A 72,089-nucleotide genomic window follows, 5' to 3' on the forward strand; every position below is an offset into this window, starting at 1 on the left:
GTGGCACACTGGGTCAAAGATCTGGCGCTGTCACTGCAGTAGCTCAGGTCGCTGTTGTGGGGCATGAACTGGCCCAGGAACTTCTGCATGCCATGGGTGTGGCCCCCAAAAAGGACATCCACAAAACTTTCAGGGCGAGATACTAAAGTAATGCTACTTCATATGAAATTTTTTTTTTGTCTTTTTGCCTTTTCTAGGGCCGCTTCCTGTGGCACATGGAGGCTCCCAGGCTAGGGGTCCAATCAGAGCTGTAGCCGCCGGCCTACGCCAGAGCCACAGCAACGCGGGATCCGAGCTGCGTCTGTGACCTACACCACAGCTCAAGGCAAGGCCGGATTCTTAATCCACTGAGTGAGGCCAGGGATCAAACCTGCAACTTCATGGTTCCTTGTCTGATTTGTTAACCACTGACTCCTCATGTGCAATTTTTCAGACGGTTTTTTCACTTAACATTAGATTATCCAGATACATGCCCAAGAGTGGGACTGCTGGATCATATGGAAGTTTTATGTATAGTTTCCTAAGATACCTCCATACTGTTCTCCACGGAGGATCTACCAGCTTAATTTCCCGCCAACAGTGCAGGAAGGTTCCCTTTTTTCTTCACCTCCTCCAGCAGCTGTTATTTGTGGACTTATTAATGATGGCCATTCTGACTGGTGTGAGGTGATATCTCTTGGCAGTTTTGATTTGCAGTTCTCTAATAATCAGGGATGTTGAGCATTTTTTCATGTGCTTGTTGGCCATCTGTATCTCTTCCTTGGAAAATTGTCTATTCAGGTCTTTTGCCCATTTTTCCATTGTGTTGTTGGCTTTTTTGCTGCTGAGTTGTATAAGTTGCTTGTTTATTTTAGAGATTAAGCCCTTGTCAGTTGCATCATTTGAAACTATTTCTCCTATTCTGTAAATTGTCTTTTTGGTTTCCTTTGCGGTACAAAAGCTTGTCAGTTTGATTAGTTCCCATTGGTTTATTTTTGCCTTTATTTCTGTTGCTTTAGGAGATTGATCTGTGAAAACATTTGTAAGGTTGATGTCAGAGAACGTTTTGCCTATATTTTTTTCCAGGCGTTTGATGGTGTCTTGTCTTATATTTAAGTCTTTCAGCCATTTTGAGTTTATTTTGTGCTTGGTGTGAGGGTGTGTTCTAGTTTCATTGAATTGCACACAGCTGCCCAGGTTTCCCAGCAATTCTTGCTGAAAAGATTGTCTTTTTCTCATTTTACATTCTTGCCTCCTTTGTCAAAGATTAATTGACCATAAGTGTCTGGGTTTATTTCTGGGTTCTCTATTCTGTTCCATTGGTCTGTGTGTCTGTTTTGGTACCAGTACCACACTGTCTTGATGACTGTGGCTTTGTAATATTGCCTGAAGTCTGGGAGAGTTATGCCTCCTGTTTGGTTTTTGTTCTTTAGAATTGCTTTGGCAATTCTGGGTCTTTTGTGTTTAAAGAAGACACATGCACCCCCATGTTCATTGCAGCATTATTCACAATAGCCAAGACATGGAAACAACCCAAATGTCCATCGACAGACAATTGGATTAGGAAGATAAGGTATATACACACAATGGAATACTACTCAGCCATAAAAAATAATGTCATTTGCAGCAACATGGATAGAACTAGAGACTCTTATTGCTGAGTGAAATAAGTCAGCAAGAGAAAGACAAATATCATATGGTATCACTGATAACTGGAATCTAATATACAGCACAAATCAACCTTTCCATAGAAAAGAAAATCATGGATTTGTAGAATAGACTTGTGGTTGCCTAGGGGGAGGGTGGGGAGTAGGATGGATTGGGGGCTTGGGGTTAATGGATGCAAACTATTGCTTTTGGAGTGGATTAGCAATGACATCCTCTGTTAAGCATTGAGAACTATGTCTAGTCACTTATGACAGAGCATGATAATGAGAGAAAAAAATGTAAGCATACATGTGTAACTGTGTCACTATGCTGTACAGTAGGGGAAAAACTGTATTGGGGAAATATGATAATAAAAAACAATGCAATGAAAAAATAAAACAACAACAAAAAACATTAAATCATCAACATTTTTACATGATTACCTCATCTTCATAAACACTCTTTTTAAAGGCTGATGGGAATTATGTTTTCTTTTGGTAAGGCAGTTAAGAATTTGCCAATTTGGTAACATATGAACAGTTCTATATATCATTTTGCATAAAAAATTTTCTACATTTAAGATTATTTTGTTAGGATTGAGTCCCAGAAATGGAATTATAGGAACAAAGGATTTTTTTATTCTTTTAATATGGAAGAAAGAACCTGATTTTCACCAGTGATACCCTGACCAGAATGAGAACAGTGAGAAAGCAACACCTGTGTTCCTTTTGTGTGTCCTGTGTTCATGGATGCCCTATCTTCTCTTACCTCTCCAAAAATGAAGAGTCCTTTTCTTGCTCCTTACAGTGTTTCATAATTCCTATTTTCTTTCCATATGATAGAATCTTCCCTCAAAAGTCTAGTGATCTATTGCTGTTTATATTTGAGTGAAGCATTAAAAAGCCAGACACTCTGTGTGTGTGTGTGTGTGTGTGTGTGTGTTAGGCAGCTCTAGGGAGCTACATGGACTGTAAAGCCTCACTGTAATGTGGGACTAGGAAGGACCTGCTGATTCACTGATGTAAACTTTCAACCAGTCTCACTGTTTTCAGTCTCACTACTCTGGACACCAAGAAAATCTTCTTCCCAGGTGTTTAGTCTACTAGGTGGTGTTTATTTTTTCACCTGCTAGGTCCCTGGAACTTCAGGGGAATCTGGACATGTTTGAATTTTTAATGTCCTTGACTTGCTGATTGCCCCTTTTATTAGTAATAGTCATCAATTGCTGTGTAGCCAATTACCCTAAAACGTAGTGGCTTAGAACCTCAATGTTTAGTATCTCCTATTTCTGTGGGTCAGGAATCTGCCTGAAGTTTAGCTGGGTTCTCTGCCTCAGGGTCTCCAGGGACTGCAATCAAGGTGTTGGGTGTGGCTGAAGTTACCTCCAGGCTCCGCTGGGAAAATCTGCTCTGAGCTCACGCACTACTGCTTGGCAGAAACCAGTTCCTTGTTGGCTGTGGTTCTCGGCCAGCAAGTTCTGTATCTCATGAGTCTCTCCCTAGGGCAGCTCCCAATGTTGCTGTTTGCTTTATCAGGGTAAACAGGTAAGAGCCGGAAACAGAGAGTGTGAGGGAGATAAGTCTTAGTCTTTTATAACATAATCTCAGAAGTGACATCTGTCACTTTTGCCATATTCTATTTTATTTTTTGGGGGGATTAGGGCTACATCCACAGCATATGGAAGTTCCCAGGCTAGGGGTCACACCAGAGCTATAGATGGTGGTCCACGCCACGGCCACAGCAACACAGGATCCAAGCCAAGTCTGCGACCTACACCACAGCTCACGGCAATGCCAGATACTTAACCCACTGAGTGAGGCCAGGGATCGAACCCACGTCCTCATGGATACTAGTCAGGTTCATTACTGCTGGGCCATGATGGGAACTCCTGCCATATTCTGTTTTTAGAAGCAAATTGCTATGTTCAGTTTACACTCAAGGGGAGAGGATTACACAAGGGTGTAAATATCAGGAGGTGGGGATTGCCGGGGACCACCTTATCCCCACCACATCCTTCCAGGGAGTACTCCTGCTGCAAAGCCTCTGTCTTCCTGTGGAGTAGAGCTAGGCTTCTCAGACTTCATTGTGCATACATGCCACCTGGAGCTCTCTCTCTCTCTCTCTCTCTCTCTCTCTTTTTTTTTTTTTTTTTTTTGGCTACACCCGTGGCATTGGGAATTTCCGAGAAGGAGAATGAACCTGACAAGTTCAGGTCCTTAACTCACTGAGCCACGAGGCAACGCCATCTGGAGCTCTTGTTAGCACGCAGAATCTTTTTTTTTTTTTTTTTGCTTTTTAGGGCTGCACCGAGGCATATGGAGCTTCCACAGCAACATAGGATCTGAGCCATCTGCAACCTACACCACAGCTCATGGCAACACCGGATCCTTAACCCACTGAGCAAGGCCAGGGGTTGAACCTGCGTCCTCATGGATGCTAATCAGACTTGTTAACCACTGAGCCACGATGGGAACTCCAGCATGCAGATTCTGATCTGGGAGTGGGGCTTGATCTGATCTGGGTTCTTACTGGCTCCCAGATCATGCCAATGCCGCTGGTCCAGGATCATACTTTGATCTTGTCTTTGTTTTTGGCCACACCAGCAGCATATGGAAGTTCCCGGGCCAGGGATCAAACCTGTGCCACAGCAGTGACAACCCTGGATCCTTAGCCCACTGTGCCACAAGGGAATCAGGACCACACTTTGAATAGAGAGGTATTAGAAGACCAACATGCCCCATGGCTCAATATGAAGAGATTACATTTGGTCTATTTTCTATAATTCTATGATAAGACTCTCTTCCCATACACAACAGATCAATACTAATCCAAAAGCCCAATATATCAGTCACAGATTATAAAGTCTTTGGACCTCCCAGTGCTTATCTGCATTATCTTAAAACAATGGAATCTAGACATATAAATAATCAGTATGCAGTCGGTGGGTTAAATGCAAGGAATTTCGTTTCCACTTTTCTTTTTATAGAACTGTGTCTTTAGGAGGAAGAATGAGTTTTTATATGAATTTCGAAGTAAGAGATGGTCCTGCATATTGACTGAGATTTAAATGGTCCTTTTATTATTCTTACTACTATTAAAACATTTTGTTTTTCCTACACAGCCAGAAAGGAGATGGGTCTGAGCCTTAGAAATAAATTTGTTTTCTTAGAATGTAGATAGAGGAGTTCCCATCGTGGCTCAGTGGTTAACGAATCCCACTAGGAACCATGAGGTTGCAGGTTTGATCCCTGGCCTCGCTCAGTGGGTTAAGGATCCGGCGTTGCTGTGAGCTGTGGTATAGGTTGCAGACGCAGCTCGGATCCCGCGTTGCTGTGGCTCTGGCGTAGGCTGGCAGCTATAGCTCTGATTTGACCCCCAGCCTGGGAACCTCCACATGCCGAGGGAGAGGCCCAAGAAATGGCAAAAAGACAAAAAAAAAAGAATGTAGATAGATAAATTCATAGATAATTAGTAAAGGCTCATAGATGATAAGCTGAACTAATTAATTAGAAGAGCAGGTTTCTCCTATAGTCTGTGGGCAGAACTGCATCCAGTCCTGGAGAAAGAACTGTAGTCAGAAGCTCAGACATTGCAGGCTTTGCATTGATGCAAACAACTCTTGCATGAATTAATATGAAGAAATCTTTACATTTAGAAATCTTTTTTTTTTTTTTTTTTGGCCATGGCGGCAGCCTGTGGAAGTTCCTGGGCCGGGGATCAAACCCAAGCCACAGCAGTGACAATACCAGATCCTTAACCATAAGGCCACCAAGGAACTCCCAAAAAATTGAGTTTCTAACAGCATCTAACAGTGACACTGATGCTACTGATTCAGGGACCACACTTTGCAGATTATCTTCCCAGGAAGGAAAGGAAGCCTTGAAGAATCTGCCAGCTGAGAAGAGTTCCTGATAGGCTGAGGTAGAGGGGAGAGGAGTTAATTGCTGGAAGAGGAGACACCTGGGCCTCTAGGTCCCCTCTGAGTGTTGGTGAGAATTTGGGTGTGAGAATTTGGGAGAATGGTCACTTAGTGGAGTCACACCAGGACAGATTCCACTACTGGGGAGGATTCTCAGTTAGATGAGTTTTCAAAAGACTAAGTGGGAAGGTTAGATGGGAAAATCAATGAGAGGGTCAGCAATATGTATTGTCCCTTTAGTGAGATAACATGCCCTGTCATTAGAGCTAGCTTTTGACTTGATGTTTTTTTTTCTTCAAACCCCTCCTCCCAAGAAAAATTATTGTAGGTTTTTTTCAAACTACGATAGAGAGGATTCAAGATAATCAGGCATTTCTTACAGCATTTAAATCTATTGAACTACCACGAAATTTTTTCTTCCTTATTTCTACTCTTTTTAAAAATTGGTTTATTATGTTGTTAAATCAGTGCAGCACTTTAAAAAATTCAACCAGTGTATCCAGGTGGCATTAGATATTTTCCCACTCTATTCAATAAAGCATCTTGGCCAGATGGTTTCTGTTGTGGATAGTATTGGATTTTGGACTCATAATATGTAGACATAACCCTGAGGGGGCTCTCCCATTCCATTGCCATCAGACATTCTTTTTTTTTTTTTTTTTAATCTTTTTAGGAATGCACACCTGCTGCATTTGGAAGTTCCTGGGTTAGGGATTGAATTGGAGCTGCAGCTGCCAGCCTACGCCACAGCCATGGCCACACTGGATCTGAGTAGCATCTGTGACCTACACCATAGCTCACAGCAATGCCTGATCCTTAACCCACTCTCAAGGCCAGAGACTGAACCCGCATCCTCATGGATATTAGTTGGATTCATTTCTGCTACAACACAACAGGAACTCCCACCAGCAGATATTCTTGAAGTTGGACAATAAAGGGTTCAAAATAGGAAAGAGACTATGTCTCTATTTGAAATGTTATTCTACTGACCTTCAGCTCCACAGAAAACAATCTCAAAAACAGAACCATAGGGGGGTGGAGCCTTTCTGTACCCACTTGTTATCTGATTTCTTTCTTTCTCTGGATCATCCTTTCTCCTTATACTAACCTTTAGAAAATGCCACCAGGTAAAGGGGATGAAAATGTTCACGTTGAGAAGTACAACATCTTAAAGCTGACACTACAACGTGGTCCTCAAATCAAGGTGGACTGTGTGTTAGTTGCTCTTTAAAATTGTCCCCGGAGGAGTTCCTGTCATGGCTCAGCGGAAACGAATCTGACTAGCAGGGTGCAGGTTTGATCCCTGGCCTTGCCCAGTGGGTTAAAGATCTGGCTTTGCCGTGAGCTCTGGTGTAGGTCACAAATGAGGCTCCTATCTTGCATTGCTGTGGCTGTGGTGTAAGCTGGCAGCTACAACTCCGATTCAACGCCTAGCCTAGGAACCTCCATATGCCTCTGGTGCGGCCCAAAGAGACAAAAAAAAAAAAAAAAAATCCCCTGGAGTTCCCTGGTGGCTCAGTGGGTTAAGGACCTGGTGTTGTCATTGCTGTGGTTCAGATTTAATCCCTGGCCCAGGAATTTCCACATGCCGCAGGTGCAGCTGAAAAAGAAAAAAGAGAGAGAGAGAAATTGTTCCTTGTTTGAATGATGATCTCCGCTATTCACACTATGCCCTTGGCAATCCTCTGATGAAGAGATGAGGTCTGTGTGCTCTGCTCTCAAATCTGGGTGTGCATGTGACCTCATTTGTTAGCAATAATACAGCAAAATTAATGCTTAATGACTTCTGAGGCTTGGTCAGAAAAGGTGATGGTTCCCTGGCATACTTGCACTGGAGAGCTGAACTGCCCAGTCCTGCACTGTCTGAGGCCATTGTGCTATGAGGGAGCCCAAAACAGTCCACATAAAGAGAAACCCTGAAGAGACAGAAAGGCTGCACTGGCCCGGAGAGCTCCAGATCCTGTTCTTTGGGCTCTGCCTACTATCTGACTGCCACCAATGAGGGACTTTGAGCCAGAAATGCCCAACCAGGAGCCAACCTCCCTCCCCTCCACAAAATGCCTGACGAATAGGAACCACCAGAGGCAATAAAATGATTGCTCCACTTAAAACCACTAAGTTCCAAAGGGTTTTGTTACACTGTAGTAGTACCAGGTATACTCCCTGTAAGAGGTGAAGATGAGTTAAAGCTGTATTAGAGAGGGGTGCTGGGTCACTAATAGAAAACATGGATTCTGGCCAACTGAAGCAAATTTAATGAGATACAGGTACAAGTTAAGAAGCTAGAGGAGTTCTCCTGCGGCACAGAGGGTTAAAGATATAGTGTCGTCACTGCAGTGGCTTGGGTCAATGCTGTGGGCGGGTTCGAGTCCTGAGCCAGGAACTTCTGCATGCCAAAGGTACAGCCCCTCCAAAAAAAGAAGATAGAAAAATCAGATTAAAAGAGAACAGAAAGAGGGCGATCAAGCTAAAGAACAGAAATCAGTAGAACAGGAGTTCCCGTCGTGGATCAGTGGATAACAAATCTGACTAGGAATGATGGGGTTTCGGGTTCGGTCCCTGGCCTTGCTCAGTGGGTTGAGGATCCGGCATTGCTGTGAGCTGTGGTGTAGGTTGCAGATGTGGCTCGGATCCCATGTTGCTGTGGTTCTGGCGTAGGCCGGCAGCTGCAGTTCTGACTGGACCCCTAGCCTGGGAACCTCCATGTGCGGTGGGATCGGCCCCAGAAAAGGCAAAAAAAAAAAGACAAAAAAAAGAAAAAAGAAATCAGTGGAACTGTAGACAAATACTGCATAGTGAATTAATAAAGCCAAAAAGTTGAGACTTTGAAAAGGTAATAAAGTAGATTCACCTCTAGTAGGACTGATAAATGGGAAAAAAAAAAAGCACGAATAAACAAAATAAATAAACCATAATGGAGAAAAACATTTTTAAAAGCATATATATATACACATATATATATAAAACTGAATCACTTTATTGTACAGCAGAAATTAACACAACAGTGTAAATAAACTATATTTCACTGAAAAAACAATTCGAAGGAAATCATAGATCTAGGGCAAAGAAAGATTTTTTTTGCTCTGTTTAAAATGAGTGGACCGCCTCCATCCACAATAAAATAAAATAAAATAAAAATAAAACCATAAGTTTAAAAAGAATACAACTCAAAAGAAAATCTATGAACGATCTCATAGTAAATTCAGGAAAAAGTACCTCCCAGGGCCTGCCCATAACAAGTCTGCGATGCAAACATGTACTTAACTTTTGGCTGATAAAAGATATTTTTATTGTTTATTTTATTTTATTTATTTTATTTTTTGCCTAAGGTTGCACCCAAGGCATATGGAGGTTCCCAGGCTAGGGGGTGAATTGGAGCTGGAGCTGCTGGCCTACACCACAGCCAGAGAAATGAGGGATCCGAGCTGTGTCTACAACCTACACCAGAGCTCACCGCAATGACGGGTCCTTAACTCACTGAACAAGGCCAGGGATTGAACCTGCGTCTTCATGGATGCTAGTCAGATTTGTTTTGGCTAAGGGTCTAATTGGATCTATAGCAGCCGGCCTATGCCACAGCCACAGCCATGCCACAGCCACAACCATGCCCAATCCAAGCCTCATCTTTGACTTAGACCACAGCTCACGGCCAGGCCAGATCCTTATCCCACTGAGCGAGGCCAGGGATTGAACCCACAACCTCACGGTTCCTAGTCAGATTCCTTTCTGCTGCACCATCATGGGAACTCCAGAACTCCCAAGATATTTTTAAATGAGAAAGAAAGAAATGTCTTGATAAATAAAGTTTGGTTATTAGTACTAAAAACACCCCATACAATTAAGAATGAGAAACTATAGACCTGAGAGAGATTAAAGAAATAAGAGAATTAAACATTATTCTGATAAATTTGAAAACATCGCATATTCCTAGAATAATGATTTATCACACTGACTCAGGAAATGTAAAAAAGTCTCTAAATCTGTAATGATGACTTTGGTTTCCATTAGTTATATGTGGTTTTTGACCCTTGAAACACAGCTAGTGCAACCGAGTAAAAAATTTTACTTTTTTTCTTTTCGTTTTCAGCCATACCTGTGGTATATGGAAGTTCCTGGGCTAGGGATCAAATCCAAGCCACAGATACACAGCTGTAGCAAGGCTGGATCCTTAACCCACTGAGCCACCAGGGAACTCTCAAATTTGCATCAAATTTTTTTTTTCCTTTTTTGGCTGCACCTGCAGCATATGGAAATTACTGGGTCAGGCAGGGATTGAACCAGAGTCACAGCAGTGACAATGCTGCATCCTGATAGGCCTCCAAGAAACACCCCAAATTTGCATTTTTTTTAAACAGGTGATTTTTGAAGACAAAGTCACTTCATTCAGCAGGGTTATTAGCAGAATGAGGAAGGAGGAGTAGGTAGAATAGTCTGAGAATTCCTACTGACTGAGCCACAGGCTGCAGAAGGTTAATAATGGAGCTCCTTAGAAAGGCCATTTCCACTACAGCTTTAGCACAGTGGGGACCATCCAACCCAGATACCACTCGGCATCCTTCTTTGGCACTGATGAGCCAATGTGTGCACAGTGGCCAGTGGTGTGGCTGGTGACTGACTTGGGCTACAGCTTTATAGCCTCTGATAGTTACCTACAAAGCCTCACAGGATGAAGGTGGCCTTTAAAAGATGTGAGGCTTGACAGAGGAGCGGATCCAGAAGATGTGGTACATATACACAATGGAATATTACTCAGCCATCAAAAAGAACGAAATACCAGCATTTTTAGCAACATGGATGGACCTAGAAACTATCATGCTAAGTGAAGTCAGCCATACAATGAGACACCAACATCAAATGCTTTCACTGACATGTGGAATCTGAAAAAAGGACAGACGGAACTTCTTTGCAGAATAGATGCTGACTCACAGACATTGAAAAACTTATGGTCTCCGGAGGAGACAGTTTGGGGGGTGGGGGGATGTGCTTGGGCTATGGGATGGAAATCCTGTGAAATCAGATTGTTATGATCATTATACAAATACAGATGTGATAAATTCATTTGAGTAATAAAAAAATGAAAAAAAAATAAAAGATGTGAGGCTCACAGATACAAATTTTACTTCATAGGCATTATCATGGAAGAGTTATTTTCTTTTTAATGGCATATTTTCCCTTCCACTCTTCTCCTTTGCAAATATAAATGGCAGTATCTTCTCTCTTTCTCTCTCTAAAATAGACTTTACTTTTTAAAGCAGTTTTAGGTTCTTGGCAAAATTGAATGGAAATTCTGCCCCCTGAAAGACAAATAGCCTTCCCAACAATGAACATTTTTTACCACTGTTGAATCTATATTGACACATCATCATCATCCAAAGCCCATAGCTCGTATTATGGTTCCCTCTGGGTGTTGTACACGTGGCCTGTCTCTCCCATTGTGCTATCATACAGAATGCTTTCACTGCCTTAAAAACTGCTCTGCCTTTTCATCCCTCTCTCCCCTCCAACCTTTGGAAATCAATGATATTTTAACTCTCTCTTTAGTTTTTTGTTTTTGTTTTTGTTTTTCTTTTCATGCTGTACCTTCAGCATATAGAAGTTCCTGGGCTAAGGGTGGAATCGGAGCTAGATCCAGTTCTGGATCCGAAATGCATCTGTGACCTACTCCACAGCTTATGATCCTTAACCCACTGAATGAGGCCAAGGATCGAACCCACATCATCTTGGATACTGTCAGGTTCTTAAACCTGCCGAGCTACAACAGGAACTTCCTATCGTCACAGTTTTGCCTTTTCCAGAATGTCATACAGAGTTGGCCCTCTATCCAGAGGTTATACATCTGTGGAGTCAATCAACTACAGATGTAAATTCTGTACTACATGTTTACAAAGGGTTCGTCATGGTCCTCATTGCAGAAACCAGGCTATTGGAATAGCAACTATCTGGAACACCGGCAAAGGGCAAGGACAGCATGGTCCAGCATGCTCATATGTATGTATGTATGTATGTATTTTTTGTCTTTTTGTCTTCTCTAGGGCTGCCCCCAGACTAAGGGCCTAGTCGGAGCTGTAGCCACTGGCCTACGCCACAGCCACAGCAACTCGGGATCCGAGCCGTGTCTGCGACCTACACCACAGCTCACAGCAACACTGGATCCTTGACCCACTGAGCAAGGCCAGGGATCGAACTCGTGTCCTCATGGATTCAGGTTCATTTCCACTGAGCCACGATGGGAACTTCCAGCATGCTTTTATTTTTTTATTTTTTATTTATTTATTTATTTATTTTTACTTTTTTAAGGGCTGTACCCGAGGCACATGGAAGTTCTCAGGCTAGGGGTTGAATTAGAGCTGCAGCAGCTGGCCTATGCCACAGCAACACCAGATCCCTGACTCACTGAGCGAGGCCAGGGATTGAACCCGAATCCTCATGGATACTAGTCAGATATTTCCACTGTGCAACAATGGGAACTCCACCAGCATGCTTTTAGAGGTTGCCAGAAGCAAGTCCCACAGCTGTACAGTTGGCTCTCTGTATCTGCAGCTTTCACATCCACAGATTCAGCCAACCTTGGATGGAAAATATTTAGAAAAAAAATTCCAGAAAGTTTTTAAAAGAACACTGGCAAGTATTTACCTAGCATTTACATTGTATTACATATTATAAGTAATCTAGAAATGATTTAAAGTATAAGGGAGGATGTTCGTAGGTTATATGCAAAAATTGCACCATTTTATATAAGGAACTTGAGCATTCACAGATTTTGCTATTCGCAGAGGTCCTGGAACCGATGCCCCAAGGACACTGAGAGAACCATACCGTATGGCTTTTTCAGAGTAGTGTCCTCTTTATGACCCCTGCCTTCTACACTGTTCATATTCGCCCCATTTTACCAGCGCAGAAGCAGATGGCGCTTGAGATATAAAATGAAAAAGCAAGCTACAAAGTGTAGCCTGGGGAAGTCTTGCTTCAGCATCACAGAAGGTGATCAGGCCCTGATGTAGGGAAGCAAAGAGGACCACATTGTGTAGAGAGCTGTGTAGATGGTGCTAGAAGGCCTAGGAGAGAAGCAGGGCCCAAAGTTTGTGCAGGGCTTTGCAGGGCAGCTTAAAGTACTGGATTTTAAAAAAAGCAATAGGAAGCGATTGGAGGGTTTTGAGTAATTAGATCTCATTAACATTTAAAAACATAACACTGGGTAGAAGTGATTGTAGGTGGTTCCAGGCACAGTTTCCCCTGTTAGGGATCTATTAGAGTAGCCCAGGCAAGAGAAGATGGTGGTTTGATCTACAGTAATAACAATGCTGATGGTGAAAAACGGAAAGATCAAAGACGTATTATGAAGGTAGAATAGCTCAGATCTGTTAATGGGTTGAACCAGGTATAAAAGCAGTGAGAGGGAGAAAGACAGGAAGAAAGAGAGAGAGAAGTGAAACCCAATTTGTTGGTTTTAGGAACTGGCAGATTTATCAAAAAGTAGATGTTGATGGGGTAGAGTGTGTATGTGTGTGTGATGGGGCAATGGGTGATGGGGGCGAAGGGATGCAGCACATGTAAAAACGTCTTATGAATTATATTTCCCTCAACATTTCATATTGAAAAATTTCAAAGAGCAACTTAGAATTTTACAGTGAATACCCACATAAAACATCTACAACTACTACATAATTTACATAGTAAGATTATTATGCTTCTAACCGTCCATCCTGGCCTCCATCCCTCAGACCATCTTGCTTTCATAATGCACTTAAATTTGCAGGCATCAGTGCACTGCCCTCTTCATACCTCAGCACACGTCATTGGTCTCCCCCCTTTTTTCCTTTTGATGTAAAATGTACACACAAGGTGAAATGCACAAATCTTCGGTGTGCATTTGCTGAGTTTTGACACAAGCATACGCCTGCCTACACTTTAAATTTGAGATGCCAAAAGGATATCAAGGTGGCATAATCAAACGGGCTGCTGAATGCAGAAATCTGGGGCTCAGAAGAGACGTTTGAAATGTACATTCGGCAATCATCATAACACAAGCCTACTTGAGCTGTTGGACTGAATGAAGTCACCCGGGGGTGCAGAGGGAAGGGATGTGGGCTGTATCTGCAGAGCCTGGTCTTTAGAGGTGGGTAAGTCGGAGAGCCGACCTGCGGAGCGGTCAAGGGTTGGGGCCAGCCCTGGATCCCGCAAAGCACGTCTGCTTGGCGCCACCGGGCGGGCCTAGGTAAACGTCCGAGGAGACCTAAGGTGTCACTAGGCGGGGGTGGGGCAGGTTCGGGGAAGGAAGCCTGGGGGGCACCCAGCGGAGGCGGGAAGGTCAGCAGCGAGAAAGGAAGGAGGGGAGGAGGAGGGGCCCGAGGGTGAGGGAGAGCGGGTGGTGGCTTGGGGAGGAGGGGGAGGGGAGCCGGCGGCGGGAGGGGTGGAGTCGCCGCAGCGGCCGGCCGAGGGGCGGGCGGAGGGAGGGGGTGTGCGCGGGTCACATGGTCGCGGCTGCCCTCCCCATCAGCCGCCCTCGCCGCCGCGGTGCGCTGGCTGCAGGAAGCCGCCGCGCCGCCGCTTTGTTGTCAGGGACCCCGCGAAGAGGGCCGCTCGCCGCCGCCGCCGCCCTCTCTCCCCGCAGCCCGCTCTCCGGCCGCGGGGCCGGGTCCGGGCGTCCCGCCCGCCCTGCCCATGAGGGGGCCCTGGGACCACCGTTGCCTCCGGCCCCGGGCGGCGCGGTGCTGAGGCGGCGGCGGCGCTGCCCCTTCTGCGGGAAGCGGGCGGCCTCGGCCCCCTCCCCGAGGGCACCATGGAGGTGAATGCGGGTAAGAGCCCACTGGGCGGGGTAGCGCGGCGGAGGGGCGCTTGGATCCCGGCGGGCACTCGGAGGGCTGCGGCGGGGCTGCGGGCTGCCGGGGCTGCGGGCTGCCGGGGCCGCGGGCTGCCGGGGCCGCGGGCTGGCGGGGAGGGCTGCTGTGCGCCGCGGGCTCGCCTCGGGCTCTGAGCTCGTCGCCCCGGGGCCGCCCTCTCGGCTCCCCGCACCGCCGCAGCGCGGCCCGCGGCGCCGGCCGGGCGCCCCCCTCACATGGCCTGGCCGCGCGAGCCACGTGCGCACTGTGTTTACGTTCGGCGGCGCGCGGGCGCCGGTTGGCTGGGCGGGCTCATGACGCGGCATTACATAATGGGCGCTGGGGCGGCGGCGGCGGGCGGGGACACGTGAGGCTGCTCGGCTCGGTGACCCACATTCCCGGGGGCCGCAGGGACACGTGGGGGCGGGTGCGCGCGCGCCAGCCGGGAGCGCCGCAGCCCCGCGGAGGCCCCGCCTCTCCGGAACCCTCGGGCTGTGACGTGGAGCGGTTCCCTCCTCCCCCGCGGGGTTGCTCTCTGCGGAGGAGGCCGCGCGTGCGCGCCGCGGAGACCCGCGCTCGGCGGCCGGGAGCTGAGCCTACGCGGGAGCCCCGGCCTGGCTGCGGGCAGGGAGAAGAAGGCGCCCGGCGTGGGCGCTCCTGGAGCTGAAGGCAGTGCCGCCGGACAACCTGGGGCTTCCCCGACGCGTGACCCTCCGCGGGGCCTGGAGGTGCTTGGCTTCCCAGCGACGCCCGGCGGAGGGGCCGGGGACCGCCCAGGTTGTGGTGCTACCTCGTATTAAAAAAAAAAAAAAAAAGACTGTTTTAGTGATCTCTTCTGGGAAGCCTTCTACCTTACCACCTTCCTTTATGGGCGGGTCCACCCTTGGCTCAGCCTTCAGCTCTATTGGGTGGTGACTGAGGTGACCCCAGTGACTCCCAGGCCTCCTGTAAGGCTGGTCGTTTTTCGTTTAATTTCTTTAAACCCTTGGGTCGCTGACCTTTTCTGATTCTGATAACAGAATTTGACTCTATCACACCCTTTCTTGTTATCTTTCCTGCCTTGACATCCCGGCACAATACCCGGCTACCTTCTGCCCTTTTGTTTGCCTCCCTCCCCCCCAATCAAAGGATGGACCTTTACCTGAAGACAGTGAGGTTGCAGAAGCAGCCAGTGATTATGTTTTAAGTTACCTGTTCAAAAAACCATGGCTTGATAACAAAGTGTTGTGAAATTTCCACCAGCAGTAAAAAATAAAGTCATTCTCGTGTGTTTTAATTACCTATGGGCCTGTTTAACCTGTGAGGGTAGTTAAAAAAGTTCAGTAACTATTATGGAATTAAACTTACTTGGTATGGATTTAGAAGTATAAAGTTCAGCCTCATCTAACCTAGCATGGATGAATAAAGCCAGCTTTTGTGTTTGAATAAAGTGGGCTGGCTCAGTGGTTAGGGTTTTTTTTCTAGTTTGAACCTTCCTGGAACATTTTCACTGATCTTAATTTTGATTTTATTTTATTTTTTTTGTCTTTTCTAGGGCCGCACCCGTGGCATATGGAGGTTCCCAGGCTAGGGGTCTAACCAGAGCTGTAGCCACCCGCCCTAAGCCAGAGCCGCAGCAACATGGGATCCGAGCTGCATCTGCGACCTACACCACAGCTCACAGCAATGCGGGATCCTTAACTCACTGAGTGAGGCCAGGGATTGAACCCACAACCTCATGGTTCCTAGTGGGATTTGTTAACCACTGAGCCACGAAGGGAACTCTTTAATTTTGATTTTAAATTGGCTACAAATTATAAAATTTCCTTGGGATGATTGTTGATGACCTGATTTACCCCCTCCCCCCTGGCCAGTTCACATCCCATCCCTTGGTCCTTGCTCTGCTGTATTTTCTGATCGTTATCCTTGTTGCCCTTTGGGATGTGGGACCGGGAAATGAACAGGCTCCTGTGGAAGTTATTGGACAGCTGCCGAGCTCCAAGCTGGGGATTCTGATGTACATGAATTTGTGGCAGGCTTGGCATTTGTGGCTTACTGCTTTGCTGACTCACAGTAACCTTGCAGTCAACTAGAACCTTTTCGTGTGAACTATTCTGAAGCTAGGTTTCATCCTTCGTGCAGATAATTGTTTGACCTGAGCTGTAGGACCTTGTAATTATCTTTCTTAAATTTTCTCCTATTCCTTTTGGCTCCAGTTTCAAGCTGTCACAAACTGTTACGCAGTATACTAACAATTTCTGCCATGCCCCAATTTTTGCCAAGGGGGGCTTTGATAAGCATCCCCTTTAACTTCCTTCATATTGTTGTAAACGTAGCCCAGGGTGGGGCCAAATTCATTGCTGTGTGGCATGTCTCTGACACCTCACTTTGGGTTGATATCATTTTATTAGTCAATACATACTCAACCAGTGATTGTTTCTAACTCTGCTATAAGTAATAACACATTGTGTCTCTACCTTGTCTGTAATACCCATGCAAAGTAGTAAAGTTGTGGAAATTGACTATGCGTTTTTGTCACAGACTTTGAATATACCAAGCTCTTAAAATATTACAGAGACTTCATAACCATGGCTGTAAATGCACATTTTAAAAATTAGGAAAACATTCCCATGTAGTTCATTCTTATCTTTACAATCTCTTTTTTACTGTGTTTCTCCAAACTTGGAAAGAAAACATCAGAGGGAGGAAAGAGTAAAGAAATTTTAACTTGGAGAGAGAAACAGCAAGATAATGCAAAGAATGTAGAAGTGAAGTAGGAAGTTGCTTGTTTAGTCATTGGAGTTAGGGGATTCAGAAAGTGGCATGGAAACAAGAGCCTACGGAGAAACCACTGGCTCCCTAATAAACATTCAAAATTGAAGGAAAGAGAATAGGGAGGGTCACATTTGTTTGAACTATGCTGATCGAATGCTTCCTTTATATGATGGCAACAATAATAATCATGGATGTCTGTTGAGCGTTTATGTGCCAGGCTCTTTGCATGTGTTACCACTTTGATACCTCACATTTACTCTATGAAGCAAAGTACTGTTACCACCATTTGAAGATGAGGGTCTGTGTAAATTGAAGTTACTAATAAGCGAGTGGTAGTATAGAGCCAGATTTTGAGAGCAAGAAGTCCACTTGGGAAGCACAAGCTAACTGCTAGGCTGTACTAGGTTTAAGCCCATGTGACATCTGAAAGTATATGCAAAACTTGGTGGTCCTGTCTTCTTGGGGATGAAGGAGGTACTGAATGGATCCACACAGTTTGAAGTGGTTAGGGTCGGAGCTGGTGGAAAAGTGCAGGGGGTCAGCAGAGCCTCCCAGTTTCAGTATTCTTTTTAAATCTTGTTGCTAGTCAGTGTTCTTTTTCCAGCCACTAGATTACATTTGCCCTCTCTCTCCCTCTCCTGCTTTCCAGCAATTTACTTTTGTTTTTCAAAAGGAGACCTATTTTTTGTCACACCATTTTGTATTTTTTCCTTTTCTTTTTTGGCTGCCCTGTGACATATGGAGTTCCTCTGCCAGGCATTGAATCTGAGCCATAGTTGTGACCTAAGCCATAGCTGCGACAACGCAGGACCCTTAACCCAGTGTCCTGGGCAAGAGATTGAACCTGTGGCCCAGCACTCCTAAGACGCCGCTGATCCCATTGCGCCACAGCAGGAACTCCTTGTCATCCCATTTAAAATTTTCTTTTTTCTTTTTGGCCCTCCCCCAGGCATTTGGAAGTTCCCAGGCCAGGAATGGAACCCATGCCACAGCAGTGACAATGCCAGATAATTAACTGCTAGGCCGCTAGGGAATTTCTTTTTTTCTTAAATAATCTCTTACATGGCACGTCATTTAATAGTTGACATATCCTTTAAACCCCACTTATTATCACCTTGGATGTATTTACCCCTCTTGATCTCTGCCCTCTGTAGTGCTCTTGTGCTGTCAGCAGGTCACAGTAGTTTGTATGAAACTTTGCTCATGTTGCATTGGAATGAGTGGTTATCATAGCTGCCTCGCCAGTTGGCCTGTAAAGCCTTTTAGGAAAGGAACTGTGTTCTCTGGAGCCCTGACACTGGGACACAATTGGAAGTTTAGTGCTTCATTGGATCTACTCCGTCATCCTGTGAGTAGAAATTAATAACTGACTTTTAAAATGAGAAAATTAAAGCTTCTTGGTGGTAAACATGTTTTGTTCTAAGCCACAAGGCACCGGGTAGAGCCATGATTTGAACTCAGGCATATCTCCCAGGATGATGGGCAGTGGGAGTGGGGTAGGAGGTTGATGGTGGGCAGGCCTAGACTTAGGGTAAGAAAGCCCCAGCATGCGGGCAGACAGTCAATGCTTCCCTACAGCTCAGAACTAGATATTGATTTCTGGCTTGTCTGAAGTTGACCACTGGGTAAGCCCTAGCCTGGGAACCTGGCCCAGCTCCAGGCTCCTCTTCAACTAAAAATAGAGAAGACTCATCTCTCCTAATTTTAGCTTTGAGGCATCTAAGAAGTACATGCTGCCTGTTTATGAAGGTGTTGTGACTTGTTGATTCAGGGATTTTACCTTTCTTGCTTTATCATTAAAAACTGAGTGTGTAAAAAGCACTTATTTTAATAATCCCCTTTAATGAACACTGTTTCATTTCAATCTTATAATAATGGTGGGAGATATTCCTGTTCTATAGAAGATGATTCTGGTTTAGAGAGATTGAAAGTAAGTTGCTTGCCCATGTCTTCTCAGTAAGAAATAATGTTCTGTACTCTGGAATTAGGCAATCTTGACTTTCAGCCCTGGCCCTGCCACTTAGTAGCTGTATTACTTAACCTCTCTGAACTCTTGAGTTCCTGTTCAGTAAAATGGGATAATGGAAGTGAATTTATAGGATTCTTGTGAGGATGCAGTGTGATGTGAAATTGTATCATTTTATTCTTGGCATTCTTGGTGACTTGTGTTTTTCACTTCCCTTTCTTCATCGGGTTGAGGAACTGCTAGATGTACTCCTTACCTTCTAGGAAATTAACTTGTTTAGGTTGCTAACCATCAGGTCAGTAGATTGGTGTCTGGTAGATTCTAAAACAGCTAGATCGTGTTGAAGGTCTTGCTAAGAGAATGTAGCTGCTTCCTGGTGGGTCATCTTTGCTTCTGTGGTTCCGGGCACAAAGACATGTTGTAAATGACTGTTAAACTCCCTAAAGTTCCAAAATAACACTGTAGAAAAGGTACTGGGCTATTATCAATCTAGTTAAGATGCAGTTCCTGGGAAGGTCTAATTTTCTCATCTTTTATCTTCTTGAGCTGTTAGAGAATTTACTACCTAAGGTAGTACTTTAGAAAAGACAAAGAGCAGTGAATTGGGAGGGGGGGCATTAATTGAGGAATAAGGATATTACTTTTCTTTGTATTATCCTATTCTGAGTGGAGACAAGTGTTAAAGAAGTAATAGTTTGCTACCACCTGGAATTTCTAACATGACTTCCAGTTCTCTAAAGTTTTATTAAAACAGATGGCACAGGAGTTCCTGTCGTGGCTCAGTGGTTAACGAATCCAACTAGGAACCACGAGGTTGTGGGTTGAGTCCCTGGCCTCGCTCAGTGGGTTAAGGATCCACCGTTGCCATGAGCTGTTGTGTAGGTTGCAGATGTGGCTCGGATCTGTCATTACTGTGGTGTAGGCCAGCAGCTACAGCTCCGATTAGACCCCGAGTCTGGGAACCTCCATATGCTGTGGGTGCGGCCCTACAAGATACAAAAAGACAAATAAAACAAAAAACGAGATGGCACAGTGGTTTTTACTCTGTAACAACCTTTTTTAGGTTTCCAAGTTAAAATCATTTCTCTTTTGATTCACAGTATATTAGGGATACATTGTATCAGGCAGTTATAGTAATGAACAAAATCAACTATAAAAACTATGGGCCAATTTGTGCTTGAATTCACTGATTTCTAGCCACTGTTAGACTGGAGTAGGCAGAGAATGGCCTGGAGAATTTGTTCAGAATGCTCATTCCTTCTCTACTTTGGGCAGGGCCTCTGAAATGTGTACTTTGTAAAAAGCACAAAGTGGTTCTAATGCTATGTTATTTTGCATAATCTCTGGATGGTTAGAATAAACTCAAAGTTAGGAATTCATTTCTTGTGTTTGGAGTGTTAGGAGCTTTTAGATTTGAAAATAAGTGGTAGATGAAATTCTTATTATTAAAATTGCCCTTGGTTGTTTTTTTTCCCCCTTGAGCACAGACAAAGTAGTTGGCTTATGACAGTGGTTCTCAGACTTCACTGTGCATCAGAATCACCAAGAACATGATTAAAGTTTCTAATTGAATAGATCTGGAGTGGGGCCTGAGAATGTGCACTTGTAATAGAGTTCTGGATGATGCTGAAGCTGCTGGTCCAGGACCACACTTTGAAAATGACTGGTTTATATAGGTAGGTACCACACTGTAAGACAGATATTAATCATAAAACTCTGGCTTCACTCTGGGCAGGTGATAAGTATTGTCAAGGGCATTTGGAAGAAGGTTAGACTATAGAAAGGAAATTCACATCTCTAATCTCAATACTGATGCCAGGCATGTGTTTCAGGAATGGAAAAGTTGATGGAATTGTCCACATTATTTATATTTGTTTGTCTCTAAGACTCAAGTGCATTTAGTCGCATTTATATATATTAAGTTTGTATATGATGAACACTTGTGTTTCTCTTGGCAAGTAGGCATCTATCTTAACTTTTGTGGGGGCTCGTAATCAACTCCCTGAGAGTTGTGCTTTACTTCTCAGGGGCTTCCAAGCCTGGATGTATGTTTTTGGTACTTACATACTTATCTGGTTCCTAATGTCAACATGACAGACTGAAAAGTGACTTAAAACTTCTCTGCCTTTTTTTTTTCTTTTCTGTAAACAGAAATGTATTTCTGTTCCTTGAAATTGATTTGACTTCACCATTTTACTTGTTGGTTTGTGTGTGTGTACTTGAATGACTTATAAAGTTTGGCTGTTATCTAAAAATAGATTGGGGAGTCTTTTCCCTTTAGTGGAGAAAGTTTTTATTTCAGAGTAAATGCTTAAATTGCAGTTCTTTCTTTGGGAACGTGCAGATTCTCCCCTTACTATTCAGACTAGTCATCTAGGTTGTTCTCAGAAATGTCTGTTTTACTTGTGATTTCCTAGTAATGTTTTATGCTGTTTGAGATCTGTCCATATTATTAGATTTGGGCTTCACAAAGGCAGAGAAGTAGGTCCTGGAAATATTTATGTTAAACTTATTACCTGTAAAGCATGTACAGAGAATTGAGAGACACTGTGTACCTAGGTCTTACTATCTCTCTTTTGGGAAGTAGCTGGAAACAGGTAAACATTAGGTTTAAATAAGAGTTCAGGACAGTGTTAGAAGAGAGGTAATTAATCGTTGTATCTGATACACACTGGAAAAGCCAGTAAACGTTTGCTGGTGATGAAGGAGAGAGGAAAAGAAACCACAATAGACATTGGCAGAGGAGATGAGAATTACTTGTTTGGCCTGGGATTTGAAAAAATAACACATTTAACCATGAGGTTACTCTTGCAACATTTTATAGCTTTGAGAGAAGAAGTTTGAAATTATACACTAAGGGTAATTTTAAGCGTTTCTTCTAAACTTGGGAGGCTTATAGGTTCTTAGAGATCAAGGCCAGTTTTCAGGGGGATTTTGGAGGTTATATTAATGAAGTTGTGAAAAGTATTTTGAGAATCCCTCTGTGAAGAGGGAGTTAGCTTATAGCATGCTTGCTTCCTTCCAGCCTCTTTGACATTTACTATAATAGTGGGTCAGGAAAACAAGCTGCTTAGAGATAAGTGTGTCTGCAAGTCCTATGGCAGAAATGGGCGGAGAAGGGAGAGTGTAGAACTGGATTTAGTGGATAGTCATAGTCTTCAGGGAGCATCAAAACAGATTCTAGGAGCAATAGCTGTAAAAGGTTTTCTGTTACCAGATAAATTACTTTATCTGGAGCTCCAGATAAATTATCTGGAGTTCCAAATGTTGCATGTTTGTTTTTTAAGTTTTATTGAAGTATAGTTAATTTACTGTAATAACTTCTACTATACAACGAAGTGACCCAGTCATACATACACAATTATCCATTCTCTCTCAGATTCTTTTCCCAAATAGATTATCACAGACTACTGGGTAGAATTCTCTGTGCTATATAGCATTTACGTCTGTTCTTGATTGACCTGTGTTTTTGCCAGGTGCTGCGGGAGGTAAATGAACTCATTGTCCTGGGATTGTGTCATATAATGAAGGAAGCAATGAGAGGGCCAGAACCAGATTTCTTCACAGCCAAAACCCCTTGATGACTCTAAACTGTGTTGTCACTCAGGAAGGTTTCTCATTCATTTTAGGAATATATTGGAAAATGAACTATTCTGCATGAGTTCAGAATAACTAAGCCAGTGAGAGCTTCTCACTGTTTAAATCAGTGAGAATTATATGGCTTTGAACTTTGTGGAAGCAGGAAGAATAGTGGGATATAAGGAAGAAGATAAGTTATTTTTCCTTTTGGGGTAATTTTAATCATTAACCTTTTCCTGAAGTTAGTGACTTTACTGTTGAGATTTGCAAAAATAGAAAATATATAGTATCATGTATCTAATTATCTAATTTCCCCTTTCTTTTCTAGGAGGTGTGATTGCCTATATCAGTTCTTCCAGCTCAGCCTCTAGCCCTGCCTCTTGTCACAGTGAGGGCTCCGAGAATAGTTTCCAGTCCTCCTCCTCTGTCCCATCTTCTCCAAATAGCACTAATTCTGATAACAACGGTAACCCCAAAAGTGGTGATCTCTCCAATATTGAAGGCATCCTGAAGAATGATCGAATAGACTGTTCTGTGAAGACAAGCAAATCCAGTGCACCTGGGATGACAAAGAGTCATAGTGGAGTGACAAGTAAGTTTTCTAAAGGCTGGCGCCACTATTTGGGGGACTATTTTATTTTGGGATATAATTTTCACTCCCTTTGGGTAGTCACAGCTCAGTAATTAGATAAGAAATAAGTGATGATCTTAAAAGGTATAGCCCAGGTGCTGTCATGATTGATTTTTTTTGTGCAGAGCAAGAGCTGTGGTTCTATACTCTCTGACCATGTTTCCTCTCAAGTACTCTCTTACCCCACTTCACAGTTCTCTTTCTTCTGCACTCCTCGTGCTAAATCTTTCCTTTTTTTAGGGCTGCACCTGAGCCATATGGAAGGTCCCAGGCTAGGGGCTGAATTGGAGCTGTAGCCGCCTGCCTACGTCACAGAACAGCAATGTCAGATCCGAGCCGAATCTGTGACCTACATCACAGCTCATGGCCACACCGGATCCTTAACCCCTTAACCCACTGAATGAGGCCAGGGATCGAACCTGCAACCTCATGGTTCCCAGTCGGATTTGTTTCTGCTGAGCCATGGCGGGAACGCCCTCCTAGTGCTGAATCTGGTGTCTAGGACAGAGCACTTACTTGCGGAAAAGGGTTTGCTTTCATGAAGTTGGAGCTAGAGACATTTGGGATTAGGAAACAATGGAGGACTGTGATATCCAAATGAGTAGTGGGAATTTGGAGCCCTGAGTGCATGTGGAGGTGAGATGGGCTGGTAGAGGGCAGGATTAGGAAGGAATGGGACTTGTCTGGTGCCTGCACGTGAGTTGAACTGAGTATCCATAAAATAGTTTGTGGAGACATTCCTTTGCCCCTTTTATTGATTGACTCTTAGTCTAACTCTATTTCTTTTTTTTTTTTGTCTTTTTAGGGCCGCACACACGGCATATAGAAGTTCCCAGGCTAGGGGTGGAATCGAAGCAGCAGCTGCTGACCTAGGCCACAGGCACAACAACACCAGATCTGGGCCACGTCTGTGACCTACACCACAGCTCATGGAAACGCTGGATCCTTAACCTGCTAAGTGATGCCAGGGATCAAACCTGCGTCCTCGTGGATACTAGTTGTCTCCTTCACCCTCACTTCTTAATTCTTGCCCAGCAGAATTGTTTTCTTAGTTCTAATTGACTATCTGATGTAAAGTAATTCTAGATTTACAGAATTTCAGTGTATGTTTAAAATTATCAGGAAGGGAAAAACTCTTTGAGATATTTTTGATAGTACCATAAACTGCCTTTTTTGTTGTTGTTGCGTCCTTAGCATGTGGAGGTTCCCAGACTGGGGATACAACTCAAGCCACAGCAGTAACCTGAGCCCTGGCAGTGACATGCCAAGTCCTTAACCCTAGGCCACCAGAGAACTCTACCAATAAACTATTTAAAAGAAAACCATGATTTCTTTTGATTTGTTAATTTGGTGTAAAGATTTTTCTTTTACATTATAAAAATAGATTTGTATATTTTAAAAGTATTTACTGGTTGACCAAAATAAAATACTCATTTGGAAAGAAAACAAACAGTTGTAGTTTTTCTTTCAGCTTTTTACTTTTGTGTCTGTTTGTGCCTTAGAATTTAGTGGCATGGTTCTGCTGTGTAAAGTCTGTGGGGATGTGGCGTCAGGATTCCACTATGGAGTTCACGCTTGTGAAGGCTGTAAGGTAAAGCATGCTTTTGTTTCTTTAAGCTGCTGATTCTGGGATTAAAGAAATTACAGTTAGGTTTGCCAGTTTCAGTTGATAATTAACAATTGATAATCTGGGAGAAGGGAAGAAGTCACCTGCTCCTCTTGAAAGTTTTAAGCATTTTATGTGGCGTATAAACATAGCTCATTTTGAAAAAAATATTGTAGGTTTGGCGAAAGTACTTTTTTAAGATTTTGATCAAAATAATTTACTGTCTCAAATTTAAATATGGTATGAAATGTTTATTCGTAGTGTGTAAGGCACTGATCTAGGTAGTGGTGGGATAGCAAGGAGCAAATCAGACAAAATGCTACTGCCTTTTGGAATTTAGTTTAAACCAAACTTTGCATAGGTCTGATTGGATACTTTTTTTTTTTTTTTTGGTCTTTTTAGGATTGCACCCACAGTATGTGGAAGTTCCCAGGCTAGGGGTCAGATTGGAGCTACAGCTGCCAGCCTAAACCACAGCCACAGCAACTTGGGATCCAGGCCACGTCTTTGACCTACACCACAGCTCATGGCAATGCAGGATCCTTAACCCACTGAGCAAGGCCAGGGATCCAACCTGTGTCCTCATTGGTACTAGGGTTCATTACCGCTGAGCCATGACAGGAACTCCCTCATTAGGTACTTTGACATTCTGATCTGTCAGGTACTAGGAGTTCAGAATAATTCCTAGATACTTGTAGAAATGTAGCATCTTCTGAAGTGATGCCAAGTGAGTAAAAGAATCTTGAATAAAAATTGAGCCCTTGGGAAAGCTCATTTTATTTATAAGTTTAATTTAATTGAATATTCCTGAGTCAAGATAATTCCAAGTGAGATAGTCTGTACCTCCTACTTATATCTAGGGGACCTCTCTCTCTCTTTTTTAATCTGGCACAGTCCTTTCTCCTGAGTGTCTAAAATTAACATGGCCAAGACATGTGCTATTGCTGTTCTCTGACTAAAGTCAGAAGCAGGAATCCAGTTTGCAGGATATAGTGGGTGAGCAAAATAATGAATATACATGGTGAAGATTTCTTTTCTAGGGTGGCTGTGAATGTATTGTGAGTTTGCTACCTCTTAGTGGCTGGGACACTTTACAGGACTATTCTGTATCTTAGATGTAGCACTTTTCCACTGTTTTAAAATTCTATAAATAGTTTTTTTCTTACAAAAATGTGAAGTAAGTGGAACAGGCATTATTCTCACTTTATATTTATAGCTAGAGAAACAAAAGCACAGGCAAATGAGATTAATTGTGTATTCTTGGTAAATACCACACGTAATTGCTCTTAAGGATGTTTCTAGCTCGGATATTGTAGTGCCTAGGTATGATATGGAAATAACAAAGTAAAAAAATTTTTTCTCCCATAATTACTAATATAGATTCATCAAATATGTGGTTAGTTAAGATATTCAAGGACACTGCATTTTAAAATAACTTTGTTCTTGATTTTCCTAAAAAAGTCAAGGGAACCATTAAGCTGGAGATCTTTGAAGACCACTCACAGCATGAATTTAAGTTGTTTGTGTGGTAAAGGCAGTTATTTGTAGCCATCTGCCTGGGAATTGTCTTTCCTTGTTCCTTAGTTGGTCTGTGGGCTTGTGAGACACTTACCTATTGCTGATAAATAGCCAGGAATACCTGGCACATATGAGTAGATCCTGCTGGTGTCACCAGGTAATAAATAATCCAGGAAAGACCAAATTCTGCTAATGTAATCCTTAGTTCTAGTGAGGGAATTTCGGCCGTGGAACATACTTCTCTGTCAACTTATTGAAAATGTCATTCATATTTCAAGAGTTTTGGAATTTATATATGATTAAAGTATGACCTGGAAAGTGTGGCCTCAGGCGGGGCTGGTGAAGTGCAGTACAAGAGAGCAGCATAAGATTCCCCAAAAGGAAGAAGGGGAAGAGTTTTGCTTGACAACTTAGGCACAGGTACTTACTGATAGTGGTAAGAACCCAGCTGAATCTCTGTGTCAATGTTGTATTTCCTTCTGTTCTCAGCCAGAATTGCTCCCCTGGTAGCTAGTAATATACTGGATAGTTAGGTGTGGGGGGATGCTTACAAGGAGTTTATCTGGAGGTTTTTAAATGGATTGGTACATTTTCCTTTGTTCTTAGGGTTTTTTTCGGAGAAGCATTCAGCAAAACATTCAGTACAAGAAGTGCCTGAAGAATGAAAACTGTTCTATAATGAGAATGAATAGGAACAGATGTCAGCAGTGTCGCTTCAAAAAGTGTCTGTCTGTTGGAATGTCGAGAGATGGTATGTTCTCAGTTTAAAGAGTGTTCTTAAAGCATACAGAGCTTGGCTTTTATTTCCCAGCATAAACCGGAGCTGTATAAGCCAGTTACCAACGGCCCCCTTGTGCTTAGGGTGAAACAGGTTTTAGAAACCACATTTTGGTGCCTTGTGGGATGCCAGATTCATTAAAGTCAAATTTTAGCATCATCACCCAGAAACAGCTTTTGGCTCACTTCTTTTTTTTGCTGTTTGCTTGTGAAAAGACCCATTTTTGAATACTTTATCTTTTTCCTTTAAAAAAAAAAATTTTTTTTTAAGTTTTTCTTTTCTTTTTTTTGGCCCTGCCTGCGGCATGCAGAAATTGCCAGGCCAGGGATTGAACCTGCATCACAGCAGTGGCTTAAACCACAGCAGCGACAGTGCCTTTTTCTTGAGTTCTCTCTATATGAATTATCTCTATACTTTCCCAGTCCTGTGATGACAATGTGCTTTTAGGGCACAGATTCTGAACACCCCAAAAGGAGATGCAAAATTGAAAGAAACTTAGGATCTGAAGTGGAGGTGATTGCTCAATTCTGGCGTGATCCTTTCCCATAGAAAACCAAAGTTGTGGTAATTTGTGGGACATTTAGTATTTTTTTTTGTCTTTTTGCCTTTTCTAGGGCTGCTCCTGCGGCATATGGAGGTTCCCAGGCTAGGGGTCCAATCGGAGCTGTAGCTGCCGGCCTATGCCAGAGCCACGGCAACTCAGGATCCGAGCCACGTATGCAACCTACACCACAGCTCAGGGCAACGCCGGATCCTTAACCCACTGAGCAAGGCCAGGGATCGAACCTGCAACCCCATGGTTCCTAGTCAGATTCGTTAACCACTGTGCCACGACGGGAACTCCAGGACATTTAGTATTATTTGAGGATGACATCACTGGAAGATTTAACTTTTCTGTTGTGCTTTGTGAAATCATTTTTGTTATGTTCTAAGTAACATAACAGGAGTGTGAGGTTTTCAGAGGGATTAGTTTAGTAGAGTTAATTAAGAATTGCTAAGAATGAACCTTGTATTTATCAAGGGAAGGGTCATTTAAGCAATCCTTTAGGTTACTGTTCATATCTGCTGACACAGAAATACTGTATTGTAGTAATAGTAATGATGGTGGTTTTTTTTGTCTGTGCCCATGGTATATGAAAGTTCCCAGGCCAGGAGTCGAACCTGGGCCACAGCAGTGATCGGAGCTGCTACAGTGACAAAGTGGTCTCCTTAACCTGCTGTGCCACAAGGGAACTCTGGGAAGTTCTTGAATGATAGATTTCAGCAATTGATGTTTTGTATTTTTGATTGCTTGAATTTTTTTTTAATAGCACTAGAAATACTCATCTATAGTTGAGGGATATTGTGATTACCCCCAAAGAATAAAAACTTCAGTCAGTTATGAAGGAAGGAGCAGAGATTGAATATGCAGCATGATAAAGTTGTTTGCCTATGGGAGGGATAATGTCAGAGGCTGCAGTTAGATTAATAAGGCTTTCTGCTGGGTGGGTATATTGAATTTTTATTACCTCTGTATAAGTACTAGAATAGAAAGAAGCTTTTATTTCCTTTTCCTTAGGGTAGGACACATTCTAAGACTAGTCTGAAAGATAATGAAAGATGGTTTTATTTTTATGTCATTTTAATTAAAACCCAGCAAGTTTATTTTTCAATAACTACATTTCTGTTGACTGGTTTTCCTTTTTCTTTTCTTTCCTTTTTTTTTTTAAATTTTCTCTTTTAAGATTTTGGAAAAAGAGCACATCACTTGATGGTTCTTGAGAATAAGTTTACAGAAATGAAAAATGAATGGACAGTGGTCAGATGTTCATGGAGTGATTGTACATACTAGGTGCTGTTGATGTTGATGATGTAGGTAGCCAAACCACTCATGCCTTCTTGAGAGCTTGTTTGGCGGTTCTAGCAGGGGAGCGTAGCTGCTCATATACCCTTGACCAAAGAATGGTCCTCCTCTATTGGGATGGTCATCCTCTTTGACCGAGTGAGCAGCTTCCAGAGGGATGCACATGGAGCGGTGAGGGAGGATGGGGACACCTGCCTAGACAGCCAGGTCAGATGATCAACCCTGCCGATCAGTGAAGTGGGGTGATAGATGTTGAAGCCAGATCGCCCTCACATCCACTTGTGCCTTCTTCTGCTTTTTAGGGCCACGTTTGCGGCATGTGGAGGTTCCCAGGCTAAGGGTCCAATTGGAGCTGTAGCTGCTGGCTTATGCCACAGACACAGCAATGCAGGATCCAAGCCGCATCTGTGACCTACACCACAGCTCAGGGCAACACCAGATCCTTAACCCACCGAGGGAGGCCAGGGATCGAACCTGAACTCCCCACTTGTGCCTTCTTAAGAGCAGAGCCTTCAGCTTTCTTAAGGTGCCGTATAGTAATGCTGGTCTGCTTCATCTGTGATTTTCAGTAGTTAACTTCAAATTTCTTTCTTAGACTTTGCTTATAAAATACCCAGGAGATCTTCTCCTTAGCCATTTATTTATTTATTTTGCTGTGGCATGCAGCAGCTTGATGTGGGATCTAGGTTCCCAGACTGAGGATTGAAGTCATGCTTCAGTGATAAAAGTGCCAAGTCCTAACCACTAGGCCACCAGGGACACCCCCCCCCTCGCCCCCCACCTTAGCTTTGTTTTGAGAGGAAAATAAAAAATTTTCTTGCCACTCCTGCTGCCTGTGGTACATAAAAAACAACCAGCAGGTTTAGAATAATTTGGGTCAGACGCAAGTAGATATTCTTCACTTATATGACTAGAGGCCATAGCTGTCAGGGCAAATTTTGTGTTATTATTTTGTGTAACCGTGTCTTACTTGGAATGTAAATGTTAAATACCCTTTTCTTCAATAGCTGTTCGGTTTGGTCGTATTCCTAAGCGTGAAAAACAGAGGATGCTAATTGAGATGCAGAGTGCGATGAAGACCATGATGAACAGCCAGTTTAGTGGTCATTTGCAGAGCGACGCATTAGTTGAACACCATGAACAGACAGCCTTACCAGTCCAGGAACAGCTGCGACCCAAGCCCCAGCTGGAGCAAGAAAACATCAAAAGCTCTTCTCCTCCCTCTTCTGATTTTGCAAAGGAAGAAGTGATTGGCATGGTAACCAGAGCCCACAAGGATACCTTTATGTATAATCAGGAGCAGCGAGAAAACTCAGCAGAGACCATGCAGCCTCAGAGAGAACGGATTCCTCAGAACATAGAGCAATATAATTTAAATCATGACCATTGTGGCAGTGGGCTTGGCAGCCACTTTCCTTGTAGTGAGAGCCAGCAGCATCTCAATGGACAGTACAAAGGGAGGAACATAATGCATTACCCAAATGGGCATGCCATTTGTATTGCAAATGGACATTGTATGAACTTCTCCAATGCTTATACTCAAAGAGTATGTGATAGAGTTTCGATAGAAGGATTTTCTCAGAATGAGAACAAGAATAGTTACCTGTGCAACACTGGAGGGAGAATGCATCTGGTATAGTGAAATTATTTTTCTTGTTCACCTTGTATCGAGAAAAGCTTTGAAGGCTTTTTTTTATTTGGAGGATATAGGGGCAAGGGTGGAGATGTCAGAAAACCTAAAGACATTTATAGAATTAATTTTGTGTAGTGTTTTAGGTCAGATATTTTTGATAAATTTAATTTGCTGAATGACTGGATTTCGCACATAACTAGGTACAAGCATGTATTTGATTGATACTGTGATTGGGATTAGGATTTTATGTAAAATGTGAATCATGAAGAATTGGTCCTTTAATTCTTAGAAATCCCTTTCAAAATTTAAGTTTCTTTTTTTTTTAATTTTATTTTTTTTAGGGCTGTAGCTGAGGCATATGGAAATTCCCAGGCTAAGTGTCAAATTGGAGCTGTTGCTGCCAGCCACAGCAAAGTTGGGATCTGAGCCTGGTCTATTTCCTACACCACAGCTCATGGCAATGCCAGACCCTTAACCCACTGAGCGAGGCCATAGATTGAACCTGCATCCTTGTGGATACTAGTCGGGTTCTTAACCTGCTGAGCCATAATGGGAACTCCAGAATTTAAGGTTCTGATTAATCATTACGCTTTGGGATTTTTCTCAAAGGGCTAATCTTTGAGTTTGCCACAGTCAGTAATTCCATGATTTTAGATGGAAAGTGTTTTCATTAACCATTATAATGCAGAAAAGTCTTTGGATATAGAACATGAATGTTTCATTTTTGAAAATACAGGAATAGTTGAATATAATAGGCTGATTTTTAAGGATTTTCCCACAAACTTCATCCTAAGGGAATGAGTTAATGTTATTCATATCATTTAAGTGTTTTCATTAAGTATAGTAGTCTGCTGGAAAGTACATTGTTTATATTCAGCTACAGTTTCATCCAGAACAATAGTACCAGCACTTCTCTTCATACCATGAGTCCTTTAATAGTGCTTGGTATGTTTGTAGCCAGGTAATTGTAGTCGTCTTCATTTCAAAATGACTCTATCCCGATCCTAATATTAGGGGTTTTGTTTTGTTTGTTTTTTTTGGTCTCTTGCAAGTATTTGATTCCATGGATCTGGAAGGTAACCTTGTATTTTATTAGACTTAGTGGCTGCCTTAAGGAGGGAAAAATCTGTAAGCTTGTAGGTTCTGATTTGTGATATTCTCCATGGTTGTAGAATCATCCCATTCCTGGATCTCCTATGGATTTAGTGAAAATTGAAAGGCTGATTTTACTAATAGAGTATGTAGTGTATGTTTCATAATCTTTTTAGTCTTCTAATACGTTTTTTTTGGCTATTTTTTTCCTCCCTAGTCCTCATTTAGAAGGTACACCTTGTATGTCCAGTCATTGTGTCTTAATTGGACAGTTCGAGGTCAGTGGTCACACCATTGTATATGAAATAAATGGGTAGTTTTTTTTTTTTTTTTTTCCCACTGTACAGCAAGGGGGTCAGGTTATCCTTACATGTATACATTACAATTACATTTTCCCCCCACCCTTTCTTCTGTTGCAACATGAGTATCTAGACAAAGTTCTCAATGCTATTCAGCAGGATCTCCTTGTAAATCTAAGTTGTGTCTGATAAGCCCAAGCTCCCGATCCCTCCCCCTCCCTCCCCCTCCCCCTCCCATCAGGCAGCCACAAGTCTCTTCTCCAAGTCCATGATTTTCTTTTATCTTTTTTTTTTTTTTGTCTTTTTGCTATTTCTTTGGGCCGCTTCTGCTGCATATGGAGGTTCCCAGGCTAGGGGTCTAATTGGAGCTGTAGCCACCGGCCTACGCCACAGCCACAGCAACTTGGGATCTGAGCCGCGTCTGCAACCTACACCACAGCTCACGGCAACGCCGGATCGTAAACCCACTGAGCAAGGCCAGGGACCGAACTCGCAACCTCATGGTTCCTAGTCGGATTCGTTAACCACTGCGCCACGATGGGAACTCCCATGAATTTCTTTTCTGAGGAGATGTTCATTTGTGCTGGATATTAGATTCCAGTTATGAGTGATATCATATGGTATTTGTCTTTGTCTTTCTGGCTCATTTCACTCAGGATGAGATTCTCTAGTTCCATCCATGTTGCTGCAAATGGCATTATGTCATTCTTTTTTATGGCTGAGTAGTATTCCATTGTGTATATATCCCACATCTTCCGAATCCAATCATCTGTCGATGGACATTTGGGTTGTTTCCATGTCCTGGCTATTGTGAATAGTGCTGCAGTGAACATGCGGGTGCACGTGCCTCTTTTAAGTAGAGTTTTGTCCAGATAGATGCCCAAGAGTGGGATTGTGGGGTCATATGGAAGTTCTATGTATAGATTTCTAAGGTATCTCCAAACTGTTCTCCATAGTGGCTGTACCAGTTTACATTCCCACCAGCAGTGCAGGAGGGTTCCCTTTTCTCCACAGCCCCTCCAGCCTTTGTTATTTGTGGACTTATTGATGATGGCCATTCTGACTGGTGTGAGGTGGTATCTCATGGTAGTTTTGATTTGCATTTCTCTTATAATCAGCGATGTTGAGCATTTTTTCGTGTGTTTGTTGGCCATCTAGTTTTTTTTTTTTTTTAAAGAGGTATCTCACCATCTTTTCCTCTTTGAAATTGCAACATTGTAATTGTGCCTATTTTATTTTTTAATTTTTATTTTTTTGCTTTTTAGGGCCACACTTGTGGCATATGGAGGTTCCCAGGCTAGGGATCCAATTGGAGCTACAGCTTCTGGCCTATGTCACAGCCACAGTAGTGCAGGATCTGAGCCATGTCTGCGACCTACACCATAGCTCACAGCAACGGCAGATCCTTAACCCATTGAGCTAGGCTAAGAATCAAACCCGCAGCCTCATGGTTCCTAGTCAGATTTGTTTCCACTGTGCCACAATGGAAACTCCAAATTGTGCCTATTTATTAAAAAAAGTGAGTTTTGAAATATCAACTAAGTGTGGGGTTGAGTTCTAGGCCTGAGACTAGCTGTATTCGGATGTCACTAAACCTCTTAAAGTCTCATTTCCTTATCTAAGAAATGGTCATTATAATGTCTGCCATAACTAACTAGCAGGGTTGAGAATCAAGTAAATGTGTATGAATTTGTTTGAAGACCATGAAACCAGTGTAAGGTGGCAACAGTATTAACGCAATAAACTCTTAATCCTGTGCAACAGGTTTTCGAAATAGCTTGTTATAGATGTCCTTTTTTTTTTTTTTTTTGCTGAGGCCACCTCTTAGTATGATAAGTTAATTGCTGTTTAAGTTAGGTTGCTCTGAGGCTTTCTGTCACAAGGCAAGTAGCAAATAGAAAGTGCTGGTATCAGTAGATTTTACTGGTGTTGGAGGGTATTTTCATGTTGGAGTTTCCATTGATTGATACACCACCTTTGAGCTTTCTTTACCATTTCACAATTTAAGAGTTTTTTCTGTATTGTGTGTATTAGGTTTGTCCAATGAGTAAATCTCCATACGTGGATCCTCATAAATCGGGGCATGAAATCTGGGAAGAATTTTCGATGAGCTTCACCCCAGCAGTGAAAGAAGTGGTGGAATTTGCAAAGCGCATTCCTGGGTTCAGAGATCTCTCGCAGCATGACCAGGTCAACCTTTTAAAGGCTGGGACTTTTGAGGTAGGTTTTATTTATTTTGAATATTGATGTAGGACATGTAGTATTTTCATTTTCTTCTAAGTATTTATGGTTTAGAGGCCGAAACTACCAACAAAAGAATGACCATCCCAGGATCTTGGGAAAAGGCAAGGTAAATCCAGACTTAGTTAGGACTTGAAGTACAAATGCGCTGTATTCACAGCATATGAACTCCAAGTTCTAGAATTGCTTTCAAGTGTGGACTTGGCAGGTTCTTCACAGTGTTAGACATCTACTGAAAGCCTCACCTAGCGTTCACTATGTGAACACGAAGAGTAGGCAGAATGTGGGTTTTGTCTTTTAAGGGGATGGTAGAATATTTGGGGGACCTATTAGACATCTCTTAGGTACCACCTTGAATAGTGTTGGCCTCACCTCACTTCAGACTCCTTGGCTACTTTTTCTTCTTCACCTTCTGCTGTGATGCATTCTGTCTGGGCTTGGGGCAGCCCCTATTGCCAACTTCAGTAGGACAGAGACAGTGCCTCTCACCTGTCTGCCCCAGGGCTTCCCTGCTGCTGAGGAGGTGGGAGAAATCTCAGGACTTGTTCTGAAATGCAGAGTGGTGGGTGGAAAGTGGGTGTTGGGTGGGCCCAGTCTTTGATCACTGGGGGAAGGGAGCCAGCGGATATGTCTTCACTTCCCCTGGATGGTCCCACAGGATTGAGCTCCCTGGTATTCTTGAGGTCAGGTGGTGTCCACCTTAGTAATACATCCTCTGAGATGGACTCTCTTTCCTTCCCACCTCATTTCCTTTTTCTAACTCCTCTTTTCACATGCGCCAGTGCATATCTGACATAACTTTTTGCTTTCAGCTCTATTTTCTGGGGCCCCTGTACTGCAACAGAGAGATGATGTTTTCGTAAAAAAAACAGCTGTGGTGTAATTCCAAAGCAACACATACAGGTTAAGATTTTTAGTTTAAAGGAAAACGTTAGACATGAGATTTAAAGGTAGAAGGGATGTCAGATCAAGTTCAGTTCAGCCGTTTCTGAGGTTAGGTGACTACAGCCCAGACAGGTGAAGAGACTTTTCTTTGATTACCAATAAATTTGTAACAGTCAGGACTAGAATGCAGATCTCATACTCCAGGACTTGTGTTCTTTTCATCTGTGATTTGTCTTGGGATTTTTACGTTAGAGTTAGTACCATCTTCTTAGAAGGCTCACTGTCTTTTGGGTTGTCTTGTGTAAAATAAGCCTTTTTTTGGGAAGCATTGCAAAGGGAAAATGTCCAGTGTTCCTCTGGTTAAAAGAGAAATGGGTGACACGGATGTCACCATTTACTGTAGTGGAGGGAGTGCTGTAGTTAAGCAGTTGCTGACTGGTCTGGCTTGGATTTCAATTATAACTGGACATCTAGAACACCTACCATAATCATTTTTTCTGTGTACAGTCACTTTGCGTTATGGTTTATGAGATAGACTGGTTAGAGTTGATCTGCTGCATTTGGTGTTTGAATGTTTCCAAGTGTTGTTGCAGTGAAATACTCTTTTTTTACTTAGGGCTTTGAGGCTCTGTGATGTACTTGGGGGCCTAAAGAGTTGCTTTTGGCCAAGGCCCAGTTTCATGTTTCTTGGCATTATTGCCTGCTTTAATTTTAAATTTGCATTTTAGAATCTTTATTAATAGTTTCAGAGTATATCATAGGACTTGAGTATTTTGCCACTGGTGGCTGGAATTTTTTTTTTTTTTGGTCTTTTTGCCTTTTCTAGGGCTGTTTCCCGTGGCATATGGAGGTTCCCAGGCTAGGGACCTAATCGGAGCCGCAAATGCTGGCCTACATCACAGCTCACAGCAACGCTGGATCCTTACCCCGATGAGCAAGGCCAGGGATCGAACCGGCAACCTCATGGTTCCTAGTCGGATTCATTAAGCACTGCACCACGACGGGAACTCCTGGCAGCTGGAATTTTTGATGCTCTTCCTGGAATATTTATTGCTTTGGGGAATTTACCTTAGGCAAGTGGTTCTGGGTGAAAGTAAATTCTGTTTTTCTTCTTCAACTCTTTTTTTATGCTTAGGATGTCTCTTAATGGACTTGACTACTGAGTTATTTTTTAGTATTACTGTTGATCTTCTCCAAATACATTTAAGTCTTTTTCTTTTTCCAGGTTTTAATGGTACGATTTGCATCATTATTTGATGCAAAGGAACGTACTGTCACCTTTTTAAGTGGAAAGAAGTATAGTGTGGATGATTTACACTCAATGGGAGCAGGGGATCTGCTAAACTCTATGTTTGAATTTAGTGAGAAGCTAAATGCCCTGCAACTTAGTGATGAAGAGATGAGTTTGTTTACAGCAGTTGTCCTGGTATCTGCAGGTAAGCAAGCTGGTTCAACACTGTGGTACACATGGAATATAATGTGACTAGCTGGGGAAGGTGGCAGTTGACCAGGTTTCGGCAAACTGTGTAAAGGAGAGGCCTTAAGGAAGATGCTGAAATATGAATCTCTTGTTTTTGATAATTAATTTTTAAAAAATCTTGACAGTAAAAGTCAAAAGTGCTGTATAGTGATAAAAGGATGTGCCTTATATTTACTACTCTTTGTTTTTAGCTTTTGTTCATAATTTTTAAGAGTCTAAATCATTGTTTTATGGGCTTATTTTTTGAAATGTTTTTTATCTCCAGGTAGGTGATTCTAATATGAATCTAAATTTTAATTAAAGTATTATATGGGTTACTTAAACAAGTTAAAAGTATCAAGATGTATTACTGTATTTTGTTAGAAAAATCAGTGAATTATGAATTGTGGGTTTTCACTTAAAGCTACTGAATTTTCTGTGACTGGGAGTAATTTTATCTTTTGGTGTGTTGGTTTCCTCATCCTGTGAAAGGAAGGAATGTACCATGGGAGCCTAGCCTGGGGTTGGCACAGAATAAATAACTCTGTCACTGGATGAGTGACCAAGATTGTTGAAGCCTAACATTTACTCTTTGTTTATATGAGTCATTGGTGATATTTACCAATTTCCTGCTGCCTTTCATTATATTGCAGTTATTTCTTTTTCTTTTTTTTTAAGGGCCACACCCACAGCATATGGAGATTCCCAGGCTAGGTGTCGAATCAGAGCTGTACCTGCTGGCCTACATACACCACAGCCACAGCAATGCTGGATCCGATCTGCGTCTGTGACCTACACCACAGCTCGTGGCAACGCCGGATCCTTAACCCACTGAGCGAGGTCAGGGGTCGAACCTGCATCCTCATGGATGCTAGTCGGATTTGTTAACTGCTGAGCCAAGACGGGAACTCCTGCAGTTATTTCTGACCAAAGTATTTCAATTCAGACAATAGCTGTTAAGGTAGGAATTACTCCCAATAGCGAATTGGAAATTGAGACAGTGACTGTTTTGGGGACATGTAAGTGCCAGTCATTTTTGGGTATTGCTAACTTTATTTTAAAACATTTGTTGAGGAGTTCCTGTCGTGGCTCAGTGGAATCTGACTAGGAACCATGAAGTTTCGATCCCTGACGTCGCTCAGTGGGTTAAGGATCCGGTGTTGCCATTATCTGTGGTGTAGGTTGCAGACGTGGCTTGGATCTGGTGTTGCAGTGGCTCTGGCGTAGACAGCAGTACAGCTCAGATTAGACCCCTAGCCTGGGAATCTCCACATGCTGCAGGTGCAGCCCTCAAAAAAAGACAAAAGACAATAAATAAATAAATAAATAAAACATTTGTTGAGAATTATACAGTTTGTGGGTTTGTTTGTTGGTTTTTGATTTTTTAGGGCCGCACCTGTGGCATATGGAGGTTCCCATCCCAGGCTAGGGGTCAAGTCGGAGCTATTGCTGCTGGCCTAAACCAAAGCCACAGCAACACAGGATCTGAGCTGTGTCTGTGACCTACACTACAGCTCACAGCAACGCCGGATCCTTAACCCACTGATCGAAGCCAGGGATCAAACCTGCAACCTTATGGTTCCTAGTTGGAATCATTTCCGCTGTGCCACGATGGGAACTCTATACAGTATTTTTATATGAGTTACTCCAAGTTTCCTGTTTGCTTCCTATTGTATAAAAGACATTGTGCTGAGCGCTGTGAGAGTTGTTAAGTATAAGTTATGGCCCCTGGTTATGTGGCTGAACTAGAAATCAGTACGTCTTAAATCAGTAATCCTTAAGGAGAGTAAGTTCTTTGTATATCTTTATGGGCTTGTATGTCAGTGGTATAAAAGACCTACAGAATTTGCAGGCGTCATTTAGCTACCTTTCCTGGGTAGCTCTACCTGGGTAGCTAAAAATGTACTTATAGGAAAGTATGGATGGCCTGTCAGTGAGGGAAGCCTATTTTCTTAGTAACCTTGTAGTGCTTTCTTGTACTTACCTACCATTTTGCAGTCTCTCCCTCTCTCTCTTTCTCTCTTTTTTTTTGGCCACACCCATGGCATGCAGAAGTTCCTAGGCCAGGGATTGAACCTGCGCCACAGCAGTGATTCAAGCCACTGCAGTGATAACACTGGATACTTAACCCACTGCATTACAAGGGAACTTCCATTTTGCAGAGTATCTTGATGAGTAATTAGTAATGGTTTGAGTTGGCATCAGATTACCAAATCTATGTTTGGGAAACTAAAGGTAATCCATACTTGTTAACTTCTTTGTCTGTTGAATGTACCTTAAGTGCTAGGTGCTTAGGGTGAGACAGAACAAGCATTAAGACACAAGCTTGCTCTCTTTTATGTTCTGTTTGAAGAGACAGAACTAATACACAAAGCTTTGTGTTACTAAACCATGTGCTTCTGCCTGAGGTAAGTAGGAGTTATAGGAAGGAAGATGAAATCATCTTGAGAAGGCTTTGTGGGAGAATGAGAAGTGGAGCTGGAATGTGAAGGATGAATTATTAGGTCTTCCCAGTGAAAGGTGATGGGATAGCATGGGAGAATGAGGGCATAAGATAGGGCAGGGGAAGGGGTGGGTGGCCAAAGCTTGGCGTGTTCCCTAAAGGAGAGGGAGAGAGAGAAGGGTGGAAGTTAGGGGAGCACCAGGTTTTAGAGTGACAGCTATCAGAACTAAACAGGTTTTGACTGAAGTAAGGGGCAGTAGGAAGTCAGGCATGAACAAAGAGATGCTTTAAGAGTAGTTCTGGGAGTTTCTGTTGTGGCTCAGTGGGTTAAGGATCTGATGTTGCCACAGGGTGGCATAGGTCACAGCTGAAGCTCACATTCAACCGCTGGCTGGGAACTTCCATATGCCATGGGTGCAGCCAAAAAAAAAAAAAAAGAGAGAAAGTAGTTCTGCATCTTTCTTCTGGGTGGACTAGACAGTTGAGTCATCAAAGCTGGAGCCAGGTTGAGAGGCTGTCGAAGAAACTTAAGGTTTGTGGCAGTGGTGTGAGCGCTCCTGAAGTAGGTAGTGGCAGAGGAGGTGGGGAAGGAGGGACTACATCCCAGAGGTACGTAGGGGAAGAAATGAAGGCAGAGAGATGAAGGAAAGGGGAGCTTTTTGCCAGGAACCATGCTACTTCATTTATATTTTCCACCAGGAGTATGATTTTTATGTTGTTTTAAATTTAAATTTTGATTAAAAAATTTTTAATTGTTCTGATCATGAGAATAAAATGAATACATTAGAAAATTTAAGATGAGAATAAAGATGCTATCACTACCAAAAAAGATCACTAGTAACATTAGGGGTTTCTGTATCCATTCAAATATACATCCATTTGTCCATTTGCCTACTTATTGAGAGATGGTATATAAAGAAATGTTTGACGTACTAAATGGAAAAGATTGCTATAAAAGAACATAAGGCAGGAGTTCCTGTCTTGGCGCAGTGGTAACGAATCCTACTAGGATTCCATGTTGCTGTGGCTCTGGCATAGGCTGGTGGCTACAGCTCCAATTCGACCCCTAGCCTGGGAACCTCCATATGCTGAGGGTGCAGCCCTAAAAAGACAAAAAAAAGAAAAGGCATTCTTATTTTTGTTATGTTTATATATGAAGATAATACAAACAACACAAAAGTACATGAACAGTTCCATGCAGTTTACTTTATTTTTAGCTTTTTTTTTTTGTCTTTTTGCCATTTCTTGGGCCGCTCCCGTGGCATATGGAGGTTCCCAGGCTAGGGGTCTAGTCGGAGCTGTAGCCGCCAGTCTACACCAAAGCCACAGCAACGCGGGATCCAAGCCGCGTCTGCGACCCACACCACAGCTCATGGCAACGCCAGATCGTTAACCCACTGAGCAAGGCCAGGGACCGAACCTGCAACCTCATGGTTCCTAGTCGGATTCGTTAACCACTGCGCAACGACGGGAACTCCTATTTTTAGCTTTTTTAAGGCCACACCCACGGCATATGAAGTTCCCAGACTGGGAGTCAAATTGGAGCTACAGTTGCCGGGCTACACTACAGCCACAGCAACGCCAGATCTGAGCTGTGGCTGTGACCTCCACCACAGCTCATGGCAATGCTGCATCCTCAACCCACTGAGCAAGGCCAGGGATCAAACCTATGTCCTCATGGTTACTAGTCAGATTTGTTACTGCTGAGCCACGATGGGAACTCTCTTCCCGCATTTTAAATTAGTATCTTGTTTTACTTTATGATAGTATTCCTGTTTTTATCACTTAAAAAGAATTATTTTAAAATCAGTATCTGGGTTGGAATAGAAGAGTATAAAATGGCAAGTCTCTCCTGTTCCTAGCCTGTTCTTCAGATGACCAGATTTCTAACCATCTTTCTTTTTAATTTTTTGGTGGTTGCCCAGCCAACTCTAAATATTATGTTCATTTTTTATTTTGTCACTTTTCCCTCTCAGTTTTTGTGTTTTATTTTTTAAGTTACTTTATTATTTATAAATTTAATACCCTCACATTCTTTGAAGATTCACTTTTACTTTTTTATTTTTTCTGGCCACCTCGTGCTGCGCCTTGATGTGGGATCTCAGTTCCCAGACCAAAGATTGAACCTGGGCTGCAATGGTGAAAGCACAGAGTCCTAACCACTAGACCACCAGGGAACTCCATGATCTTTCACTTTTACCATAACCTGTCAAATGGTTTAGGTAGCATATTCTTACTATCCAGGGAGACAGTATTCTCCTTTCTCCATATAATGGCTTCTTTTGCTCTGCTATTTCTTCTGCCTTATCAAGAATTAAAACATTTATTTTCTGTCCTATAGTTGTGACTATTTTACATGCTTTATCAGTTGATTCTGAAGGTTAAAAGTAGGAGTTCCCTTCATGGCTCAATGGAAATGAATCTTACTAGTAACTGTGAGGACACAGGTTCGATCCCTGGCCTTTCTCAGTGGGTTAAGGATCCAGCATTACTGTGAGCTGTGGTGTAGAGTGGCAGCTGCAGCTCCAATTCGACCCCTACCCTGGGAACTTCCATGTACAAAAGACCAAAAAAAAAGTAGGATTTCCCACTGTGGCGCAGTTGGTTAAAAATCTCACTGCAGTGGCTCAGGTTGCTGCAGAGGTACAAATTCAGTCCCTGGCCTGATGAGTGGGTTAAAGCATCCAGCACTGCTGCAGCTGCAGCTCGGGTTGCAGCTGCACCTGGAATTCAGTCCCTGGCCTGAGAACTTCCATATGCCAGATGTGTGGCTTTAAAAAAAAAAAGACTGAAATGTAAAACATAAGCATGTACAGTGTTTTGATTGCATAATAGTGTTCATGGTATGATTGCAAATGAGAAGCCAGTGTTGATCTCTCTCCAACTCTGTGCTTCCTGAAGGGAATGTTTGAAGTGTCAGATAACAAATGGATTATTTATTTATATTCTCTATTAATTGCTTAGAATTAAGCAGCATTCTAGTTTGCTCTATATTCAAAATTGCTTTCATTTTTCTTGGAATCTACACTTGCTTTCTGGTTTTGTTTTGGTTGTTGTGAGAAGAAATGCTAGTTAATGATCTTGTTTTATAATTTTGTTCTCACAGTAGACCTTTGATGTGAACTGGGACATGTTTCCTCAGTTACACAGGCAAGGAATTTGAGGGACAAGGTCACATTTTTAATAATTGGCATTTGATCTCCTACTAGTCTAGCTTCAAAAGCCTTCCCATTCTACTGCTTGTTAACAGAATAGCTTTAGCTGCTAAGGGAGAGAGAAATCTCAAATGTGGTACCATGGAGAGAAGAGGAATGATACCTGGAAGGTAAATCCTTTTTCAGGTCATGTGAAACGAAAGCAGTCACTTCCAGTTGAGGATCAGAAAATAGCATTTAGGTGTGAGGCCAAGGCTTAGATAGATGTGGATTTTAGTTGTTCTCATAGAGGGTTTCACTTATAGGAAGTGAACATGTGTAGGAAGGACAGGTGGTACAAACTTGGGAGAGGAACGAAGAACCATATAGTTAAGGAAATAGGAGATAGCTTTAGCATGAATTAAATTATGCAAGAAATAGCACAGCACTTAGTGCGTCATTTGGAAGATGAATTTCCATTTCAATCTGTGCATTCTAGTGTTGCGTTTCCTAGGGAATTGTTGTTTATGATTGTTAGATGTGTAATTAGGATCTTTGGCCTTGAAATCATGAAACCATGGCTTTCAAAATTGAGGTTTTAGAAAAGCTTAATGTGATTTACATTTTTAGGTATAAGCGTCTCATTTTCCTATGGGAATTAAATAGAGAAGCATATGTCATCCAAATACAGGATATTCACTGGGGGACCAATCACATATAATACTAATTAAAATATCCTTTCTCACTTACTGTTTCTTTCTTTGCCACCTAGATTATTTTATTTGTGGAGATTACTGTCATTCTTTCCCAGTTGGTATTGTAAATTTCTGATGATACAATGTAAACCAGTTATTTTTTTCCTGTCAAAATATGAGCTTTCTGAAGGAAGGAATTTTGGTTGGTTAGGCTAATTCCCTAGCACTGGTCATAGTAACCATACATATTCAGTAGGTGTTTGGGTGAATGGATTAATAAGTTTGCAAGGATGCTCAAGGAAACAGTTACTTCAATATTAAAGGCAAGGGAGGGTCTTGGGAGCACTGTCGAAAGCTTGTAGTAGTTTTGCACAGATTACCCTTAGATTTTATGGCCAAAGTCAAGTGTCAAGAGAAGAGAGATCTTTTGTCCAGCTCACAATTTTGTCTGAAAAATTATGATCCCCTCTCTGCAAACCGGTAGTCAACATTCAGTTTGTTTCTTTTTCCATAAGAATTAGTACATAATTGGAGTTCCCGTCGTGGCGCAGTGGTTAACGAATCCGACTAGGAACCATGAAGTTGTGGGTTCGATCCCTGGCCTTGCTCAGTGGGTTAACGATCTGGCGTTGCCATGAGCTGTGGTGTGGGTCGCAGACGCGGCTTGGATCCCGCGTTGCTGTGGCTCTGGTGTAGACTGGCGGCTACAGCTCCGACTAGACCCCTAGCCTGGGAACCTCCATATGCCGCGGGAGCGGCCCAAGAAATAGCAAAAAAAGAGTACATAATTGCAGTAATAATCCAAATTTTAAAATGTCAGATAAACATATTTTCATCATTTTTTCCTGCATTTAGAGTTAATTACCCACCTTTACTATTACATTTTAGTCCTTGTTCTGAGTGTTTATATTGCAAGTGGCCTTTTTTCAGGTACCAGTTAGAATAGAAGGCCTAATTTCCTTGTTAGAAAAAAAAAAAACAAAAGTAAGCGGCCAGAGAATTTTTTTTCTTTGGAGAAGTCTTTTTCTTATTAATTAAAATTCCCTATACTTGGAGCCATTGACTATTTCTTGTGCACTACTGTCTCCTGTTGTCAAGGGAAGAAATAGCCCTTCCTGATGAAAAAAGTTACTAGGCAAACAACAAAGGTTTGGCTTATTTTAAGATACTTTTCTTGGGAGGTCCCATGGTGGCTCAGTTGGTAGCGAACCCGAATAGTATCCATGAGGACCGAGGTTTGATACCTGGCCTTGATCAGTGGGTCAGGGATCTGGTATGATGTAGGTTGCAGGTCTGGCTTGGATCCTGAATTGCTGTGGCTGTGGCATAGGTGCCTACCTGCAGCTGCAGCTTCAATTTAACCCCTAGCCTGGGAACTTCTCTGTGCCACAGATGTAGCCCTAAAAAGCAAACAAAACAAAACAAAACAAAAAAAAACCCTTTTCTTTATTACTAAGTCACTAATTTATTAATGTTTTTGTATGATGAATTTCATAAGTATGATATGCTAAATGAAAGTGAATGCAAGTTAATATAACTAGGTAATAAAGTTGCATACTGTATTAGTTATCTGTTACTGCATGGCAAATTACCCTAAAACTCTGTGGCATAAACACGCATACATTTGGAGTTCCCGTTGTGGCTCAGTGGAAGCAAACTCGACTAGGATCCATGAGGATGCGGGTTTGATCCCTGGCCTTGGTCAGTGGGTTAAGGATCTGGAGCTGGTGCTGCCATGAACTGCGGTGTAAGTTGCAGATGTGGCTTGGATCTGGCATTGCTTTGGCTATGGTGTAAGCTGGCAGCTGCAGCTCCAATTCGACCCCTAGCCCGTATGCTGCAAGTGCAGGCCCCCACCCCAGCCCCGCAAAAGGCATATATTTGTTATCTCTCAGCTTCTGTGGGTTAGGATATGGGTATGGCTTAGATGTGTGCCTCTGGCTCAGGGTTTCTAAGGAGGCTATGGTCAAGCCGTGGGCAGGTTGTAGTCTCATGTGAAGGCTCTGCTAGGGCAAGACCCACCTCCAGGCTTGTTCATGTAGTTGTTTGTGGGATTCTTTTCCTTGCAAATCGTTAGACTGCGCACTTCAGTTTCTGACTGGCTGTTGGCTAGAGACCACCCTCAATTCTTAGCATATGCACCATTTCACAGGGCATATAACATGGCATCTGGGTTTCCTCAGAGCAAGTGACAGAGAGAATACCTAAGATAGAACCTGCGGTTGTTTCTATAATATTTTCTCCAGTAGTAGTGAGTAAGTCTGGCCCATTCAAGGGGAGAGGGACACACACATAGATGCCAGGATGAGGGGTCATTCATCGGAGTCTGTTTTAGAGGCTGCCTGCCCCAAGTGGTAATACGCAAATGTGGATTTATTCCATATGAGTTGAAAATAATATTTCTCATCCACATCATTTATTTTGTTTTGCCAATTATAAGAAGTGAAATTAGATGGCATCTAATTTTAAAAATCATAACTTCTAGATCTTTGTGAACAAAAATTCCTAAATACTATAAAGAATTTTGATTTATCAAGTATACTGTGAGATACGGTTTTATGATTAATTGCTACAAAAATTTACAATTGGGATTTAAAAAATTTTGTCAGTTATCTTTTGCTTTGTTCCAACGTACAAAACCTTTGTTTTGAATTCATTAATGAGACTGATGAGAAAGAATTCTATTTATATTTTATGTTAATAATGTGTCTTCTCTGCCATCTCCTGACTCTCCCTCAGATCGATCTGGAATAGAAAACGTCAACTCTGTGGAGGCTTTGCAGGAAACGCTCATCCGTGCACTAAGGACCTTAATAATGAAAAACCATCCAAATGAGGCCTCTATTTTTACAAAACTTCTTCTAAAGTTGCCAGATCTTCGATCTTTAAACAACATGCACTCTGAGGAGCTCTTGGCCTTTAAAGTTCACCCCTAAGGCCTTTGTTTGTTGAAACATGAACTGGTTCATGCTGACTGTACCCGTTGTGCTAAAATGCTTATTTATATGTGTATGCCGTACGTGGAATAGGAGAGATCTTTGAGACAACATGAGACTGCAAGCTGTCTCTGTATCTTGAGTAGCTATTTGGATTGAGATTTCTTCGGCCATGATTAGACATTGACTGTAGTTCCCCAATAGACCAGTCAGCTGTGTTGCACTTAAACTGGAGAAGTTACACTGAATTATAGTCACACTGAATGTTAGACTTTTTCATCTGCCAAAACCAAAAACCATTTTGATCTCCCTGTGGTATAAATATAATGCACAATTACAAGTAGATGAGGACTTAAAAGTTAATCCTTTGTGGTGGAAGTTCTCTTATAAGATGGAAACTTGATTTCACCACAGACTGTCTGATTTGGTGATTGGAGACTTCGCAAGTTAGGAGTTCTCCTTGTCTGTGTTTCACTCTGCCACCGTGAACGCGCATGGTCCCGGGCAGGTTCACTGATTGCGGACAGTGAGAGTTGATCGTGTTCCCAAGGCCTCACCTCACAGAGATAATAAAAAATGTCTGTAAGGCATATTTACCTCTTGGGAGATAGGCACTATGTAAATAAGGTAAAGTTTTTGTTATTATAATTATTCATAGTAGTGTTTTTTTCTTTCTATGTGTTTCTGAGAAGTCATTTCACAGTCCACACCAATCTATTATTCAGGGTTCCTCCATACGTGTGGGGTATCCTTCTGGCACCCACATATTCAAAGTTTATGGGTACATCAAATACATAGTATGTGTACATAATCTGTATGTGAATATAGTTATACATAAATATATTTCTTCACAATATTTTAAACTGTGAAGAACTTTATCATACAGTAAACTTAAAACAAGAGGTGTCAGAAGACCCAAACTAGGTGCATTTTACCTGTTGATAACATTACCATTGCTTTAAATGTTTAGGCAATAGGGAATTGAATTTATGCTCTATTTTTTGTTTATTTAAGCAACACTTAATGTAAGAAGCGCAATAGGCAGTTGAATCCAAATTTCAAAAAATACGTATTTTAATCTTTGGTAAAAAATTTTGGTTCAGGTACTAGTTGTTTAAAATTTCAAATTCTTTGTGCTAAAAAAGGTTGCATTGCTGCCCCTTACACACATGCTGCAGCTTGATGATAAATGTTTTGATTCTTTCTGGAGAACCAATCAATGTTTAAAAAAATGGTTTATATGTTGATGTGTGCCTGGGAGTGTATGAGTGTGGGTGTGCAAGTGTGTTCTGAATCCACTTATTTTTTTTCCTAAATAACACTACAGGGATTTTGTCAAATTAAATTTAATCTATAATTTGAAAACTCATTTAGTGTATGACCTACAGGCTTACAAATGGTATAGTCAGAGACATTTCATCCACATATCTGATATTGGGCTTTATTAAATAGATAAGATCAGCCTCTGTTTATGGCTGTCGGAGAAAATCGACAAAAAGTTGAGAATTTTATGTATGTTTTTCTGGTGCCCTGGTAGATAGCAATTAAATGGATTTTTTGGTAAAGATTGCCTTCTATATAATTTTTGGATTATATACAGTTGCAAAAATGAAAGATCCCACTTTATTCAGCCTGTTACTTTAATGACATGTGAGCAGAATGCCTTATTTTGTAACCTTGTTTAACTTGTTGCTACTGGGACTTGAATTTCTGTGGCACTAGTTAAGTAAGTTAGAAAAGAGTTAAAACCCTCTCATTATTAAAGAGGAAAGGTGATGGCGATGTCTGTAATACAATGTAAACCATAATTGTGATTTACCTTAAATAGGTATGACTCTTATGGGATATACATTATAGTTTTTGTGAATTCTTTACATGATAAGCATTATCTTTTTATATTTTTTTTTTTCCTAAGATGCATAGTTTTCTTCTATGGGGAATAGAAACGGCTTTTTGAAGTAATACTGAAAACCTCAAAGATCATGTTGTTTCTTAATTTTTGCCTTTGCATAAGCCTCTTTATAACATATATCTTTAAAACAATTACTAAGTCTTTAGGAATGTGTAACCAGAACTATGTTAGTATTGCTTATAAAACTTTAGTTAGGTTCAATATATACATGTATACATCTATATATAGGTATAGGGATTTGCATTTTGTCTTGTAAAATTTTATTTGAACAAATTCTTCCTGTAGGTAATGGGAAACAATAGTTCATATGCCACTCATAGCATTTCTATATTTGAAGATAGCCCAAGATTAAAACTTCTAATTCTAAAATTAAACCAGCAGCCTATTACAAGCACATTCTTCGATTGAGTCATTGGTTATAAACCTACTAAATGTGGAGAAGACAACCAGTTTAGGGAACTTCTGAGTTGGTGGGACACTGTTGATTAATTGATAATGTACTGTATGAATTAAGTGATGCTTTAACTCTGATTTTACATTTTAAAGTTAAAATATGGGCATTATGTCAGCAAACTTAAGGGCATTATGTCAGCAAGCTAAAACATTTTTTTCCTGTGCTTTTAATGTGTCTCTTTACATGATCTGAGAAGAGGATTCAAGCTTTTAGAGAAGTAGCTGAGGGAAAGGGGAAACATCCTCTTGGGATGAAGCTTTTCCTTATGGCGATGGTTTAATTACAGACTCAGACATTAGAAGGAAATTTCATTGGATTAATTGTATAGCTTTCGTAATTACACTTCAAGAAATTACCATTGTAACTTGATAAGATATGGTTTATTTTATGTAAACATCATTGCAGAGCCAGGTGTAGAAGCTCAGCTAGGTTTATTACTGTGCACGAGAGTAAGTACCTATCTCAAGTATCCTTTTTCCTTTCCAATATAAAGTTTGCTGAATGTACAAGAAAAGTTTATCACTTAGGATATAGAATTTTTTTAGGGGTTGGGGGGAGGGGCCCTGTCAGGAAATTACCTTTAAACACAGATTGTCTTGATTTGATCCGAAACATAAAACTTGAAGCTATTCTTGAACATGATAAAATAAAATGGCTATTGTTTTAAAAAGAAATGATAGAAATATATTGTTGACATGATATGAATTACATTTATTTTCTACAAACTGTTCATTGATGACATGGATAATATCTTCATGTTTCTGAAAAGTAATCTGTACATGGGGGGAGGGGATAATAAATATTATTTCTAACCAGGTGTGGTTTTGGGTGTCTTCCTATCCTGACTTTTTTGTGCGACTGTCTATAATTTTACTGCTTTTTCTCCGAGCATAGCAGGATCTCTCATGTAGACCTCTGGTTCCGCATAGGGGAGATATGTACACAGGGCTTTTTTCTTTTTTTACCTTTTATTTATTTTTCTACCGTACAGCATGGTGACCCAGTTACACATACATGTATACATTCTTTTTTCTCACATTACATGTTCCATCATAAGTGACTAGACAGAGTTCCCAGTGCTACACAGCAGGATCTCAGTTGCTAATCCATTCCAAAGGCAATAGTCTGCATCTGTTAACCCCAAGCTCCCAGTCCCTCCCACTCCCTCCCCTGCTCCCTTGGCAACCACAAGTCTATTCTTCAAGTCCATGATTTTCTTTTCTGTGGAAAGTTTCCTTTGTTTCGGATTCCAGATATAAGTGATATGGTATTTGTCTTTTTTTTTTTTTCTGACTTACTTCACTCAGTATGAGAGTCTCTAGTTCCATCCATGTTGCTGCAAATGGCATTATTTTGTTCTTTTTTATGGCTGAGTGATATTCCATTGTGTATATATCACATTTTACTAATCCAATCGTCTGTAAGCAGACATTTGGGTTGATTCCATGTCTTGGCTATTGTGAATAGTGCTGCAATGAACATGCGTGTGCATGTATCTTTTTCAAGGGAAGTTTTGTCCAGATAGATGCCCAAGAGTGGGATTGCTGGGTCATATGGTAGTTCTATGTATAATTTTCTAAGGTTATCTCCAAACTGTTCTCCATAGTAGTTGTACCAGTTTACATTCCCACCAACAGTGCAGGAAGGTTCCCTTTTCTCCACACCCCCTCCAGCACTTGTTATTTGTGGACTTATTGATGATGGCCATTCTGACTGGTGTGAGGTGGTATCTCGTGGTAGTTTTGATTTGCATTTCTCTAATAATCAGGGATGTTGGCATTTTTTCATGTGCTTGTTGGCCATCTATGTATATTCCTTGGAGAAATGTCTATTCAGGTCTTTTGCCCGTTTTTCAATTGGGTTGTTGGCTTTTTTGCTGTCGAGTTGTATAAGTTGCTTGTTTATTTTGGAGATTAGGCCCTTATCAGTTGCATCATTTGAAACTATCTTTTCCCATTCTGTAAGCTGTCTTTTGTTTTCTTTTTGGTTTCTTTTGCTATGCAAAAGCTTGTCAGTTTGATTAGGTCCCATTGGTTTATTTTTGCTTTTATTTCTGTTGTTTTGGGAGACTGACCTGAGAAAACATTTTTAAGGTTGATATCAGAGAATGTGGTCATTTCAGTAGATGCAGAAAAAGCATTTGACAAAATCCAACATCCATTCATGATAAAAACTCTTACTGGAGTTCCCATCGTGGCTCAGTGGTTAACGAATCCGATTAGGAACCATGAGGTTGCGGGTTCAATCCCTGGCCTTGCTCAGTGGGTAAGGATCTGGTGTTGCCATGAGCTGTGGTATAGATCTCAGACTAGGCTCGGATCTGGCGTTGCTGTGGCTCTGGCGTAGGCCAGTGGCTACAGCTGCGATTAGACCCCTAGCCTGGGAACTTCCATATGCCGTGGGTGTGGTCCTGGAAAAAGACAAAAAGACAAACAAACACCTCTTACCAAAGTGGATATAGAGGGAACATTCCTTAACATAATCAAAGCCATTTATGACAGACTCACAGCAAATATAATACACTCAATGGAGAAAAGCTTAAAGCCTTCCCACTAAAATCTGGAATAAGACAAGGATGCCCACTCTCACCACTGTTATTCCACATAGTATTGGAAGTCCTAGCTACAGCAATCGGACAAACAAAAGCAATAAAAGGCATCCAAGGAGGAAGAGAAGAGAGATGACATGATACTATATATAGAAAATGCTAAGGATTCAACCCCAAAACTACTTGAACTGATCAACAAATTCAGCAAAGTAGCAGGATATAAGATTAACATTTAGAAATCAGTTGCATTTCTATATACTAACAATGAGATAGAATAGGAATACAAAAGTATAATATCCTTTAAAATTGCACCCCAAAAAACCAAATACCTGGGTATACACCTGACCAAGGAGGTGAAAGACTTATATGCTGAGAACTATAAACATTAATCAAGGAAATTAAAGAAGATGTAAAGAAATGGAAAGATATTCCATGCTCCTGGGTTGGAAAAATTAATATTGTAAAAATGGCTATACTATCCAAAGCAACCTACAGGCTCAATGCAATCCCTATCAAATTACCCATGACATTTTTCACAGAACTAGAACAAACAATCCAAACATTTATATGGAACCACAAAAGACCCAGAATTGCCAAAGCAATTCTGAGGAACAAAAACCAAGCAGGAGGCATAACTCTCCCAGATTTCAAGAAATACTACAAAGCCACAGTCATCAAGACAGTGTGGTACTGGTACCAAAACAGACATACAGAACAATGGAACAGAATAGAGAACCCAGAAACAAACTCAGACACCTTTGGTCAATCTTCGACAAAGGAGGCAAGAACATAAAATGGGAAAAAGACAATCTATTCAGCAAGTATTGCTGGGAAACCTGGACAGCTGCCTGCAAATTAGTGAAACTAGAACACACCCTCACACCATGCACAAAAATAAACTCAAAATGGGTGAAAGATTTAAAGACAAGACACCATCAAACTCCTGAAAGAGAACATACACAGGGCTTTTTTTAAAAAAAGACTTAGGGAGTTCCCTTTGTGGCTCAGCGGAAACAAATCTGACTAGTAATCACGAGGATATGGCTTCAACCCCTGGCCTCTCTCAGTGAGCTGTGGTGTAGTTAGTTTGAGGGCATGGCTTGGATTTGGCGTTGCTGTGGCTGTGGTGTAGGCCAGTGGTTACATCTCCAGTTCAACCCTTAGCCTGGGGAACCTCCATATGCCTCGGGTGTGGCCCTAAAAAAAAAATAAAAATAAAAAGAAGACTTAAGAGTTTTAGAGATTCCAGCAAGAATTGTTAGTGTTTCTGTAATGCCAGCTGAATGGTGGTTTGCTGTATTTGTTAAGGTAGTCTTTCTGGGAAGGAGATGATGAGAGAGGAAGGGGGCGGGGTAGGGCACCTGGTATAGCTGAGATCCAGCCTTGGCTGTGAATGGGATAAGGAGCCCCAGCAAGAGCATTGCCTCCTTTTTCCTTTCCTTTTCCTGGTGGTTGTAGCCATGCTGGCACAGTTATTTAAACCAGTGTTCCTTGCAGTTGTTTCCAGGACCAATAGTATCTACTAATTTTCTGTGACTATTAATTGATGTTAGGTGGGAAAAATGGGCTTCTTGTTTAAATAAATTGGGAATGCTGGATTAGCCAAGGCTATGTCCTTCCTGTTCTCTAAAGTGCAAATGTGCATCGTGAGTCTTTTAGGAAAGGGTTTAGTGGGATGTTTTTCCCAAACTTTTTCCACCAAGTTAAACACCCCCCCCCTTTTCTGTGCTGAGTTTTTGTTGTTGTTTTTGGTCTTTTTTGTCATTTTAGGACTGCACCCATGGCACAGGGAGGTTCCCAGGCTAGGGGTCCAGTCGGAGCTGTAGCTGCCAGCCTACACTACAACCATAGAAATGCAGGATCCGAGCCATGTCTGCAGCCTATGCCACAGCTCATGGCAATGCTGGATCCTTAACCCACTGAGCAAGGCCAGGGATCAAATCTGTGTCCTCATTGATACTAGATGGGTTCGTTAACCAATGAGCCACAATGGGAATGCCTGTGCTGAATTCTTGGGGCTCCTTTGAAAGTGCACTTTCAGGAGAAAAAACCCTGTTAACCCACTTAGGGTTTTGATCATATTCTGTGGGTTATTGTACAAATTTCATCATATTTTGTCTGTTTTCTTGTGTGGTATGAGAAACTAAATATGTGGTTGATGGAAGACAAAATAGATTAAAATCTTTCTCAAATCCTGGAACACTGCAACCAAGTAAATGCTTTACTCATTAGTAAAGACAGTTCACAGATCTGGTTTTAGTGTTAATACTAAGCTGGGCCTGTTAAAATGTGTTACATTTGCTTTTGTTAATTCTTTGTCTAAAAGTTGAGGAGCAACGAGAGTTGCCTGTGTTCTAGGAGCCTCATCACAGTTGCTCTTCACCATGTGAAGGCTGTGCTGTGATTTTCAGACACTAGAGTAGGTCCACTTAGAACAACACTTGGAGTTGAGTTGGGGTAGGAGCCATCTGGGCTTCTGGGAGGAAGGTCAGAGCCTCTGTCAGGATGCTGTGTATGGGGCTCATCCCCCAGAATGTAAACATGCTCTCAAAATTAGCACATCCCTTCCCTTTTATTATAAATTACTAAAGAGGGTTAAATCAGTGTTTTAAAGAAAATGCCAATAAAAAATACTCGAGTACGGTGTTTCTAAGTTCTACGCAGAACTGAATGTGATCTTCAAGGGTCTCTAAGGTAAGTTGTTTCCTTTGCTATTTTTTCATTTTTCTTTGAACTCTCCTTATCCGTAACCTCTACAGTTTCCCCCCCATTGTCTTGTTGCTTTGCTTGTACATTTTCATCTATTTCCCCCTCCTGCAATATGCCTTTCATTTCCTGTCCAGATTCTGCAGCTAAACACAAGGGTAGTTTCCAAAGTGGAAAGCACCTATACTCGTCATTGTCTCTTGATCATTTTTTTGCCCCCACAATGGTTTTTTTTTCCTAAGCTGTTTTATCTGACAGGATTTTTGAGGAATCAACTGTTGGTTTAATCATTCATAACACATTTATTGAACATCTATGTCTCAGGACTTTTTTTTTTTTTTTTTAATCTATATGCAAGATGAGGTTCCAGGAAAATCCAGGGCACTAATCTGGACAGTGTCGTGGAAGTTGTGTACACAAGGAGCAGATGGCTACAGTCACAGCATCTAGATTGCTGGTTGCCAGCAACTGCTGTTCTACCCATGCTATGCCAGGCTGGCTTGGGGTGGGGGTGGGGGCATTCCTGCAGTCTCCTGCAACACTTTCAGGAATTTAGGGAGCTCTCATGGTTACACACACAACCATTATTAAATGTTAAATTGTATGAGCTTGCAATTGTGTTATATTTGAAAAGATAATACTCAGAGTTCCCATTGTGGCTCAGCAGTAACAAACCCATCGTGTATCCATGAGGATGGGGGTTCAATCCCTGGCCTCGCTCAGTGGGTTAAAGATCTGGTGTTACCCCCAAGCTTTGGTGTAGGTCTTGGATGTGGCTTGGATACACGTTGCTGTGGCTGTGGTGTAGGCCGGCAGCTGCAGCTTGGATTCCGCTCCTAGCCTGGGAACTTCCATATGTCAAGGGTGTGGCCCTATAAAGACAAAAAAAATAAATAAATAAATTAAAAAAACAGGAAAGTGATAGAGAAAATGTAAGCAACACAGATTAAACTTAAACGTGTCTCATTTCTGTTGCCATTAACTATTGCAAATAGCACAGAAAACTGAAGAAATAGTCCAGTAGTTGAAAACGTATCTAATTCAGTGAAGAAGTGTCTCACATCACTGGTTAAAAATCAAGTTCTGACATGGTTTTTATTGTTTGTTTTATTGTATTAATATACTTAAAATATCAATCAACATTGGGAAAAATAAGGGAATGCTTTCTGCGGGAATTGTTCACATGGAATTTACAGTAGAGTACTTTATATTTTATATATTGTGTACTGTGTATCTTTCAGTAAAAATACATACACACTCATACATGTGCTTTTTCCTCTCCCATGGAGCTAGTTGTTAAACATCACAAGCACACTACTGTGACTCAACCCAAAGAGGTGATTCTCTCATCTAGATAAAGGAAACCAAGGCTCAGAGAGTTAAGTAACTTACTCAAGGTCACACAGCTACTGAGCAGAGAGTCAGATTGCAAAACCAGGTATTTGGGCCCCAGAGTCTACTCTCAGCTGTTACATGTAACAGAGGAGCACTGGGCTTGAGGTCTCCTTGGTAGAGTAGTTTTTAGTAACTCTTCTTTGATCTGTGCAGACTCAGATCTGTTACTCATGGGGTTCTTTGGGACTGGGTAAAGGGGAAGCTCTCAGTCAAAGTTCAGTACCCAATAGTCTCACGTTATTACCCACCCCCACCCCCTAAACAAATTTTCCTTTCATCTGTAGAAAGGATAAACTATGTAAAGTGGTTGCAAGACTGAATGAGATGTATTAAAAATTCTTTGCAAACAGTGAAGCGGTACAGACACTAGATCATTGTTATTCCTTAGGAAACACCTGTTAGGCAGAAAGGAGAAAAAGCAGTCCCTGGGGCAAGGCGGGGAGGGCGCTCTCCTGCTCAGCCTGGGTGGCTGGTCTCAAAGCCCTGGGGCTGAAGTGAGGAGACCTGAGGTAGTGCTTCCTGATTGAGGCCTTTTCAGCTGGAACTTGCATTGTCAGTTAGGACTAACCCAGTGATGACCTCAACCTTCAGATACTGCTGATGTCCAGTAACTTCCCCAGGAGAATCTAAAACAAGTGGCAGGGAGTTCCCGTTGTGGCTCAGTGGGTTAAATATCCACCTAGTGTCCATGAGGATGTGGGTTTGATCCCTGGCCTCGCTCAGTGGGTTAAGGATCTGGTGTTGCCATGAGCTGTGGTGTAGGTCTTGGATGTGGCTCGGATCCTGTGTTGCTGTGGCTGTGGTGTAGGCTGGCAGCTACAGCTCCGATTTGACCCCTAGCCTGGGAACCTCCATATGCCGAGGGTGTGGCCCTAAAAAGACAATAAATAAATAAATAAATAAATAAATAAATAAATAAATAAATAAATAAAATAAAAATAAAACAAGTTGCAGAAGACGACAAAGTCCATATCCCATTACCATCCCTCGGATGAGACCTTGGTGTTCCAGTGGGTGCTGTCATCGTCCAAGGTGACCTCTCTCAGAGGGCAGGAGTCATTGGCTTAATGCTTCTTAACAGTAAACATAACTGGTGTATCCCGAAAGGGAAGGCACATTTCATGTCTTTTAGTTTTGAATATTCTCAGCACTTACTGATAATGGAGGATACCTTTCTAGTCATGATTCTGCTCTTCAATAGTCTCGAGAAGATCCCTTCCCGTCCTGGGTTCCTCTCTCTGTGAAGTGAGGGCACTGAACTATGCCTCCCAGCATTCCCCTCCAGGTGATGTTTGTGACATGATGATACGTAAACCACACAATTAAAAGAGCAAAAGAAAGTGTTCCCTTCTGGCTCAGCAGTGACGAACCCAACTAGGATCCATGAGGATGCGGGTTCGATCTCTGGCCTCGCTCAGTGGGTTAAGGATCCGGCATTGTCATGAGCTGTGGTGTAGGTCACAGATGCAGCTCGGATTCCACGTTGCTGTGGCTGTGGCGTAGGCCAGCCGCTACAGCCCTGATTGGACCCCTAGCCTGGGAACTTCCATATACTGCACCTATGACCTTAAAAAGCAAAAGCCAGTGTGGAGAATGTGTTGGGAAGTTGGTAGGCAGAGACACCATAGCTGAAGTTTGACACCTCAGCCTGCCTTAACCTGCTGTGACACTGTGCCCTGCCAGCCTCTGTCCACAGCCTTCCTTCACCAGCCTCGGCCTAGAGCTCACAACCCCTTTAGCTTCTCACCTCTTGAGGCCCAGGGACATGAAGTGTGCCAGGGAAGAGGGGCTATGTCTAGAAGTTTCACTTGCCCCAGGGTTCTAGTGAAACAGGAGAAGGGCTTAGCAGCTCTGGGCTCCCCTGTCCACTGTCAAGCTCTAGGTGAACAGCTGGTGCCGAAACCTTTCCTGAACAGTAGCACTTTTAGTTGTGTGTATGTGTCCACAGCCACAGTATGTGGAAGTCCCTGGGCCAGGGATTGAACCTGAGCCACAACAGTGACAACGCTGAGTCCTTAATTTGGTTAGGCCATGAAGGAACTCTCACTTTCCAGTTTTTGATCCTAACAAAAATGTAGGTTTTTGTAGTAAAATTTTTTTTAGTTGATTCTCATCTCCCTAAATTCTTTTAATTTTATTCCAATCTTCAAGGAAGTCAGGGAAATTTTTTTACCATGTCACTTTCCAATACTCTTAGCAGATAAAGTCAAAAGAATTTTACACTGAACACCCACACGCCTACCACCTGTTTTACTATTTTGTTGTACTTGTTTACTATATCTATCCATCCTTCCATCCAAAAATCCATCTTGGGTTTTTTAAAAAAAAATAATCAAGTAAATGCAGTCATCAGTAAACTGCCCACTAAAATTTTCAGCTTGCATATAGTTTGCTAGAGTTGAATATATATATACATATGTATATATATATGTGTGTGTATATATATATAAATATTGTTTTTTATCTTTTGTTTTTTAGGGCTGTACCCGCGGCACATGGAGGTTCCCAGGCTAGGGGTCAAATCAGAGCTACAGCTGCCGGTCTATGCCACAGCCACAGCAACCAGGATCCGAGCCTCATCTGCAACCCACACCGCAGCTCACAGCAATGCTGGGTCCTTAACCCACTGAGCAAGGCCAGGGATCGAACCCACAACCTCATGGTTACTAGTAGAATTAGTAGTAGAACTCCTAGAGTTGAATATTAATTACAGTTTGTTCTTTTGTTCTTTTTTCTTTTCTTTTCTTTTCTGCTAAGCCTGCAGCATGCAGAAATTGCTGGCCAGGTATCGAATCCACACCACAGTAGTGACAACACTGGATCCTTAACCCAGTAGGCCACCAGGAAATTTAATAGTTTGTTCTTTGGATGTAAAATTTATAGAAAACGAAATGTACACATCTTAGGTTCACTCACCACGCTGTTTTGACAAATGCCTTCTCCCCATGAAACCCCAAACAAACTGAGATATGGAACATTATTCTCAACCCCCCAAAATCCCCTCATACCCACTTCCAGGCAATCGCACCTCTACAGAGACAATAACTATAGCTCTGATTTCTTCCACCATAGATGAGATTGACCTGTTCTAAAACTGTATGAATGGAACGACTGCAGTATGATTCTTTGTATAAGGCTTCTTCATTCAGTATAACGTTCCTGTGATTTATCCATGTTGCACACATATCAGTAGTTTGTTCCTTTTAATTGCTAAATAGTATTCCTTTGTACAGATTTTTCCTATGGATAGATATCTGGGCTGTTTCCAGTTTGGGGTTATTATGGGTAAAGCTGTCAGGAACACTCCTTTGTATCTGCAGTAGCTGTCTAGTGCGACTTGACCCTGGGGTAGAATTAGTTTTATGTTCCAAATGATGAAAAGTATGAGAAACAGAGAATCATGAAAAGAATTAATCCTTTCTCGTTGGGGTCTTATAGAAAAAGCAGTGCATCAATAAGTAGATGCTTAAGACCCACTGAAAAGGGAGTAAAACAATAAGGATATTTACTACTTATTTCCTGTACAAGATCTCTGGAGGCAGAGCAATTCCAGGCTCCAAATGCCATCAAGACCCAGACGTTCCCCTCACACCCATTAGACTGGCTGTCATCAAACAAGCAGACAAACAAAAAAAGGAAGTAAGTGTTGGTGAGAAGGTGGAAGCATTAGAACCATTGTGCACTGTTGGTGGGGATGTAAAATAGCACAGCTGCTGTGGAAACAGGACGGCCATCCTAAATTTTTTTAAAAAATAGAATTATCATATGACCCAACATATGATTGTACACAAAAGAATTGAAAGCAGTGTCCTGAAAAGATATTTACACATCCATGTTATAGCAGTACTAGTCATACATGATAGCCAATTGGTGGGAGCAACCCAAGTGTGCACTACTTGTCTGTGTCCAAAATTTCTTCTTCAGGAAATTCCCCTTGGGGTGAAATGGAAACATGTCTGACTAGTATCCATGAGGACTTGGGTTTGATCCCTGGCCTTGCTCAGTGGGTTAAGGATTTGGCGTTGCTGTGAGCTGTGGTGTAGGTTGCAGATGTGGCTCGGATCACCTGTGTTGCTGTGGCTGTGGTGTAGGCTGGCAGCTGCAGCTCCCATTCAACCCCCTAGTCTGGGAACCTCCATATGCCGTGGGTGCGGCCCTAAAAAGCAAAAAAAAAAAGCAAAATTTCTTCTTCATATAAACCCACCAGCCAGATTGAATAGAATTAGAGTCTACCCTAATGATCTTGTTTTAATTTAATCACCTCTCGAAGGACTTTCTCTTCAAATATGGTTACATTTTGAGGTACTGGGGGTAGGGACTTCGAGGGGGACACAGTTTGGCCCGGAACACTTGGGAACCCTGGTCTTATCATTTATGTATCTGTCCCCCACTACCCGCCCCCTTCCCCCAGTGGGAGCTTACAGAGGTCAGAGACTTGGTCTTCTTATAGCTTTCGTTTTTACAAAATGCTCCAATAGTCTTCTTTTTTAAATTTACTTTTTATTTTTTTTTCTTTTAGGGCCACGCTTGTGGCATATGGAGGTTCCTAGGCTAGGGGTTGAATCCAAGCTACAGCTGCCTGCCTACACCACAGCCACAGCAACGTGGGATCCAAGCTGCATCTGTGACCTACACCACAGCTCATGGCAATGCCGGATCCTTAACCCACTAAGCTTGGACAGGGATTGAACGGGAAACCTCATGGATTCTAGTCAGGTTCCTTAACTGCTGAGCCACGAAGGGAACTCCTCTTTTTTATTTTATTGAGTAGCTTTTTTCCCCTTCTTCCCTTCCTCCATCCCCCCTTCTTTCCTTCCTTCCCTCCTTCCTATTATATTATAGTTGATTCACAACAGTCTTTCAATAAATGTTATTTAAATTGATTGGTGGAGGAGCTTTTGTTTTATCTATCTATGTATGGCCTCACGGCATGCAGAATTTCCTGGCCCAGGGATCAAACTCACACCACAGCAGCGACCTGAGCCACAGCAGTGACAATGCCGGATCCTTAACCGCTAGGCCACCAGGGAACTCTTGATGTTTCACTGGTGTTATAATTAAAAAAAACTTCTTTTGGATTGCAGAGCACACAACTTGAAGCTTTGTATGGTCTCAGGACTTTCTTCAAGGAAGTCTGATCTAGGACAGGTACTGGTGGAGGTCTGGCCCCTTCCTGTTGACATAGATTTCAGCATTGCCTAATCCTGCTTGCTTCTTTTGTGCAGTGTGTGTGTGTACAGTGGGAGCATTCTTCTGGGTCCTTAGAAGAGGCTTAACATCTAAACTCTCTCAAAAACTTGTTTGTTTTCTTCTTTTCTGTCTGAGAGCTTTTTGAAAGAATAAAGAAAAAAATAGCCCTGCTTCATTCACACATGGCAAAGGATTCTAGGTGTTTGTTTTCAGCACTCAAAGTCAGGCTGTAATAAACAGATAATTGTCATTGAGAGGTAGCACACTTTATTTGCTAGAGATTTTCTATTGTTGCTTTTCAATTGAGTTGATGGTAGAAGTTGATGGTTGCCATGGCAACCTATTCATTGCTCAAGCTCCCTGGGCCTTAAAGACACAGACACCACATTTGGTTTTATTTGGTAGAGCTAACATTGTTATAAAACAGAGCAGAGCAAAGCAAATGCGGAATTAGAGCAGACCTTCAGCTGCTCTGCCTCTCTTTCCTTCCCTTCCCTCTTGTGGTTTTCTGTGTTTACCAGGTCCCTGAATAGCCCAGTGTTGGAAATTGTATAATTTGGTCTCTGGAGTTCTTTCACGACAACAACCAAGTTGCTGTTTCCCAGGCAGTTGTGTTACCTCTGTTGGTAGCCAACTGTGAGAGTTAAGGAACTTTGGTGGTGGTTGGCATGGATGTATTAAACTCTGCTCCACTCCAAGGTTAGGCAAATGATAAACTCCTGTTGCTTCTGTGACCACACTTTTTTCATTCAGGTAGGACATAAAAGAAGCCTCCCAGGACCTGAAGATGGGTTCTCCAGGCATTTCCAACTTAAGGGGAGCCAGAAAGACCTGGCAGATCTGGGGACGCATTCTTGGTTATGCCAAGAAGTTGAGTCAGCCAGTTAAGCTTGAAAAAACACTGGAATTTCATGGATTTTCTCACTCTTCTGAGCTTTGCCCACAGCCACTTGCATTGTTATAAAGCTAATTATAAAAGATCTTGAGAGCCAAGGAAAGGTTGATTCATCTAATAAGCTTATCCTTCCAGAAGGCAAGGTTGAGAAATGAAAAAATAAACAAAATCCATCCATAAAACCCACCTTTGGGAGTTTCTGTTGTGGCTCAGCAGTGACGAACCCGACTAGTGTCCATGAGGACATGGGTTTGATCCCTGGCCTCACCAGTGGGTTAAGGATCTGGTGTTGCCATGAGCTGTGGTATAGGTCGCAGATGTGGCTCTGATCTGGTGTTGCTATGGCTGTCGTGTAGGTCCGCAGCGACAGCTCTGGTTGACTTCTAGCCTGGGAAACTCCATATGTGGTGGCTGTGGCCCTAAAAAGACAAAACAAATGAAAACCCCTCCAAAACCAAAAAACTCACTCTTGGCTGAAGAAATTACAATTGCCTGAAGTTTGTTGGTAAATTTATTTTCGGTCTTAATTTTTTTTTTTTTTTTTTTTTGCTGCACCCATGGATGGCATGTGGAAGTTCCCAGGCCAGGGATCAAACCTGAACCACAGCAGCAACCCCAGCTGCTGCAGTGACAACACCGGATCCTTAACCCTGCTGTGCCACAAGGGAACTCACTTGCTTAATTTCTTTTCAGGCTTTAGGTCCTTGTAGAGTGCCAACTTTTATGGCTGCTTTCAGGGAGGAGGGATTCCCTTTTTTGGTGCAAGAAGGGCTTTATTTCATTTGGAAAGTGGGATCTGCTAATGGAAACTTGGTCGTCTCCCCCTGGCATGGGGGCAGTTTGGGCTTTACCCTGTGACTTATTTGAGAATGCTGGGCAGTCTCAGACCTTCTCATCCTTTCATGAAACAGATGACAACAATGCCAAGAATTTGGGTCCTTCCAGACCATCTGTTGCAACAGTGCTCAGCGTTTTCTCTCACCTAGACACACATAATGGGGGTTTTAGTTTGTGTCCTCCCCAAAGCAGACTGGAGGGCAGGAAGTTGGGTGTTGGGAAGGGATACCAGGAAGCAGAAGTGGGAAGGGAGAGCTGGAAAGGGGCAGGGAGGAAAGCCAGTATAGGGTGTGCTCATGAGCTGGCCATGCAGGGGCTCTGTCATGTTGGGGACCATCTGAATATGCTTCCAACTTGGAGAATAGACTTGCGGTTACCAAGGGTGAGGGGGAGGGAGTGGGATGGACTGGGAGCTTGGGGTTAACAGATGCAAACTATTGCCTTTGGAATGGATTTGCAATGAGATCCTGCTGTGTAGCACTGGGAACTATGTCTGGTCACTTATGATGGAGCATGATAATGTGAGAAAAAAGAATGTGTACATGTATGTGTAACTGGGTCACCATGCTGTACAGTAGAAAAAAATTGTATTGGGGAAATAACTACTAAAAAATAATAATGAATATGCCTCTGAGCTGTTCCATCAAGGGACAGGGAGTTGGTTATTTACCCACTGACTCTGGCTCTTATTGGTTAGGGGTTGCCCCTTAGGGCTGAGCTCCTTCCCACTCACTGGAGAAGCCCTCAGTCTGAAAGAGCAGCCTGAGCCCCTGCAGTGGGTCACTATCAGCCATCAGGTGAACTGCCCTCTGCACTTGGACATAGACCCAGACCTGGGCCAGGGCAGCAGGTGTTGGCCTAAGGGGTAACTTTCAGTTACACAACAGATTTCGATGGGAGTATCTCAGTGATTGTGGTGGTTTTAAAGTCCCTTTTGCAAATTCTTGGGACTCCGTGGATTCTTTCCCTTGAATCTAGGCAGGCTTGTGAGTGCTTTAGCCAGTAGAATATGATAAATTATCTCTGTGACTTCCAAGGTTAAGTCATCAAAAGCCATGCCGTCTAAAATATGACACACACGAACTTATCTATGAAACAGAAACACTCACAGACATAAAGACTTGTGGTTGTCAAGGGGGAGGGAAGTGGGAGGGAGGGATGGACTGGGAGTTTGGGATTAGCAGATGAAAACTATTACATATAGGTTGGATAAACAACAGGGTCCTACTTGTATAGCACAGGGAACTATATTCAATATCCTATGATAAACCATAATGGAAAAGAATACGACAAAGAATGTATATGTATGTGTAACTCAATCACTTTGGTGTGCAGCAGAAAATAACACAACAATGTAAATCAGGAGTTCCCATTGTGGCTCAGTGGTTAACAAATCTGATTAGGAACTGTGAGGTTGCAGGTTCGATCCCTGGCCTTGCTCAGTGGGTTAACGATCCAGCATTGCCGTGAGCTATGGTGTAGGTCGCAGATGTGGCTGGGATCTTGAGTTGCTGTGGCTCCTGGTAGGCCAGCAGCTACATCTCCGATTAGACCTCTAGCCTGGGAAGCTCCATATGCTGCAGGAGCGGCCCTAGAAAAGACAAACAAACAAACAATGTAAATTAACTATACTTCAATGAAATAATTTTTTTTTTTTTTTAAGGGCAGAATCTGTAGCATATGGAAGTTCTTGGGCTAGGGGATGAATCAGAGCTGCAGCTGCCGGCCTACGCCACAGCCACAGCAATGCCAGATCCGAGCTGTACCTTTGACCTACACTGCAGCTTGTGGTAACACTGGATCCTTAACCCACTGAGTGAGACCAGGGATCAAAACCAAGTCTTCATGGATACTACTTGGGTTCGTAACCTGCTGAGCCACAACGGAACTCCCAATAAATAAAAATTTAAAAAGCCATGTAACTTCCACCTTGGATGCTGGGATTCTTGCATTTGGAGTTTGAGCTATGTAAGAAGTCCAGCTACCCCAGGCAGTCATGGCGGAGAGGCCACTAGGAAGCTCTTTGGTCTACGGCCCCCACTGAGCGCCCCACCAACAGCTAGTGTCAGCTGCCAGCTGTGTGACTGAACCATCTTGAAGGGGGTAGCCCAGCTGAACCTTCAGATATCTGCAATTTCAGCCAATGTCTGGCTGCAACCTCTTGAGTGAACCCCGGTGGAAACTTCCCAGTCAAGTTCCACCTGAATTCCTGACCCAGAGAATCTGGGAGCAAAATAGAATGATTGTTGTTTTCCATGTTTCTGTTTGAAGGACTTCATTATGCAATGACAGTAACTAGAATAATGCTCATGGAGCACCTTCTGGGGCCAGGGTAACCTGTCATTTCCCAGAGAAGGCTGTGGAAGCAGAAGGAGGTGGAGCGCACCTTGACAGGCGTTGCCAGCTGCACAATGAACAGTTCCCCATCTGCCTTCTGTGGAGGCTGCAGTAAAGGGAGATGATATTTTGAAAAAGGCTTTGTGAAGAATCTGGTAACACTTTGCATTCATATGGTGCCTCTTCTTTCCTTACTCTGGAATATGCCAATGTCATCCTGTTCCATTCAGCTGTGGAGAGGGTTGCAAGGTTGTACTGACTGCTGTTTCAGGAAGAAACTGTTTCAAAAACAACCCAAAAGACCCATTTCATTCTCTTTATCCAAAGCAACTAGAATCAAAGACAAAGGAGAGAGGGAGGAGGACTTATTTTACTAATCTGGGACCCTCTCCATCAGATGAATATTAAACTTGATCCAGTCTTTTTAAAAACCTGATGATCTAGTGAAGGGTCGAGAGTATGGTTCACAAATCCCAGGACCCTTTGAGGGGCTGAGAGAAGAAAGCTCTCTAAAATTTTAGCCTCAGAATCAATTGAGCCTTGAGAGTTCCCGTTGTGGCTCCCGGGTTAAGATCTTGATATGGTGTCCGTGAGGATGCGGGTTTAAATCCCCGGCTTTGCTTAGTGGGTTAAGGATCCATTGCTGCTGCAAGTTGGAGATGTGGCTCAGAGCCAGTGTTGCTCTGGCCACAGCTGCAGTTCCGATTTGACCAAAAACTTCCATGTGCCACAGGTTCGGCCTTAAAAAGAAAAGAAAAACAAAAAAGGAATCATTTGCTCCTTGAAATAACTTCTACAGAAGAGAATGGTAGTGTCATACAATGTAATATGTATAACGAATGGAGCGTAAATACTTTCAGCAGCACAGGGTTCCATTTCCCTTGATAATATACTTGGGTTTGGAAAGGAAGGAGGAAATCCTTAAGAAAATATGTTTTGGGTTTTTAAAAAATGTATACTATGAATTCAAAAGAATTTCAAAACTCCAAACCATTCCTGCCGTCAGATGAACTTGAACTCCATTTATTTATCCATTTCTGGCTCAGCCCCCTAGGGCTGATTTATTACCTGCGTTGTGCAGAAGTTGATCATAAATTCTTCTTTATGTCAATGAGAAGAAAAATTCTGAGATGAAAAGTGGTCAGTCTGATGGTTTTCCCTGACTCTATGGGAGTCATAAACACTGCAGGGCTGGGCTTCAGAAGCTGACTTAAAATGGTCCTAAAAGAGATCTGAGACATGATCAATTCAGAGACTGCTGATATAGATAAACTTTTGTCATAGCTTCTAAAGTGGCTAGACTTCAGCGTTCTTCAGGATCCCTGAAACACAGCTGTACATCTTCTGTCTATAGAACACTGTAACTACCACTGCTGGGACACTGGTTTGATTTTTTTTTTTTTTTAAAGACAAATTTAGGTTTGAGGCACAAGTAAGGAGAAGTGTGGGAAAAATCTCCACAAAAATTCTCAGGGTATTCTTTAACTTAAAACACTCAAGTAAGAGTGTAACTTGATGTATATGTAGAGTGTGCATATGTGTCTTCATTTATGTATACCTGACTCATCCCCAAACAAAAGTTAGCTTGTTCCTTTATCCTGAATATTTCCTGCAAACTGGAAATTAGATCCCAAGACTTGATTAATTTGTGTCTCCAATACCCGGTAGGTGACTGCTGTGGTGCAGTGGGTTGGTAATCCGGCTTGTCTCTGTAGCTTTGCTGGTTTGAGCCCCATCCTGGTGCAGTGCGTTAAGGATCCAGTGTTGCCGCAGCTGTGGTGCAGGTTACAGATGCAGCTTGGATTTGATCCCTAGCCCTGGGGACTTCCACATACCATGGGTGTGGCAGAAAACGGAAAAAAATAGTCATCACATTATAGGGTAGGTGATGCTGTGGCTTCGTATAGCATCATAGCTAGTTATTTAGCACGTGATTCTGAAGTTAGTCTTCAGTTTGGGCTGAGCGCCCCCAGAAAGATCTGGTCTTGGCTGAGTTTGGTTGATCTTGGCTGGGTTCACTCACTATCTCTGGTCAACTGGTGGTTTGGTGAGTTACCTGGCTTATGATGGGTTTGGCTTGGGGGCTCAGGTGACTGATCCATATGATGCTAGTATGAGCTCAGTCACCTGGTAGTCAGTGTTCCAAGAGCAAGAGCAAAAGCACACAAGACCTTGTGAGGTCTAAGTGCTGAATCAGGACAGTATCACTCTGTCAAAGAAAATCTCAAGGCCAGACCAGAGGTGGAGAAATAGACTCTACTCCCCACCCCTTTTTTAAAAAAGAAGTTCCCAGGCTAGGGGTCAAACTGGAGCTGCAGCCACTGGCCTATACCACAGCCACTGGCCTATACCACAGCCACAGCAATTAGGGATCTGAGCTGCATCTGCAACCTACACCGCAGCTCACGGCAACTGGATCCTTACCCCACTGAGCAAGGCCAGGGATCAAACCCACATCCTCATGGACACTAGTTGGGTTCGCAACCCTCTGAGCCACAATGGGAACTTCCAAAAGGACTCCACTTCCTAATGGAAGGAGCTACAGTGTCACATTCCTAGGATGTAGGTACAAGGAGGGAAAGAATGAGAGGCCAGGTTTCCAGTCTAGCACGTTGGGCTTGTAATTTTTGTCAGTGTGTGTTTTTCTCAACTTGTGTATAGGCACCTGCAGGAAAATGTCCCAGACTACTGTTGAAAATGTAAGTTTCTGAGAAACCAGGTATATGAATGTGTCAGAGTTAGAGAAGCCCGGAACCTGAGGATTTTGAGTTCAGTGGAGATGGCAAGTAAGGAGTTGGTGAGGCGCTTTTTAAAAAACCATTGTGGCAGAGTTCCCGCTGTGGCTCAGTGGGTTAAGAACTTAACATAGTGTCCATGAGGACGGGGGTTTGACCTCTGGCCTCACTCAGTGGGTTAAGGATCTGGCGTTGCTGTGACTGTGGTGTAGGCCGGCAGCTGCAGGTCTGATTCGACTCCTAGTCTGGGAACTTCCATATGCCACAGGTGTGGCCCTACAAAGAAAAGAAAAAAAAAAAAAAGCATTGTGGCAAAAGCTTGCTGTGTCATTTGCCTTTGAGAGGTTATAAGTACAACTTTTGCCTTAGAGATTATGTCTTTAGTATCTGAGCTAAACAGATACTGTATCAGTATCTGAGCTAACAAGAATGTCCAGTTAGCTCACTTGAAAATGTAACTACCAGGAAAGAAAACCTGTATAGAATATACTGTGGATAACTGAAAGACATAAAAGTGCTATGTAGAGGTGGGTCACTTGATAACAAGGTACCACAGGCTGGCTTAAACAGCATGGTCCAGAGGCTACGAGGTCTGAGATGGGGGTGCCTGCCTGGTTGGGTTCTGGTGAAGGCCCTTTTCCTGGCTTGCAGACACTGCCTTCTTGCTATGTCCTCACCTGGTTGGGGACAGGGTGAGACTGAGGGCGAGAAGTAGGGGCAGGGAGAGGAAGCTTTCCAGTCTCTTCTTATAAGGGTTCCAATCCCATCTTGAGGAAGCCACCCTCACGACTGCATCTTAAATGTGCTTACCTCTCAAAGGCCTACTGCCCAAATAACCATCACACCGGCAGGGGCGAGCAGGACTTCAACCTATGAACCTGAGGGGATACAAGCATTCAGTCTATCACAAGTTGCACACAAAAACAGATTTTCTGCTTTATATGTATTGGAGGAGGGAGAAGTATTTTAAATGTTTAAGCGGATACAGTATCACATTTCAAATATCTAAAGGGCTCACCTGTGGAAAAGTAAACCTTGCAGTGTCTCAGAAGAGGAATTGAAAGTTAGAGCTAAAAGCTATGACTATGATAGAAAGCTGAGTGCAGTTAATTGTAGGCACGACCTTTGGAATCATCTGGCTGCCCTGCCATAGGAGGTCACAGGTTCCTCATCATCAGCTGGTTCAGAGAAGGGCCCCACCCCTCTGGTTGCCCATTCTAGTCTATGGGGGTATTTTGCTGAGTATTTAGTAGATGGTGGTAAAAGAAAATATATAGTTTTATCATACTATGGTGAGTTCTGTTGGGGATCATGTGACTTCTGTAGGAAGAGGAGGGGCTATATCAAGAATATTACACCTCAGGAGTTCCTATTGTGGCGCAGTGGTTAATGAACCCGACTAGGAACCATGAGGTTGCGGGTTTGATCCCTGGCCTTGCTCGGTGGCTTAAGGATCCGGTGTTGCTGTGAGCTGTGGTGTAGGTTGCAGACACAGCTTGGATCATGCGTTGCTGTGGCTGTGGTGTAGGCCAGTGGCTACAGCTCCGTTGGACCCCTAGCGTGGGAACCTCCATATGCCTCAGGAGCGGCCCTAGAAAAGACAAAAAGACAAAAAAAAAAAAGAATATTACACCTCAGAGTTCCTGATGAGGCACAGCGGTAATGAAACTGACTAGTAGCCACGAGGACATGGGTTTGATTCCTGGCCCCGCTCAGTGGGTTTAGGATCCGGTGTTGCTGTGGCTGTGGTGTAGGCTGGCAGCTACAGCTTCGATTCACCACTAGCCTAGGAACTTCCATATGCCGCACGTGTAGCCCTAAAAAAAAGAAATTGTACCCAGGATGAGAACATGGCCACCCAAATTCAAGGATTTTATCCTTTGCAGATAAAGGTGGGATGACCTGCGAAATCTCACTTACCCAGCAGGGGGCGCTCTAGCACCAGGGATTGCTGAGAAAGTATCACTAGCAGGAACAAGGGCTTTTTGGTTAATGTTTGTTTTTCAGGCAAAAACGGAAAGCTGTTAAGAAAAATAAACAGTTTATCAAGCATTGCTACAAAGACACTTGAGGGGAAAGACAAGCTGTCGCTTCAAGGATAGGAAGAAAAATCCCTGCATTTGTAGAGGCTTCAGATGCTGTGTGAGTGCCTAGTAAGGAAAAAACCCCCATGAAATGAGGCAGGAAAGAAAAACAGCAGAGATAAAAGAGAAGATTAAGAAAATAGAAAACAATCGAAATCATCATCTGCAGGGGAGGATGGATGAGTGCGGCCTTGGGAAAGGGATGAGGAGGAGGACTGCACAATTGGAAAAAATTAAAACTACTGAAATATAATTGAGAATCATCCTAAGTATTCAGATGTGCCATTTACTTTAGATGCCACATTTCCTGTGTAATTGGTTTCAGCTGCCCAGCCCACATCCAGTTTTTGTTCTGCAGCTTTCAATATTTTGAGGTCTTCAGCACATCAGCGTTTGCACCTAATGACAAGTGCCTAGTTTCTGGATCAAAAATTGCTTCCCTGTTTTCCAAATTTTTAGGTTAGGAAAATGCAACAGCTGAATTAGGAACTAAGTTTTATAGTTAAAAGGGATCATGGCAGGAATAGTTCAATTAAAAGAAAAGAGCATTCACTGTGTAAACAGCTGGAGTTTTGAGGTGTCTCTTGCAGGAATTAGGAAAGATGCTCCCAACTGAGTCTCCACTTCTTCCCTCGCACCATTCACTTGTCTAGGTTTTGTTTTTCTTCTTGTATCAAATCAATAGTTTTCGTGAATATCTATTTACGAGGCTTTCCATGCAACATAATTTCCCGTGGGTTACTCTTTCCTGCAGAGAGATTCAATCAGCAGAATTCATGAAAGTAATCTGAAAACAATCCATAAAAGATGAAAGGATGAACAATAGTTAGATTGGTTATTAGGACCTAACCACAGTCTACGCACTATTTTAATTAAACTAACACAAAGGTGAAAGTATTCTGCATGTGGTTCTGACATCACAATCACTTGAGGGCTCTTTAAAATATAGATTGCTGGGTTCATTCCCAGAATTTCTGATTCAGTAGCCTTGGGGTGGGCTCAGAGAATGTGCATTTCTAAGAAATTCCAGGTGAAGCTGACATGCCTGGTCCAGGGACCTCACTTTGAGAACCAACTGATGGATATACTTGCTGGAAAACACATATGATTTAGCTATGGCTTTGTGATTCACCCTGCTACCAATGATGTAAGATCTACCAGTGTTGGAGGATAGAATATGCAGGTATTTACTGAACACCTACTGTGTGCCTGGTTCTATTCTGGGCTCTTTACATTCTTTGTCTTTTCACTTAATCTTCCCTGTGTTTAACTCTTCCCACTCAACATATGCAGAGCCTGAGTTTTTTAAGAGTAGGGGAACTTGCCAAAGACAAATAGCCGGCAAGTGGCTGAACTGGATTTGGATGCAGGTGTGCCTGACTGCAAAGTCTTCCACCCACAAGAGGACTTCAAAACATTCATCAAGCTTGATTTGTCGAGTTTTTTGCAGATTGCATTTCAAGCTGACCTTGCATGAATGACTGCGAGCAAACTCCTTAATTTATGGATTTAAGTGTTTCCATTTCTAAGGAGGTAAGTGTCTCTCAGGCTAGAAGACTTAAGTGACACAATGTTATGTTGCATTGTGTCTGGCACATAGTAGGCGCTTGTTAAAGCTAACTCCCTTTTCTTTCCTTAGAAACACAAATATTTAATCCAACTTAATTTTAGAAATAAGTCAGAAGGAGTTCCCGTCGTGGCCGACTAGGAACCATGAGGTTGCGGGTTCGGTCCCTGCCCTTGCTCAGTGGGTTGACGATCCGGCGTTGCTGTGAGCTGTGGTGTAGGTTGCAGACGCGGCTCGGATCCCGCGTTGCTGTGGCTCTGGCGTAGGCCGGTGGCTACAGCTCCGATTAGACCCCTAGCCTGGGAACTTCCATATGCCAGGGGAGTGCCCCAAGAAATGGCAAAAAGACAAAAAAAAAAAAGTCAGAAGCTATAACGAGACTAGAGACACTTGGATTCTGGCTTGTTCCAGGAAACTTGGCACCTTAGTGGGAAGGAAGGCAGCTATTCTCTATCAGTTGACAAGACCTGCGTGAGCCTTCTACATTTGCCTCATGTCACCTGGTCCTCTAATGATAGAGGGTGTTTGTCCTGAACAAACTATTCTCACAGTGAGAACAAAAGGAACTCAACACCCTCCAGCCCAGAAGCCCCGTGTATTCCAGCTACGGACTTGGTTTGGAATTGCATCTCTTCCTACTCACCTTCACTTGGTAATTGAATTATCTCTTTTATTTCTTTTTTCTTTTTCTTTTTTTTTGTCTTTTTGCCTTTTCTAGCGCCGCTCCTGCAGCATATGGAGGTTCCCAGGCTAGGGGTCCAATCGGAGCTGTAGCCACCGGCCTACACCACAGCCACAGCAATACAGGATCCGAGCCGCGTCTGCAACCTACACCACAGCTCACAGCAATGCTGGATCCTTAACCCACTGAGCAAGGCCAGGGATCGAACCCGAAACCTCATGGTTCCTAGTCAGATTCCTTAACCACTGTGCTACGATGGGAACTCCTATCTCTTTTATTTCTGAGTCTGTTCCTTTCTGACTCATCTTTCTCCTGGATGTGGATCACATCTTCCTGTTTCTTTGCATGTCTACTCATTTTTTTTTTTTTGGAGTGCATTTTTTTTTTAAACTTTATTGAGATGTAATTTACAAATTATAAAGCTAACCCACTTTAAGTAATTCAGTTAGTTCTTTCTATATTATGGACCTAAATCCTTTTAAGACACATGACATGCAAATATTTTCTCACAATCTATGATTTATCTTTTTTTTTTTCTTTCTTTTTTGGCTACCTTGCAGAATATGGAGTTCTTGGGCCAGGGATCAGATCTGAGCCACAGCTGCAAGTGCCGAAACAGGAGCAATGCCGGATCCTTATCCCACTGTTTGGGGCCAGGCCCAGGGATTGAACCTGTGTTCCACCCCTGCAGAGATGCTACTGATCCTGTTGTGCCACAGAGGGAACTCCTTCATTTTCTTTTTCCTTTCTTTTTTAATCGAGGTATAGTTGACTTAGAATGTTGTGTTAGTTTCAGGTGTAGAGCAAAGTGATTTGGTTATACATTATCTATTCTTTTTCAGATTCTTTCCCCTTATAGGTTATTACAAAATATTGAGTATAGTTCCCTGT

The 72,089-nt window shown here is 42.5% G+C and overlaps 1 protein-coding gene across 3 annotated transcripts; it reads left to right on the plus strand.

Annotated features, from left to right (window-relative positions):
• The first annotated feature begins 14,211 nt into the window (after positions 1-14,211).
• NR1D2 (nuclear receptor subfamily 1 group D member 2) lies at positions 14,212-49,037 on the plus strand. Of its 3 annotated transcripts, none has more exons than XM_047769159.1 (8): positions 14,212-14,340; positions 22,992-23,255; positions 24,797-24,885; positions 27,025-27,169; positions 30,047-30,672; positions 34,098-34,283; positions 36,415-36,625; positions 45,660-49,037. In XM_047769159.1, the coding sequence occupies exons 1-8, from the start codon at positions 14,325-14,327 to the stop codon at positions 45,854-45,856; spliced, it is 1,734 nt and encodes a 577-aa protein (XP_047625115.1). In that variant the 5' UTR covers positions 14,212-14,324; the 3' UTR covers positions 45,857-49,037. The 3 variants fall into 3 exon arrangements, with proteins under 3 accessions (XP_047625115.1, XP_047625119.1, XP_047625120.1); XM_047769163.1 differs by having other exon boundaries at positions 30,047-30,297; XM_047769164.1 differs by lacking the exon at positions 36,415-36,625 and having other exon boundaries at positions 45,660-45,813.
• The last annotated feature ends 23,052 nt before the right edge of the window (positions 49,038-72,089 follow it).

The sequence above is a fragment of the Phacochoerus africanus genome, chromosome 1 (genome assembly GCF_016906955.1).
Source record: "Phacochoerus africanus isolate WHEZ1 chromosome 1, ROS_Pafr_v1, whole genome shotgun sequence".
NCBI classification, from domain to species: Eukaryota; Metazoa; Chordata; class Mammalia; order Artiodactyla; family Suidae; genus Phacochoerus; species Phacochoerus africanus.

Bases quoted from the DNA above. Each gene is read 5' to 3' on its own strand.
- NR1D2 (XM_047769159.1), top strand. The intron at 24,886-27,024 runs GTAAAGCATGCT...CTTTGTTCTTAG, and splicing joins ACGCTTGTGAAGGCTGTAAG to GGTTTTTTTCGGAGAAGCAT. The intron at 30,673-34,097 runs GTATAGTGAAAT...TGTGTGTATTAG, and splicing joins CTGGAGGGAGAATGCATCTG to GTTTGTCCAATGAGTAAATC.